Source organism: Manihot esculenta, chromosome 3 (genome assembly GCF_001659605.2).
Source record: "Manihot esculenta cultivar AM560-2 chromosome 3, M.esculenta_v8, whole genome shotgun sequence".
Classification (NCBI taxonomy): domain Eukaryota; kingdom Viridiplantae; phylum Streptophyta; class Magnoliopsida; order Malpighiales; family Euphorbiaceae; genus Manihot; species Manihot esculenta.
Genome location: NC_035163.2, coordinates 17,368,732 through 17,440,820, shown reverse-complemented (window position 1 = coordinate 17,440,820; position 72,089 = coordinate 17,368,732). Strand labels below are relative to the sequence as shown.

The following is a 72,089-nucleotide window of genomic DNA, read 5'->3' as shown; positions in this document are numbered from 1 at the left end:
TACTAGAGGCTTCCGACATCCGAGATTCCACCGGACGGTAGGAATTCCGATACCGGAGTCTAGCCGGGTATTACATGTAGGGTAATTCAACTCGTGCTTCTTCAGCTGCCTAGAAGCATAAGCAATCACCCTTTCATTCTGCATTAGCACACAACCCAGTCCCACACGGAATGTATCACAATACACGGAGAAGTCTTCATTACTAGCTGGCAGAGCTAACACTGGTGCTGAAGTCAACCTCTTTTTGAGCTCCTCAAAGCTCTCTTCACACTGGTCGGTCCACACAAACCTTTGGTTCTTCTTAGTCAGTCTGGTCATAGGGGCTGCAATCTTAGAGAAGTCCTGAATGAACCTCCTGTAGTAACCTGCTAAACCCAAGAAGCTCTTGATCTCTGTCACTATAGTGGGTCTAGGCCAGTTAGCTACAGCTTCTACTTTCTTGGGGTCTACCTCGATTCCATTTTCTGACACAACATGCCCCAAGAACGAAATGCTCCTCAGCCAGAACTCACATTTGGAGAACTTGGCATACAAGCCATGTTCTCTCAAGGTCTGCAAAACCAACCTCAGATGATGGGCATGCTCCTCTGCATTCCTAGAGTACACTAAGATATTATCTATGAAGACAATAACGAAGTGATCCAGGTATTGACTAAACACTCTGTTCATGAGATCCATGAATGCTGCAGGGGCGTTGGTTAACCCGAACAGCATTACAAGGAACTCATAGTGCCCATATCTGGTCCTGAATGCTGTCTTCGGCACATCCTCTTCTCTTATCCTCAGCTAATGATACCCCGATCTCAGATCTATTTTGGAGAAACAACCTGCTCCTGCTAGCTGGTCGAATAGATCGTCGATCCTTGGCAATGGGTACCTATTCTTGGTAGTGACCTTGTTCAACTGCCTGTAGTCGATACAAAGTCTGAGGGATCCATCCTTCTTTTTCACAAATAGCACTGGAGCACCCCAAGGTGAGGTACTCGGTCGGATGAAACCCCTATCTACCAGCTCTTGCAACTGCTCCTTAAGCTCTTTCAATTCTGCTGGTGCCATCCTGTAGGGAGGGATAGAGATCGGTCTAGTTCCAGGCATCAGTTCAATTTCAAACTCTATCTCCCTAGCAGGTGGTAAACCTGGCAGCTCGTCTGGGAACACATCTAAAAACTCACTGACCACGGGCACCGAGGCAGGCTCTCTAACATGACTATCCAGCTCCCTCACATGAGCCAGAAAACCCTGACAACCCCTCCTGAGCAACCTACGAGCCTGAAGGGCTGATGTAACGACCCAAAAAATCCGGACCGCTACCGGCGCTAGGATCCAGATCGGCATAAGGCCGCCGGGACCCGTAGCAAGCCTACTATGCATCTTGTACAGCTGGTATAATCCCAAACATGATCAAACATATCCATAAACTTTAAAACATAAAACTGCAAACTTCTTCTTTAACCCGTTTGACCTGTGTATGCACTATGACTGAACTCATAGAACCCCTAGGGTCAGCATACCCTATGTCAAACTCGGTCCATCACATGAAACAACATAAAATAAAACTCATGTACAAAGGGATTATCCAAACTCGGGCCAAGCACAATACTATAACTCTGAACATATAACATAATGTCATATTACAATACAACTCTTTTTACAACAATACATAATCTTATATTACATCATGTCCACTACTATTCTATTACATAAGCACGACCATGGACGTAACCTGCTGATCTCCTGACTATCTCTGACCCTGCAAACCTGGGGTTAGGGGAGAGGGGTGAGCTATAAAGCCCAGTGAGCGGAAACCATACTAGCAAAACAGCTCATTTACAAGTATGCCATCATGGAATGCATCACATCACAAACATATCACATTAAGGATGAACTTGTCACCATTAGCCCTCTACATATCGAAATATGTCCAACTATACCAGGGGCGATGAGGCCACACCTAGTACTCGCTTACATAACTCATATCACAACATGTCCAACTACGCCAGGGGCGATTAGGCCACACCTGGTCTTTCCTTACATATACATGATGCCAGGGGCGATTAGGCCACACCTGGGCTTTCTGTCTCATACCATGTCATCTCATATCATATTATCTCATCTCATACTGAGAGCTAAGGATCATCCAATATTCATCCACATCAACAACATATTATGCAATACATCATATTCGTGGATTCTAATGCAAAACAACCTAATACATATCATGGCATTTATGATGCATGGATCATGCTCTAAAAACATTTAATTTCTTTATTTAAAGCATTAGGTTTAGTTCCACTCACCTCTGACTAGCTCTGGGCCGACTCTGAAACGGCTAACACTGATGGCCTCCTCATTCCCTCGGGTCCGATCCTACACAGGTGGACTCGAATGAGGTGCCAAACATACTCTAAACAACTCATAAACAACTCCCCAAAAACCCCCTAAAACATCAAAGAAACATGCATACAGAATACTCATGAAAAGGCTGGACAGGGCACTTTCGGCGGCACTTTCGGCGGCCGAAGGTCCCTTCCAGAGACGAAAGTCAGGCAAGTTCGGCGGCACCTTCGGCGGCCGAACCCTCACTCCAGAGACGAAAGTCAGGCACTTTCGGCGGCCGAACATTACCTTCGGCGGCCGAAAGTCTGCTTTCAAGCCAAAACTCAACTTTCGGGGGCAAGGTTAGGCGGCCAATCCATGCATTCAAGGGCGGGTTCGGCGGCCGAAACCACCTTCGGCGGCCGAACCTGAGTTCATCCAGAACTCAGCCTTTGTGCATTTCAAGTCTCCCAATCCCCCGAAACAAGCCTCTAACCTCTTAAAACATGCATAAACTTCTCAAAACCATGCATAGACCTTTAACCATGCATAAGGGAGTTTAAACTTCAACCCACAACATCAAGAAACATACATAACTAGCTTATGACCCACATAAGCCAAAACCATCAAAACAAACCAAACCTCTCATACTCTCTCCCAATCATGCATACTCTCTCCCATATGCTCAAGGGGCTTGAAAACTAACTTAAACCCCAACACAAACATCACATTATCATACATTGGGCATAAAACCCACATAAACCCTAACATGCATATCTACCCATCAAAACCATCTTAAAACTTCATGAAACGTGAAGAAAAGCATAGATCCACACTTACCTCTTGAAAATCGAGGATTTGTGCGAGCTCTAACTTGGAGGTGTGGAGAATCCAAGCTCCAAAAGCTCCAAGCTCCCAAAACTTAGATCTAAGCTTGAAAACTCTTCAAAACAACCATGGAGCTCATAAAAATATGAAGGAGATAAAGAGAAAACATGAAAATGACTAGAGGAGGACGTGAACACACCTGAGCTCGAGAATGGGGAGAAATCTCGCCCATTTTCGGTCTGAGGGGCTTTTATAGGTGGCCAGCCAAACCTCCTTCGGCGGCCTAACATGCATGCAAAACACCCCCACGTTCGGCGGCCGAACTTGAGGTTCGGCAGTCGAACCTGGTTTGTTCAGACATAGCTTTCGGAGGCCAAAAGCGCTCCCAAAACCAACTCATGTTCGGCGGCCGAACTTCACTTTCGGCGGCCGAACCTGGCAAAAACCTCCTTAGTCTTTTCTTTTCAAAACTCAAATCTTTTTCATTTAAAACCATGAAATCAGTAAAACTCGTTTTAGAAATCACATTTTAACCCCCTAGAAGACTCTGGCATCTTCAGAAATTCCAAATTCCAACGGAGATTCCGCCGTGAAGTTGGGATTCTGATGCCGGGATCTAGCCGGGTATTACAGCTGATATCAAACCTCTAGGTGTACTCCCCCTGTCTCCTCTGAAGACAACCTCTGACCCATCCTGACATCTGAACTTGACTACCTTGTCTCTGCAGTCCAAGATAGCACCATGGGTAGATAGCCAATCCATCCCTAGAATGACGTCAAAATCTGTCAAATCTAAAACCACAAGGTCGGCAGACAAGCATCTTCCCTCCACAAAAACTGGACTATACTGGCAGACTGACTCTGCCACTGACGGGTCACACTTGGGTCCACTGACCCATAGGGGACACTCTAACCCAGAGACCATCAATCCCAACCTCTTGACGGCCCTCGGAGCAATGAAAGAATGAGATGCACCAGGGTCCAATAACGCATACACATCAGAACAACCAATGATGAGATTACCTGACACCACGGTGTTGGATGTGTTTGCCTCCTGCTGAGTCATAGTGAAGATCCGTGCTGGAGCTGACGGGCCCTCACCCCTGAAACCCACTGAAGAAGAGGCTGCCCCTCTTCCTCGGCCTCTGCCACTAGCCTGAGTCGCGGCTGGAGCTGCTGGCTGAGCCACACTACCAAAAGCTGTCTGCTGAGACTGTGCCATAAAAGCTGCTCTAGGACACTCTCGAGCCATGTGTCCCTCCTGCCCACATCTAAAGTAGGTTGTCGTCCCAACCAGACATACACCCTTGTGTGGCTTCCCACACTTTCTGCATACTGCATTATCTACACCTGAGCTCGAGCCACTTTCTAATCCCAGACCTGACTTGATCTTGCTCCAGAACTTGTTCTTCTTAGTCTTGGCTTTACCCCACTTTTTACTGCCTGAAGCTGCTGCACTCAGAGAAGAAGGATCTAACCTTCCCCCACCTGGGGTCTTGGAACCAGAAGGCTGTGCCACTGACTGTTTAACTTTCCCCTCGATGATTGCACTAGCCTCCATCCTCCGAGCCATATCCACAATGGCATGGAAACTCTCCCTCTCTGCTGACTTAATCAAGGAGGAATACCTGGCATGGAGCCTCATGATATACCTCCTTGACTTCCTCTGATCTGTGTCCAGATTCTGCCCAGCAAACGGCAACAGCTCCAAGAATCTGTCTGTATACTCATCCACGCTCATCTCATCTGTCTGCCTCAAGTGCTCAAATTCAATCATTTTCAGCTCCCTGAAACTGTCAGGGAAAGCCCATCCTGCAAACTCATTTGCAAACTCCTCCCATGATAGGCTGTCCAACCTCGGGTTCACATAGTTCTTAAACCACTCTTGGGCCTTCTTGCATTTCAATGTAAACCTAGCCATCTGAATGGCTCTACTGTCATCAGCTCCTATCTCATCTGTAATTGTCTTGACCCTCTCAAGGTATACAAACGGGTCATCACCGGTTTCAAACTGGGGAGCACCCAACTTCATGTAATCGGTCATCTTGACCTTGCTCTCTCCAGATGAGCTAGGTTTAGGCATTTGGGTTTCTGGGACAGTAGGGGCTGCTGGTGGTAGAGGAGGTGCAGCATCCCCTGAGGTAGGGTTTGCTGTACCTGGATAGAAAGATGGGGGTGGGTACATAGGGTACTGTGGATAGAAAGGTGGGTATGGCATCTGAGAGTGATAAGGGTTAAAACTGGGGTAATCCGATGTACCTCCCATCGAATACCCGGGATTATGTGAAAAGGGTGGGTAGTAAGGTGGCTGAACAAATCCCGAGGCCTGAGTGCCTCCTTGGGACTCTCCCATACCCTCTTCCGACATACTGACTCCGAGACTGCCATCCCTCCTCTGATCCACATCCATCTGATCCCCCACATCCTCTGACATATCCCCCTACATTGTTCCCCTCACTGATCTGCTTCTACCCAGATCCAAAGACCTTCTAGGGTCTCTTACTGCTCTTTCTCTGCTGGACCTACTTGACATTGCCCTAGGCAATGCAGGAGGACGGGCATCAGTGCCCTCGTCTTAGGGTGGTACTCCAGTCAATCGCGCAGATCGACGAGTTCCTCTCATCCTGTTTACTGAAAAATAGCACACATCATATAAACATTAGCATCAAATGGTTCATGCGCAAACACATGAACCCGCATCACATACATCACATATCAAAGCATAACATTAATGCACATGCATATAACCATGGAATTTCACATCATCATGCAAGACAGGACTTTTCAATCCTATCCTAGTGGACATGGTTTTCCTATTGTGCTTGACCTTCTAGAACATCTATGAGCCCGACACTCTAGGTCCGACCATGTGAACCTAGGGCTCTGATACCACTCTATAACGATCCGAAAATCGGACCGCTACCGGCGCTAGGATCCAGATCGGCTTAAGGCCGCCAGGACCCATAGCAAGCCAAACATTCATCCTGTGAACCTGTTCAATCCCATACATGATCAACAATATACATAAAAATTTTGAACTTTTCTTTCCATTCAACCACCAAACTCAACCTGTGCATGCACTATTCATAAACATAAATATTAACCCCACCTTGGAGTCCTTATCAATGCTCCAATGGGGTCACATAACATAAATTAAGTTTGGTTTACAATAATCCTCAATAAACATTAAGATCATGTATTAGGAAGGGATTGACATACTACTATGGTCAAACACAACTCTAAACTTTCATCATTACATTACATTCAATACTACACCTTTACATGACTGTACTAACATAACATATTAACATTTATCATGTCCACACTAGCTATTACATGACCATAACTTCATTACTCTTGCTGACCTCATGGTCTACCCTGTACCTGCAAACCTGGGGGTTAAGGGAGAGGGGTGAGCTACTAGAGCCCAGTGAGCAGAATAATGGAACATTATAATTAAAACACATGATAACATGGAATGCATCACATCACAGCTAATCACATCAAGGATGAATTTGTCACCAATAGTCCTCCATACATTTCAATAGTGCCAGGGGCGTAGAATGGGCCTCGACCTGGTATTTCTCTTATCATAACATACATAACATAACATTCCAATAATGTCAGGCGTGTAGAATGGGCCTCGACCTGGTCTTTCTCTTACTATAGTGCCAGAGGCGTAGAATGGGCCTCGACCTGGACTTTCATACCATACCATATCACATCATGTCATACCATACGAGGACTAGAGGATCACTCAATATTCATCCACATCATCAACATAATATGTAATGCAACATATTCGTGAAGTCTAATGCAAGCAACCTATTATATCTCATGGCATTCATGATGCGTGAATCATGCTAAAACTGATTTATATATTTTAAAGCATAAGGAGTTATTCCACTCACCTCTGGCTGAAGCTCTAATGACTCTGAAGCAGCTATCTCACTGCTGAGGTCCTCGGTTCCTCGGGTCCGAACCTACACAGGTGGACTCAAATGAGGGACCTAACATACATAGACATGACTCTGAAATACTCCCCAAAAATCCCCTAAAACACCTTAAAACAATCATAGAAAACATGCAAAGGAGGGCTGAACAGGGCACTTTCGGCGGCAGGTTCGGCGGCCGAGAGGCCCTCCAGAGCTGAAAGTCATGCACCTTCGGCGGCACTTTCGGCGGCCGAAGGTCCCTCCAGAGACGAAACTCATGCATGTTCGGCGGCACCTTCGGCGGCCGAAACTCCCTTCCAGAGCCGAAAGTCCACTTTCGGGGGCAGGGTTCGGCAGCCGATACATGCCACTACAGGCAGGTTCGGCGGCCGAAAGAGCCTTCGGCTGCCGAACCTGGTTTCTCCCAAAAGGGCAGAAACTCAGCTCAACATGCATAAACGCCTCCCAACTCCTTCAATCATGCATTTTCCTATTCTACAACATGCATACTCAAGCATACAAGCTCCTAGGGGCTTCAAACTATCCAAAACTCCATCTACAACACATCAAACATGCATATCCAACATACATTGTTCATAAACGCATAGTAAACCCATAAACTCCACATAAACCTATACAGGCATTTCTACCCCAAGAAACTTCATAAAACTTACTTAAAACATTAAAGGAACTATGGATCTACTCTTACCTCTTGAAGAACGAGAGGAGAGACGATCCAACTTGGAGATGGGAGAGATCTCAACTCTTTGGTCTCCAAGTTTTCAAAACTTGCTCTTTTTGCTCAAATCTCTTCAAATCAACATAAAGCTTGTTAAAACATGAAAGATCGGAGGAAAAAACATCAGAAACGAACCATAGGAGAGCATGAACTCACCGTGGCCGAAAATGGGGAGAAAACTCGCCCGTTTCGGCCATGGAGCTCTTATATAGGGCTGGCAGACCACCTTTCGGCAGCCGAACGTGGCCCCACATCTCATGCAAGTTCGGCGGCCGAACATGAGGTTCGGTGGCCGAACCTTTGAGACTTTCGGAAGCCTAACTTGCCCCCTAAACCATCCAATGTTCGGCGGCTGAACTTGAGGTTCGGCGGCCGAACCTGGAAATGCCTCCTTGGTCCTTTTTCATTCAAAACTTAATTCCTTTCTTACTTAAAATCATTAAATACATTAAAACATTTTATGAAAACATGATTTTACCCTTCTAGAGGTCTCCGACGTCCGAGATTTCACCGGACGGTAGGAATTCCGATACCGGAGTCTAGCCGAGTATTACACATAAAATAAAAATTGGCTTCATCTTTATCTTTTGAATCATCACTTAAGCTATCATCGGTAATATTCTATACGGCTGCCATGGCTTTTTTCTTTGTCTCCCCTTGCTTTTCTTTTTTTGACTTTTTGGGAAATTTAGTTCGATGAAGATGTGATTGAAAGTTATCCTTTAAACTATACTTTTTGATAAACATTTTATACTGGTTTCTACATTTTCTAAATGCTCTCCTGAATTTTCTTATTAACGTTATCATTTCCTCATCATCACTAGATGGGTTGGAAGAGTCACTTATATTTATTTTCAAAGCAATGGATTTCTTCTTTCCTTCTGTTAGCTTTTCTTATTTTAGTGTTATTCCTTTCTTACTTTTTTTTTTTCTCAATGACCTTCTTTTTTAGCATCATCTCATGAGCTATTAATGATCTAATTAACTCATTATAGATGTAATTTGTAAAATCCTTTATATCAAAGATCACAATGGTTTTGGCTTTCCAAGACTTTGGAAGTGATTTTATTATCTTCTTTACAAATTTAGCTTCTTCAAATCTCTTTTTTAAGTGCTTGTAAAAGATTAATCATATTGCACTCACAGGATTAGTCCGATGGTAAGTGCATCTGAGTAAGTATGAGAGGTCTCGGATTCTATTCCCTTAATCTCTAATCCCCATTTCAACAACAATAAAAAAAAAAGATTAACCAGATCTAAGTGACTAAGAGGAGGTGAATTAATCGCTTTTACTAATTTTTCATCTCTTGCTAAAAAACTTAATGAAAAATTGTGGCTGATAATTCTAAGTATAAACAAATGCAATGTTAAAATAGATAATCAAGTATAGATAAAGCAAAGCCAAATTGGAAATAGCAAACTACTTTCAACATATTTCCATCAACTTCATTTCTGCATACAAGCATATATCAGAGTTAAAGAGTTTAGAAAAGGAAGAGTCAAACACAAGAGATTTATAATGGTTAGCAAACTACTTTCAACATATTTCCATCAACTTTATTTACGCAGACAGCATACAAGCATAAATCAGAGTTAAAGAGTGAGTCTTGAATGTGAAAGAAGGGTCAAACACGAGATTTATAATAGTTTGGCTAACTCAGTCTATATTCACTCTCCCAAAGACTTTCCTTGAGTCTTTACTCTACTAAAACTCTTTTACATAGGGAAGAGAACAACCTTTCTTATAACAACAACCTTCCAAGGTGCTTGTGAACCTTTACAAGTTTGAATTATCTCTCCAACTTCTATTTAAGTTTTAATAGGTGCATAATGTACTCTCTTGATCAACTTTAAATAGGTTTTGGTTAAAATAAAAACACTCTCACCAACTCACAATAATACGGTAGAAAGCTATTTAAGAAGAAAGAAAAGATTTGTCAATAAGGATCAGATTTTCTAAATGAAAGAAGATAAGAAAGTCTGTAAATACTCACAGAAATTCAATATTTTCATTTAGAATTCATGGAGAGAAAAGATCTCTTATATATAGGTTTCTGAAAATATTTAAGAGTTAAAATTTTATTTTTCAAAAAACATTTAGATTGAATGAAAATAGATTTTATGACACAATATTGACAGAGCAAACTCACTCACTCTTTTACATTTAATTTTAGAAACACATTTATCTTAATTTCTCCTCCTTAAATTCATTTTAAGTTATTTTCAGTATCCTCTTTTATTGGTTTTCGGTGCTTTCATCGATTTTTTAACATTTAGATATTTTAATTTTAATTTTAAACAACTGAAGATAGTTAGATAAGTAAACTCATTAAATTTTGGTATCATCAAAATAAATTCTTTCAAACAATTATGGAGTCAACATATAAAATTTAAATATTTTTATATACATAAATTCCATATATAAAATGTAAATCAATTATATTGATATAAAAAAAGAAGAAGCAAAGTATGGTCTCTGATTATTAATTTCTTAAATAAATAAATTTTATTATTTAAATAATTTTTTTAAAATTATTCGTAATTTTATCTTTATATATATAATAAAAAAAATTTAAATTAAAAATTTTTAAATTTTTTTATTTTAAACAAGAATTTTAAAAGAAAAAATTTAATTGAATTGAATTTTTATAAAATTTTTTATTTTAAATGGAGAGTAATAGATTCTTGTTTTAGGATTATTTTTATAAATATTATATTTATTTTCATCTCAATATGAAAGCAAACACAATAGGCTTTTATCCAGAAGCCACAAGAACAATATGTTATTTTTTTTTAACATAATTAATATCGAAAATAGGTTAACAATAATATCAATACAATTAAATATAGTATTACTTTTTGTAACAATATGAAATTTTTATTATAATTAACGTATTTTTTAAGTATTATTTTATTAATATCATTATTTTAAGGAATTTTAAATTTTAATAAAATTAAATTTGTCTTTAAAATTAACTAGGTGATAATAAATTATTTTTATTATGTAATTGTGTTTTCTTTTATTAATTTTATAATTTTAATATTTAAATTACAGAAATTTTTTTAAAATGTATGTATTATTATTATAACATTAAATTTCATTTTTGGCTAGAAATTTTAGCTATTAAATATATTCAAATTTAATACATTTCAATCTCTTACTTTTACAAACAAATGAAAATTTATTTTAATGATTATTACTCTTTTAGTCCTATCATTTTTATCTATATATTTTTTAATTGTTTCAAAATTATCTTTATTTTTTTATATTATATTAACATATAAATTAACTATTATAAATTTATTTTATTTTTAAAATATTTTTTAGTGTTTAATAAAATTTAATTTTTTAAATGGATATAACTATAAAATTAATAAAAATTTATATATAAAAAAATAAAGTGCATAAAAATTACAGAGCCGAGAAAGTATTATTATATAAATAAATATTTTTAGAAGATATTATAATTTATTATTTTTAGTACCAAATTATTAGTATTTAAGAATATCTAAAATTTAAATTAAAGATGTTTTCAAATTAATATTTTTTTTTTTTTTTACTATTAGGTAAAATTGTAGCTTCAATTCTCTCAATAAAGTCTCTTTATCCCAAGTCCTTTATTGTAAAAGACTAAGGAACTAATCTTGCCAATATCATGGCTAATAATTAACATATAATCCACAGAGAATTACTTCACAAATACATAATGATTAGCAGTTGTTTTGTTATACCTATTGCCTCTCATGAAAGACTCAATGGTCTATCATAAAACACTCAAACTTTTTATACCATTACTTTGATGCTTACTTCAATCCATATAAGTTCTTCTTCAACCTGCACATAAGATTCTCCTTACTTTTAATCTTGAATTCGTCGAGTTGCTCTACATAAATCCCTTTCTTTAAGTCACTATGGAGGAAAGTAGTATTTATATCAAACTGTTCAACCTCCAAATTCAAGCTAACAGTTAGACCTAAAATAACTGTAATAGAGTACATCTTAACCATAAGCGAGAAACTCTTTTCAAAGTTAATTCCATTCTTTTGTACAAAACCCTTCACAAGCAATCTTGCTTGTACCTTGGTTGTAAGCTGTTGTTCTCTGTCTTCAACTTGAAAATCCACTTGTTTTTAAGTGCTTTCTTCCTTTAGATAGATTCTCATGCAAAGACTTCATCTCATCTTGTGTGACTTTCAACCATTCATTTTTCTTATCAGTTGCTATTGACTTTTCATAATATTCAAGTTCTCCCTTATTAGACAACATCACATACTCTTTAGAAAAATATTTCTAGGAAGGAACTCTAGCTCTAGTAGATTTTCTTAATTGAACTTCAACCGGTGGCTCATGAGGGAGTTATTTATCCTTACCCTCATTGTTCTCATCATCGTCATCAGGAATGAGATAATCAGTATTACCAGCATCATCTTCATCTTCATCACTTTGCTCAAAATTAAAAGACTCAAAAGTGAGATATGAAACTTTTTCTTTAGCAGGTTTAGGCTTCTTAAGATCTTCAATGGTTTAATCTTCAAAGAACTCTACATTCTTACTTCTGACAATTTTCATATCAACAAAACTCCATAATCTATATCCAAAATTTTTATGTGTAACCTGTGAAGATTCACTCTTTAGCCTTGGCATCAAGTTTGGACTTCTCATCTTTTGGAATGTGAACAAGTTCCTTGTAGCCAAACACCTTCAAATGATCATAAGAGACATCTTTTCCCCTCCACACTCTTTCTGAAATATCTTCAGAGAAAGATTGATTAAGTCAACTACAATTCTCATTACTTTGCCCCAAAATGATTTAAGGAGTTTAGCATGGGAGAGCATACATCAAATCTGCTCCACAATGGTTCTTCATCCTCTCAGCAACTCCATCTTTTGACATGCTTTTGGAATTGTCTTCTCTAACTTAATGTCATGCTCATTGCAATAGCTTTCAAATGGACCCTTGTATTCACCTCCATTATCTGCACAAATAGACTTCAATTGTCTCCTCTTTTCTCTTTCAACACTAGTATGAAAATGCTTGAACACATCTAGTACATGATCTTTAAATCTCAATGCAAAAGCCCACACTTTTATAGAATGATCATCAATAAATGTTGCAAAATACAAACCACCAATAAGGGTTCTATCACACATAAAACACACATTAGTATAGACCAAGTCAAGCATATGTGATCTTCTAAAACAATGAGATCTATGAAATGAAACTTTATGTTGCTTGCCAACCAAACAATCACTGCAAGGTTTTAAAGGCATATTTGATTAAGGTAGAAATTTCTTCCTATTAATAATGTAAGTCCTATCTCACTTAGATACCAAGTTACCTGTGCCATAATTCTGATGAAGAATCTCCAATTGCATTCACCTCTCCTTTGCATATTTTTGCTTGCATGAAATGAAAAGTATCTCGTCTAATCCCTCCAGCCAAAATAAGATTGGCTTTCGTGATTTTGCAGGTCTTGGAGCTAAGAGAGCTAACATAACTAAGATCATCACCAAGTGCACTAGTAGATATAAGATTAAGCCGCATCTCAGGAATATGTCTCACATTGTTAAGCCACAACCTGCACTCAGTATTAGTATTCAAACACACATTTTCAGAGCCAACAACTTTAGCTGAGGATTCATTTCCCATTCTGACATCACATCTACTAAAGATATAATATGAAGCTCCAAAATCAATTGCCCAAGTAGAATCTTGGCCATCAAGGTGTAAACAATTGTGTCATTGGAAGAAATGACAATGTCACCAGAAGAAATGACAATGTCACCATCAAGTGCAATTGAAGTTATATCACTATCTTTTTTTCCTTTTCTTCCTTTTTTTTCTTTTGCTTGTTCCTTCTTCAATTTTCTGCAAAATCTTTTCACATGTCTTGACTTGCCATAATGATAACAAGTTATTCATTTCCTTGACTTGAATATCCCTTTTGACTTGTCACAACTGTTTGATTGCTTATTTAAATCTGAAATTATCTGGTCTTACTTCTACCACGCTTTTCAATGATAAGTGCATTTGATTGAGTAAAGCAGCTTTGATATGTTCTTCTAATTTCTTCATTTGGCAAGCTTTCATCAAGTGCTTCTTGATAGCTTGCCATCAAGAGTTGAATTGTTCAAAGCAACCACCAATGTAATACCCGGCTAGACTCTGGCATCGGAATTCCTACCATCCGGCGGAATCTCGGATGTCGGAACTCTCTAGAAGGGTAAGAATATGTTTTTCTAAAATGTTTTCAAGTGTTTTAGGGTTTTAAGTAAGGAAGAAATTGAGTTTTTGAAAAAAAGTACATTGGAGGAAAATCCAGGTTCGGCCGCCGAACTTGGTGGAGTTTTGGAGTCACCGTTGGCTTCTGAAGGTGGTCTAGCCAGCCACCTATAAAAAGCCCCATGTCCTAAAATGAGCGAGTTTTCTCCTCCATTTTCAGGCAAAGGTGAGTTCATGCCCTTCCATGGTTGGTTTTGAGGTTTTCCTTCAAATCCTACAAGTTTCTAACAAGTTTTAACTTGGTTTTGAAGATTTTGAGCTCAAATCAAAGTTGTGAAGCTTGGAGACCTCCGGAACTCATTTTCTTCCAAAGCTCCAAGTTGGGTCACGCATTCTCTCGATCTTCAAGAGGTAAGCATCGATCCTCACGTCTTTGATGTTTTGAGCATGTTTTGAGGGGTTTTAGGGGGTATTGATGCATGATTAGGCTAGTTGTTAAATGTTAGGGTTAATGTAAATTTGAGGATAAATGTATGTAATGTGATGTTATGTTGTTGTTTGTTGGGGTTTAGGCTAGTTTTATACCCCTATATGCTTGAGAATGAGTTTATGCATGTTGTAGAATAGCTAAATGTATATTGGGAAGGTTTAAGGAGGCATATGTGCAGGTAAGGGCTGAGTTCTGCCACTTCTGAAAGAACTCAGGTTCGGCAGCCGAAGGCACTTTCGGCCGCCGAACTTGCCTGTGGAGGCAAGCTTTTGGCTGTCGAACCCTGCCCCCGAAAGTTGAGTTTCGTCTCTGGAAGGGACTTTCGGCCGCCGAAGGTGCCGCCGAAAGTGGCTGAGTTTCGGCTCTGGAGGGACTTTCGGCCGCCGAACCTGCCGCCGAAAGTGCCCTGTTCAGCCTTCCTTTGCATGATTTCTATGATTGTTTTATGATATTTTAGGGGAGTTTTTGGGGAGTTGTTTAGAGTCATGTTAGTGTATGTTTGGTCCCTCATTTGAGTCCACCTGTGTAGGTTCGGACCCGAGGAACCGATGACCCCAGCAGTGAGCTAGCTGCTTCAGAGCCAGTCTGAGGTGAGTAGAATGAATCTTTATGTTGCAAGCAAATAAATTTTGAGCATGTTCATGCATCACGAATGCCATGATATATTTTAGGTTGTTGCATTAGAATTTCACGAATATGTTGCATTGCATAATTTGATGTTAATGTGGATGGATGTTGGATGACCCATTAGTCCTCGATATGATGAGACATGATATAATATGATATGGAAGTCCAAGTATGGCCTGCACTACGCCCCTGGCACAATATAAGAGAAAGACCGGGTGTGGTCTGCACTACACCCCCGGCACGATTGGATATGTATGATATGTTATGTGTAAAAGAAAGACTAGGTGTGGCCTGCACTACGCCCCTGGCATGATTGGATTATGTAGAGGGCTATTGGTGACAAGTCCATCCTTGATGTGATGCATTTCATGAAAGCATGGATTTTAATATAATGTTTTACTATTCTGCTCACTGGGCTCTAGTAGCTCACCCCATTCCCTTAACCCCAGGTTTGCAGGTACGGGATAGACCAGGAGGTCGGCAAGAGTAGAGGCATAGTGTATGTAATAGTTAGTAGTGGACATGTATTGGAAAACGCTATAATATTATGTAATGTAAAGAAGTGTATTGAGGATAGAATTATGCTTGGCCCTAGTGTTTGGTTAATCCCTTTTGGGTACATGATCTTTTTAATGATGTTTTTATGCTAAACCAAGCTTAATGTATGATATGTTACCCCATTGGAGCATTTGATGAGGGCTCCAGTGTGGGGTTTTATGTTTAATGTTTTGTGCATGCACAGATTAAGCTTGGGGATGAAGGAAAAAGTTTAAAGTTTTTATGTATATGCATGATCATGTATGGGATTTAACAGGTATATAGGATGTATGTTAGGCTTGCTACGGGTCCCAGCGACCTTAAGTCGATCTGGATCCTAGCGCCGGTAGCGGTCCGATTTCCGGGTCGTTACAAAGATTTTTCAACTGTCATGCAAAGTACCAAGAAGCAAACAAGCTTGTAATTCACCATATATTACCACTTATAAATTGATCAAACGATCCACAATATCCTTAAAATCACTCAAGTGCTTAGCCATACTATTTTCATCCTTATATATCATGTGAATAAGTTTCCTAACAAGAAAAGTCTTATTTTGTGAGGATTTAATTTCTCTCATAAAAATTTGTATGTTTCTTCCATAAAAATTCAACGTTTATCTCTCAAGACACATGATAAAAAATACTATTATCAATCTATTGTCTAATTGCACCTATAGTCTTCCTATTCATTCTTTCTCATTCTTTATCAATTGTATTTTCTAGTCTACCTTTTGTACGTTTAATAAGATTATAAAGGTCATAGATGGAAGTGAATTTAAACATACTACTTGACTAATTTAAATATTCTTGATTTTTAAATAGAATAATTTGAAAAAAAATCAATTTTAACATACTACTTGACTCTTCCATCTTAATTTGCATAAATAAATAGCAAACATGTGCTCTGATGCCATTGTTGAGAAAATTTACCTTATACTGTGTAAAAAAATTTAAAAGAATAAAGAAACAAATAAACGAAGTTAAAACCACAAGAATACTATAATTTTTTATTTGTTTAATGAATACAAAGTATTCTGCTCTTAGCACCAAGCAATATCAATCAACAATACAACCTCAAATCAAGCACACACAAAACATCATCATAAGTGGTATGCAATAAATCACTAGGAAGAGGAAATATCTCACCAGAGTAGGTATATAAGAAATATCTAAAACTGAAAGTCTTTCAATGATTTACACCATTCAAAATGTAGAGCTCGATGAGTAAAATAACATATCCAAAAAATCATCAACCCTTAAATCCAAAAGAAAAAAAATCCATGGTTTCTTCTCTCCCCTTCTATTGTTTCTTCTCTTTCCTTCTTTTTTTTTTTTTTTTTTTTGTATTGTCATTTCTATTATTCTTGAAAGGAGAAATGAATCCCTAAAATAATTTTAAAATTTTTATTGTCTTTTTTTTCTAATTATTAAATTATGAGTCCCACTGCGGATCTTAACATAATCAATAATCAACATCTAACTATTATACATATAACGATTGCATGTAATAATTTTTCTTAAATGTGTATGCATTTCCATCTAAGAAAAATACATTTTGTTTTTCTCTTTATTGGAAATTGTTGCATTCTTAAATTTCTTTCCATATGGTTCTTATAGATTTAGTAACATCGTATATTGTTTGATGATTGTTTGGTCTTTATACAAACTAATAGTAATATTACTTTATTATAATTTTAGGAATAACAAATAAATTTTATCTTTAGAAGATGATATAAGAGCTATATTTTTTGTTCGATTTTTTACTCGCATTCAATGTCCTTGAACTTTTGAATGTGCATCAATATCATTCCTAAACATAGAAATGTGTATTATTGTTATCTCTTAATATTTAATTATGTATCATTACCGACTTGCAAAAAATAGTAGGGGTGTCCTGTCCATTTTTATTGTTGTTTAACAATGGATCATTAATTAAATATATTTACACACATATACTATTTGAGATTGATCCATTAAACTCTTAAACTAAAATTGGAGTCTTTGAACTCTGAACTCGTAAAAATTATAATAATTAAATACAAATTAATTATAATAAATTAAAAAAAAAACAAACCTTTTTTAACCTACTTTTTAAAAAAAATCTAACTTTTTATTAGTTGCTTCAAATTTTATTGATTATACTCTAAATTTTTTTTAAATGATAAAATTACTCATATTTAACTTTGTAAATTTATAAAAATTTAAAATACAGTCGAAAAAATTTAGTATTATTAGTAATATAATAAACAATTTTTACTTTTTTGCAATAACTCATTGATAATATGATTAATTTATATTTAATTTAGATATTAAATAAGTTACAATGGGAGGTATTTTGTGGATCATCCTTAATAATACATGGGTGTATTATATATTAAGATATGGATCATTCACTTTATAGAGCTTCCCTTTCTACTATATTTGGAGTTCTATTATTATAAACTCAAATCTTGAGAATTAGATTGATGGTAAAAATTAAAAAATAAAAATAAAATATATAATCAAACCTTGTTTATGAGATTTATTTTTTCAACTCTTTTTCCTTCTCACTTTATAAATAGAGATTCAAAAACACACTAATGAAGAGAGAAGAACAAAGAGAGAAATAAAAAGAGATAGAAATATGGAGTTGTATATAAAAGAGAGATTAGAGAATTATTGAGTGAGAGAAAAATAGTCAAATCTTTAATGATATTATAAGAGATAAATATTTTCTTGATATGTCATCGACGCTACTAATAAGTGTTAAAATGAGTGATTTTATATTTTTTTTTATTTAATGAGTGTTAAAAAGAGTGATTCTATACTCTTCGCTAAAAGTATTTGAACGCAAATATAATGAACATGTATATTTTTATTCAAGATAAATAATGTTGTATTTATATTTATTGGTATATATTCTTGCATTCTTAGGTTTCTTTTCATGTAGATTTAGTTTGCGTTACAATTTTTAACTCTTCAACTTCAATTCATAGACGAGAATTTAATTCAACGAGAGCGATAACATTCTCTAAATTTGACTAGATTGCCATCCTTCCTTCCTCTCTCCATTGCGTTGCTTTGTTTTGCTAGCAGTTTGGATAGGTCCTGTTAGATCTTTATATATATTTTTTTTATATATTATTTTATGGTAAAAACTTATTTAGATTTGATTCATATGAATTCAATAATCTAAAAATTTCTCTTATTTTATTTTGTTTCTATATACTTTTTTTAGGTTCACCGGCATCTATCTTAATTTGCAACATCATGGTTTGGGGTTGTTGGACACATGCTACTGCTACTGCTACTACTCTCTCTTTACTAATCTCCATATAATGTAGTCTCTTATTTTTGCATGAAAAGTAAGTTGATACTCTTTTTTTTTTTTTTTTATTTATTAATTTTTTAAATTTCATCTTTATAAAATTATAACCATTTATTGTATAACTATTTAATATCTCTATTTAATACAAAATTTAAGAGTTCTATAAATTCTGTGCACTTTTAAGAATTTTTACTTTTTAATACTAATATATGAAAAATACATAATCATCTAAAAATATTTTAGATAAATTATTGTGATTTTTTCTGAAATTAAAACTATTAATTTTTTCTCTCTCTCATCCAGAAAATAAAATCCAAAATAAATGGGGACTATATTGAAAAGGAACATCTGTACAGATTGTTTTGTTTTTCCTATTAAAGAGGGGAAAAAAAAAAATTGAAGCAGCAGCAGCACAACAAAACTGCAGCTGAAGCTTTCTCCAGCCACAATGCTTTTCAGTAGAATTAAAGAGTTAGTAATTATTTTTCCTATGGCTTTCTAACTTTCTTCCTTTCAACCTTAATTTACATGGTCAGCCCTATATTTCTTACAATTACAAATACCTACACATGTACATCTTCACCACCCACCCCGAGAGCCCTCTCCTGATGCTGCCAGACAAAATTTTAAAATCTGAGGAAGACTCCAGATTCCATGTTCAATGATCAACCTTCATGCCTAGCCTGTCGCATTCGAGTTCATTTGGCAGAGAACCAAGTTCATAATAGCACCAGTCTAATCACATGCTTACTGGCCATCCTCACAGCTGAAAACCGTATCCTCGCAGCCTGACAGCAAAAATAAAATTGCTGAATTTGTCGTGCTAAAGATAACACAAAAATTTATGTTTCGATTAGCCAAGAGCTATTTCCAGAGTCATTTTGTTACTTCAGAAGGGTGACTTTCTGTAATATAGAATATCTCACACGTCCTTGCGTTAACTTTCCATTAATCTGGAAGTGAATCGATCATAGGTGATGGGCATAACTGATAATTATACGTCTTTATCTCAAACTTCATCAACCAATCCTTTATAGCTTTACAGTATTAAACAGTGAGGATACATCACCAAGTTTCCCTCATTTATTAGCATTATAAAGCAAATTCAGATCATTCAATATGTCTAAATGGAAAGGAATATAGATGCATTTATTCGAAACTGGGGGAAAAACAGAAAACCAATAGCAAGAGCGAAAGAAATTGACACAGCATTACCTATCCATCCTGCATGATGATTTGGCGCTCAACAAAACCTGTTTGCTTTTAGGTGGTGCATGATCTATGAACAACCCAAGCCCTTGAAATTTTGCAGATTTGCTTTCAGCTGAAAGAAAAAACAAACGAAAGAGCCTCAACAGCATCTTATAAAGCTTCCAGGGTAACTGATGCTTTGGTGAAAACAGAGAGCACAAATGGTGCTTCTTCTCCCGGGTGAATAGTAGTGGGCACAATTGTGTAACCTTTTGGATCAGGATCCAAAACCATTTCACATGAAATCTCTCGAGAATTGACATAATCCGTCCCACCCACTGATTCATGTAGGTAAATATTGTAAGAAGCACGGCGACCACGGGTCTTGAGTATCCTCATGCCAATATAGAACATCATGGAATCATGACTAGATTGATAATTTCTGAAACCAGCTGCTGTTCGAGAAAAACTCACCCCCTAAACACATAATGTTAGATCATCATAAATTATTCTTCAGAAAAGAGAACTATGGTAAAATAAAAACTTCCTGTGGGTCATTACTCAAGTGTATACCTGAGTTAAGGTAATGAACACATGAATTGGTAATGATGCATCTGGACCAGTAGCCGTCAATCGAAACTGTGGATTTTGATTCCAAGAAGCATAATCTTGGCATCCACCAGCACTGTAGCCTCGCCATTGGCCATGAACAGAATACCGCATCTCAGGGGGGTAAACACGACACACATATATTGATCGAAAGTGGATCTGGAAGTCTTGCCAAGACATCCAGAAAATGCCATCTTTTGACTGTTGGAAAAGACATGATCAGACTTTTAATTTTATAAAAATATCTCATAAACAAAGAAAAAAGACAGAACGATAGAAATTTAGCATTCTGATCTCAAGAGCCAGAGCAAGTACCTGTGGAACATGCTTCAGCTTGTGTCTCATTCTATCAGTCCATTCAGGTGATGAATCCGACCAAGGACCATTCCACTCAACTTCATTAGCCCATGGATTGCGAATTTGAACAAGTTTGTGTCCGTCCACCTCCCTCACCTGAACAATAATTAGTTTTATCAAATTTCCTTTAGCTATTAGATAGTGCATGGTGAGATAAGAAATGGCAGTCATACTTGCAATAAAGAGTAAGCATGGCCTTGGACAATGCCACTAGAAGAAATGTGCACATCAGAACCAGATGGACTCCCAGCACCAAGTAGAAAGCCCTCTTGTTTAAAACGTAGCAATTGAGACCACAGTCTACCACTAGCAAGATCAATCTGGGCCTGGGCACTCCTCATGTCAATCTCCTCACCAGCACCTCCAGTAAGGTCCACAAGAGCATCCTGGACGAGGCCGCCTTCCAATGCCTCATAAGAGCCATGCAATTTGGCATATGCTTTCTCCAATATAGACACCCAGAGCTCATTACCTTTCCTGCTAGTAGCAAATGCAGGTTTGCCTGGTGATTCGCATGGTATCCAATCATCGACAACCACCGGAACCCACTCACCCTACAGAGAGATCACAAACAGAATGGAGTTATGAGCTCAAAAATTATAACCAACAGGAAAGCATGATTCTCCCAACAATATCAAAACAAGAAAATAACCACATAATCCAATGCTTAGCAGAGCACTCCACTTCTTTTTTAGTTATTATAAGCAAAAATTCTTACCAAACAATAACAAGCAAGTGCCAACATATGTAAGAGCAGGCTCGTATACATGAAAAAGAAATATGTATTTTATCTAAAAAAATCTCCAGGAGGCCAAGTCTAAAGTTTTTAACCATCTATATATAATATATGGCAAGACAACCTCCTTACCCCTCCACAAAATGCTTTCCCATTTCCTTCCATCCACCCACGGAAATTTTAAGTGCTTTTAAGGGCTTCAAGTTGTATTTAACTTGCATAGGTTAAACAAATTTTTATATTTTACACTATGTTAGCAACGGAAGGGCGGTCAAAATACATAAACATTTCCAACAATTTCTCAATCAACAAACCAGGATGCATTACCTGAATGCAGAAACGAACTGTGTAGATTCCTTCCTCATTGTACTCAGGAGTAATAATTACTTCTGAAATTCGTGATACCTCCGTCAAAACAGCAACAGCACTTAAAAACCAACAATCTCCTAAACGACCCTGTTTCAGAGACAATTTACCACTTGTTAGGAGAGAAGATAAAATAAATTTGCACAAACTATCTACAGCTGATCAGAATTACACATACTTAAGATAAAAAATAGAGCATGTCATGCCCAAAAAAAAAAAAGGCAATCTGACCTGACAAACATCAGAGGGATTTGCAGACCCAGAAAATAAGCATGGGCAAGAATCCAAACGGTTTTCCTTAACTATATCGCCAGGCCTCATCCAATCAGAGACAACCTAGGTTAAAAATCCAGCAATAGGTTAGAAAAAACAAGTGAACACACCAGGTTATAAGCAACTTTCAGGTCAGGAAAACCAACCTGTAACTTAAAAGGGGGATTTCCTGGATCCACGTATAATGATTGATCATTTGGAGGGAATTCCTGATCAGTAAAACGTCTTTCTCCTCGAGCAGACAGGGCTTCTTTAACAGCCAATTCAACTGAAAGCATTCGCTGATTGATTTCTTCTTGAGTTTCTACCCTAGGTTTCCTAAACCTCCTGGCAAAAGAATCCATTTCCACTGCAACTTCGCGATCTGACCTCCTTTTCCTTCCACTTGAATATTGACCATCCCAATCTACATCATCCCTATCATATAGATCTACATCCGCAGGATCACTATCCCACTCGTCAACCTTAAAAAAACACATGAAGTGAAGCAACAATCAGCAAGCAAAGTCAAAAGTATGTATGTTATATTGTATTACATAATTCGAGGCACATACCCTGGCAGGTGAATCTGCCCATTGCCAATTATCTTCAGGAAAGTCAACCATACCAAACTCTGTTGAGCCTATAGAAGTGTGAAGAGAGGCAATCTCATCTTCAGTTAAGCACCTTCCCCATAAAAAGACATCCATTATGTGCATTTTAGACTCAGCTCCTTCACTATCTGACCTTCCAAATGCATCCACATCTGTAGGTGGTCTAAAACCAACCCAAACTTCTGTCCCTTGTTCCCAAATGCTACTACCAACAGACAATGGTAACCCAGTTTGGAACCCATCAAAGCCACCATCTAGATAGCAAGTTGCCTCCCCTAAATCAGCATCAACTGTCATCGTCACAATATGCCACCTGCAAAATAATTGTAAAACCCAGCAGCAACAGAGGTATAAATCATTGATAAAAAAGCAAAATGAAAGAATTAATTTGCTAGCAGTCCCATTCACTGTAAAAATACTACAGTAGGTGTAGTACAAGCACAACAAAGCAAAACACTAAGATCTGAAGCAACTGCCAACAAAAAAAATAATAATAATAATTATACACCTTCCATCTGCAATACTTGTCGCACTGATGCTCCACTCCTTTGCAACTGTTGTTTGCCTATCACCCTTAGTAATCAACCGTAGCCCAACTTGTCCTGCTTCAATACCTTGCTCAGCACCAGCAACCAAAATTTCCCAACAAACCTTCTTCTGAAATTCAGTGCCTAAAAGGCACACTGGCCCAGACTCAGGTTGGATCATCACTGCAATTGAAAAGCTGACTTTTCGAGTTTGACATATGCTGGGATCTATCTCACCACAGTGCCGGCCACTTGTTGTGGGTTCATCATCAAGGATACATATGGCACCAGAAATTCCCGTCTACCAACAACATTAAGTTTTAGTGCATTCACAAAAAAATTCATTCAACTGACACATAGGTGCACTACTCCATATTTAGATCAAGAACAAAACACGTCAAACTGAACAGCCTCAGATAAAAAATAGGGAAAATTACTACTTAATCCTTATGGTATGGAGAAACTCCCTAGTTAGTCCCTTAGTCTTGAAAAATATATTAAAATATTCTTGACGTTTTAAAAAGTTTACTAGTTAGTCTCTCCGTTAATTTTAGCCGTTAAGTATTGCAAAAAAGTCTAAAATGGCCTTGATACGGAGGGACTAATTAGTAAACTTTTTAAAAATTTAAGAGACCAACTAATAAATTTTTCAAAACTATAGGAACTAAATGATAAAATATTTAATGAAAAATTTTACGGAGGGACAAACTAGTAGACTTTTTAAAACATCAGGGACGTTTTAATACATGTTTTAAAACTGAGGTACTAACTAGTGAGTTTCCGTAGACCATAGGGACTAAGTAGTAATTTACTCCAAAAAATAACATCATAATTTTTTAAATTAGAAAAGAAAATTAAGGCAGCAAAGGCCCAGGTAAGACATACTGATAAGGTCTAGATACAGATAAATACAAAAGAAAGTCAGCATGCTTTGATGTAATTCACAATGTAGTAGCAGCTATAGAAAGTCTTAAATCTGAGACGTTTGATTATTCAGGACATGATATACTTGGCTTGAGGGTTTTCCTAATAATTCTACAAGAGATGAGCTAATTAATTTTTAAGTTCAATCTACTTGATCAGCTGACAGCAGTAGTAAATGAGCCATAGTTTTCAAAGAATACTTCAGCCTTAAAAGAGTGTTAGCTGCTAGCTCATCAGCTTGGGCACCTCCTCGTATGCTTGATATGAAGGGCCCAAATTTTCTGGCAAAAACATTTAAGCGTCCAGATGAACTTAGCAAAGTTTCAGTGATGTGGCGAGAGATGCAATACACTTGTGCTTCTGATGCAAACTTATTGGTTTGAATTGTGATGCCCAAAAATTCTGTTGAGATATTCCTAGGGAAAATTGGGGTCATCTATGTATTTTTATTTTATTGTCGTTCTTCTATTTACTATCAATTTCCACTAATCTCTTAAAGATCTGTCTCTGCCTTCTTTGGTATCAACCCTAAACAATCCTCACATTCCAATTGATGATTGCTGGACTTCCCATTTTCAGTTGTCACAGATCAAGTATTCTCGACAGTTTTCAGCAAATATAAGCCATGTTACTAGCTATCAAGCTATTACATGAGCTCATTCATATAAACCTCACCCATGATCCAACAGCTTTGAGCAGCCACTGATTTGGTCATAAGTTTGCTAATAACTTGCATGAGATTTTCATAACATCTTCTGCTGCATAAAGTATTCAAAGTTTTAGATTTCCTGTACCAATCTGGTTGCAGGATCCAAATCCAAAATTTCTCCTTACACCAATCTTGAATAGACTGATGGCACTGAGGTATTCTAAAGGCTTAACATCTAGTTGGGTTGGGCCAGAAGAAACATCATCCGTCATGAAAGAAATGCCAGTGTTAAAATGTATGGTAAGAACAACAAAAGGAGCATAACTATGGAGAAGCCAGAATGCCAGATACAAATCATTCTGGAGAAAGAGGTGGCAAATTTATAATATGAATTACAATGTAAAAATCAACCTGAAGTGCTCGACGGGCTAATTGAGCAGTGCGGATCCGACGAGCAATGCTTGCAACCCTCTCCCGTGCAAAGGAATCACTGAGAACAGAATCACCACCTACAGCACGCACTGCAGCAGCCATAGCTGCTGCCTCCCTGCTGCCAGCATTAGGAATAGAGGAAATCAGGGAAGCTTCAATCTCCTTCCATTTTCGTTCTTCTTTCTCCAGAAGAACCTTCCTTCTTTCTTTACCTCTGCCCTCCTCTTCACGTCTCTGCATTAAGATTTCCTCTTCTATTTCCTTTTCTCTCAAGTAGCTACAAAGTTCAAAACAAAGAGTACTTGGATCAGAAAAGATGAATCTTGCATGTTGAAGAAACAAAAGCAAAAATAAATATTTGAAGATGTTATCACCTCTCTTGAATAATTTCAAATTGCCTACGGTCCTCAGGCATCCATTTCTTAATTTTCTTGGCACTTAGGTCTGAAAACCCAATGCTGTCAAGAAACAGCCTCAAGCGTACCTCATCCTACCACAGCATAAGTAGTCGCATCATTACCATAAATACATAGTATGTACAGAAAGTAACTAGGAAGTAGGATCCTCACGTACCTGCACTCTTTCTGCTGTAGCAGTCAAACCAAGCAGTAGTAATAAATAACCACCAAACCTATCCCACATGTATACCCATTCAGTGTCAATTGCCTCTTCCAAAGCCAAAATGCGTGCATGTGCACACATTTCCCTTCTGTGATCTAAATCAGTGGCTGATTCACGGAAAAACGCCTTGTATCTCATTCTGCAGAAGAATGATCCTACAACTAGTTCCTCATTTCTCAGACGATCCCTCAATTTCACAACATCATCTCTTGGAAGCACAAGATTTCCTGCCTTGTCCCGTGTAGCAGTAGGGTCTCCAACCAAAAGAGCTGTTGAACTAGCAGATCTCTGTGGAGCTGAATAAGTTCCAGATAAAGCATTTCTTGTCTGCATGATGAAAAATATACCTTCCACATTAAACACAAGAAACGATAATAAACTAAATTCATAAGAAAAGAAAAGGTTTTAATTGAATTTCAATGATAGAACAGAAAAGTGAAGAGGGAGAAGGATATTCATATGATGGTATCAAATATTCTTTTAAAAGATCCTGATTAGGAGGATGTTGCCGTTCTTAAATGCTACTATCCACAACATTAAATATTCTTTTAAAAGATCCTGATTAGGAGGATGTTGCCGTTCTTAAATGCTACTATCCACAACATTGTATACCCAAAAAATGTTAAGATAAAGATAATAACTAAAACATAATTCAACTTCTTTAATTAGTGTTCCTTTTATGATGCAAAAATTTACACAATTCTTAGAGCTTAAGTTGATTCCACACCATGTTTTCTTTAACAGTAACCATCATCAGCAAGTCATCAAGAGAAAACCTTTTATTATCGCTTACTTTTAATACTCTTAACACCAAGCCCATTCATTCACAGTGCAAAAGACTTTTCTCATAAATAAAATATAAACCATTTCATGACTGGAGTGAAAACATAAAAAAGATAGAAGGAAACAAAATGTGCTTCACTTGTTTCAATCAGTTTAACCACAAGTTTCAACCTTTAATAGAGAGAAGCAGGAACTAAGATGAAAGATTTGGAAATAAAAGCATGATTCAAAGGTATCTACAGTGTAATAAGTTCTGCCTTCTATTCATTCAGTAACACTATTTATGAATCTTTCATTAAAAAAAATAAATGCAAAAATAAACTTTTCAATATGCTTGAATGTCAATAAGGAACCATTTTGAAAGTAACAAAATATGCAAATTTATGTTTCAAAAACTCATAATTTGTCTTTTTTTTTTTTCCTCTTAGACATTTATAAATTATATGTGGAATAGTAGTTTACTCAGTCTAGCATACAACCAACTTAGAAAAAAAAATTTCAGTCTGATTACAGCTACATACAGCTATGCACATCATTTGCATTTCTATATTATACTATACCAACTCAACTCAATTCAACTCAACTAACCTTCATTCAAATTTTCCTCCATATTAAGAAATAAATTCCTCTATAGGTGCTCCCACCTTCCTGCAAATTCTCCTCATCCAAATCATTCTTGCATTTCCAGTTTTCCGCACACACCATTTTATGGTTATACACATAAATATAGCTCAAGCAACCTCAATCCATATTTAGTTTGGTTAACTCTGTATATATATAATAAAAGCCAGTCTCCAATTAAAACAGTCTATGAACAGTGTTTCAATTGGAGATCGGCTTTTACTTCTACCCCTTTATCTGCAGCCCCTCTCCTTGCATCAATTGCCCCTCTCTGTAACGCATCACCAGCATTTGTCCACATGGCTCATTTATGTTTGCTTCATGTTATCATTTTTTTTGTCTTCACAAAATATAGATCAAGTCCAACATCCAGTTCTCTTGTACATATATATATATATATCCTTTTTCTCCATCCTATTGTGTTTAGGCTTACAAAATATAACTTCAAAAGGACCAGTATCTGTTTGTTCTTTTGACTCCCACAATAATCTTATTTGCCACTAGAAAAGCATCCAAAATGTCTTCCACCAGTAAAAGCACTCAAATTAGAAGAAGCAACACATAAGGATGCTGTGGCACTACCGAAAGAAGAAAAAAGAACAATAAAATAAAAACAGCACCACAAAGGCTGATCTCAAATTATAGAATGTAGACCGCAAATAAGAAAGATGGCACAGAGATAAAAAGCATGATAATTTATACTGCCTAGAATTCCAATAGAATATAACACATTATGATAACTAGAGAGGAAAAATGTCTACTCAAAACACATAGGAACATATACAAGCAATGCCAAAAGGGCAGTTTGAAGCCAAATCATATGCACCTTAGTGGCAGATCGTGTGATTGCTTGGACAACAGTATCCTTACTGAGAAAATGAACGGCATCTTCCATCATCTGGAGATTAAGTGGATGTTATCAAATTAAACAATTGCACATGGTTAAAAGGAGATGTCAGGCAAGTCATCCACAAAAACCACATTTAAAAACAGCAAGAAGCAAAAATTTGTGGAAAGAAAACAGAAGCAGCATGAGCATGAAAAAATAAGGAAAAAATCACTGCAAACCTCAAGTGTTAGGCATGGACGAGAAACAGCAAACCCAAATGCTACAACAAGCGTAATTGCAGATACAGCAGCACCAGCAAATGGGGGATATATTTTCAAACTAGCAACAACACCCCAGCCCTCAGTTGCCAAAGCAATCCCATAAAGCATGAGAAATGCAGCACTGTTCAGAGGATAAATTAGACGTTAATAAAGGATGAAGCTACTTTTGCAGACAAATATAACAATCACGTCAAATGCTAATTAAAATGAAAACAAAAAAAAATGAACCCTATGGACAAGCAAAAGAATGCAGGGAAACAACAAACCTGACATTCTTGCCACAATCCGCATGAGCATTGTATACATAAACAGGCAGCACTCGAGGAGAATAAACTACAATCGGCGGTGAGAGAAGGACCTAAAAGGAGTTGCAAGCACATGCAGACACCAAAAAGAAAAGGTTCATTGTAACACCAAATGAGGAACAAACAGAAAAGCTAACAGAAACAAAAGGGTCAAAACTTGAATGGACCAAATGCATTATAATTTACCGTTAATGCTCGTCCAGCAAGAAGAAATAGAAATGAAAAATAACCAACAGATGCTCCAACAAAAGGTTTACCTGATAAAGAAATGTAAGAGTATAGTCTCACTAGCAGTAAAAAATGATGCAGTAAAGCCTAGAGTTGTGAAGAATAAGGATGTTGTATGAGATTAACAGACGAAACAAATGAGATAGGTTATCAATGATATTTGTCTTCACCTTGAAACCATCCAACAAGAAATGCTGCCAAGCCCAAAAGAAAAGCAAGGAAACAAACAAAGAGCATCTGTGTCCTGGTCAAATAGAAGTTGTTTGAAGCCCAGTGGTGGACAACACCAATAGCTAGCACGATCAAGAGAAGAACTAAAAGGAACGCTGCCCCTATCTGTTCCAATTGTGGAATATTCAAGTCAAAAGGCTTAAGAAGCTAAAAGGTATGCTAATTCAGTGACAAGAAATAAATGTCCCTTACAGTCCATGGCTTAATCACAACTATAACAGCAGATATTGCACCAAGCAGAAGAAGAAGTCCAATAGTAACAAATACATATACACCTCGAGAGAGTTTCCAACCATCATCTTTCCTGCAAACAATTTTAACAGCAGGTCAAGAGGCGAATGAGCATAAACTACAATATGATGCGTCAATGTCTGAATATCCAATCATGATTCATGACATATACATTAATTAATTGATCAAAATTACTATCTCATTCTCACCATTTAAGCAATCCAGAGCAAAGGGATAGCAATGCTGGAATGCACACAAGAGGAAGTAAAGCAGCTAAAAAATCAACCTTCGTTGGAACTTGGTCATCCCTAGATTTGACAACTTCCAAATAGGATGCACCGCAAAACGTGACGAGAACAACTACCAAAATAGCAACAGCAATCAAAAAAAGTCAAACTCATGTTTATTCACATGACTTATAAACTGAATGTTACCTCAAGTATGAACACTAAAATCCCAAAGTTTTATCACAAGTCAAGACCAAAACAAGTTACCTGTGAATATCCCAACACATACAGCAGAAGACAAGGAAAACCGATATGTCGCAAACCATGAAACAATCGGCAGCACACCAGTAACTACTAAAGCAATGGCAGATGCCATTGCCCAACCAAGGTACACTGATGATGCATAGGGAGAACTAAAGCTTTTCGGGTCACTAGCCCATCCCTTGTACTCTAAATCATCTAAAGGCTTCACAGACACTATTGCACCCAGAGCTAATACAGATCCAGTAAATATTATTACACAAATTATAAGAACAATGCCCTGACAAGGAGAAACGATGTAATCAGAATCAATGAAAGGTTTATAGTCAGTATGCAAAGAATACAGAGATAAAAACATATAACTACAAAAATACAACTATAAAAAATGAGAAATCTCTTGTATTACCATAGACTGCTAACTTGATAGATCTCATAACTTTTTTAAGGATTCAAGGTATAAAGGTGAAAGGACAGTAAAGGGAAAGGAAGGAACAGGCAAACCTTCTTCGTCCCAGAAGGGCAATGATTTCCTGCAGGACCTGTAGACTGTACCCGTGGAACCCAAACCTGGTAGCCATTATGAATCCAAAAAGGAATTGCAACAGAGAGACATGCCACCATGAGTGGGACAGTCAGAGACAATCCCAGGAGCACTGATGATTTGCTGCAAAAAATTTATATACAACAATGGATGTCAAAGTGAAGTACTGAATTTCCATATATTAGCAAGATAAAACAAGTGTTGGAAACTAAATTATGTGTATCTAGAAATATGAATATCTAAGTATGTGTGAAATAAGACATAATAAGTTTTTCACAAATATCTAAATTATTTGACGTTTAAGTTCACAAATAAGTTGATACAGTAATTATTTAACTTGCCATCATTTTCCATAAATACTTAAGTTCTGTTAACACAATATTATCACATCAAGCAATTGATATAGTAATTACACAAGATTTTCCCAGACTCGTGAAACCAGCAATAATTCAGTCTCTCACAACATTCACAATTGCAATAAAGTCTTGTGGGATTAAAAGAGAAAAAAGTGATAAACTGAAGTTGTCACCGAAAAAATAGGGAAAGGTTTAGCTAAGAATTCAAGTCAAGTGGTTCACTTTCCCCGGGTAAGAAGAAAAACATAAGCACATGAAACAAAAGAACTTGCATAACTCAAACCAATTCTAAGGAGAATCAAATATTATGCACAAAAGAAAAAAAAAAGTAAATATGATGCACCTGGTCAAATTCTCAGTTGAATCTGCAACAGTTATCACAATTAAGACTTCACAGTATCAATTATCACAATTAAGACTTCACAGTATCAATCATGCGGCAAAATATGCATATAGGAAATAGGATTCAAGACAGTGTCCCAGTGGAAAAGTGAGAAAAATAACATAAGTGAAGGACTAAAATATTATGTGTACCATACCTCAAGAAGGAAAGCAACAATCCAACACATGTGCTCAGCAACCAGGCAATAAAACCATACTGAAGAAAAAAGGAAAGAAAATATGAGAGAGAGAGAGAGAGAGAGAGAGAGAGAAGACAACCAATAGCCAATTAGAGGGCACAACTATACTAGGAGTATACCACTGCATAACCTCAAGAGAAAAAAATAACAGTAGAAATTAGCTGTGTCTCTTACTATTTGCCATAGATTCTAAAACTCTTGAATTTTGCAATAAATTTGAACTGTAGAGTTCAATATTTCAAATAAATTTTTTGTTGTTGGGGACCCAGGGTGGGGAGGGTGCTACCTATAATAGCATATTTAAGATTGTAAAATCCCATTACCACATCTCCAGTGCAGCCAATATTGAGTTACAGTGTGCAGTGAGCGATCCCTGGAAGCTTACTAGCCAAGCAATACCTAGAACACCCATGCTGCTGTGGGCATAGTCCAAGAGCATATGGACCATCCGAGTTCGACATCTATATGTATCTTTTATTGGATATTTCAGTCTATGTACTTATAAAGACCCAGGTAATGCAATGTGTGACACAAATCCATCTCTGTTCAAAGTCCAAACTTGTTTCAGCAATTGGAAAAAGCATTCTCCTTCATCAGCCAAAAATTTGTGGAATTACATTTTTGTCAATAAGTTTGTATGACAACACAATTCAAATACCCTTCACCATATGGATTATGTGTCTGATATTATGATTGGACTTCCTGTCACAAAATTCAGTGCCAGGTACACCCCAGAAATCAGAAATGTCATTCTTATTATCCCACTCCAAGACTGGCAGATGGAGACAGCAAAGAAAGCAAGAGAAGGAAAGTTTAACATGCAAAGCAGCTATACTCTTGTTGCGGCTAAATTTCCTGCATGTGATGTCGTATATGAATGCAACTGACTGAAACAGCTTATTTATAATTGCACAAGTGTTCCTCAGATCATTGTCCCTTTACATGGCCACTAGGGAGAAAACCAAGACTGACAAGATATTTACATAGTAACAGTGACATAAGCAAAAACTCAGATACATGAGAATTAGCAGTGAGATATCCTACATGTACAGCTCAAGTCAACCACTTTAATGAGCACAACCTTAGATATCTAAGAAGGGGTAACAATAAGATAACCAGCAACCTAACTTGAAGCCAACCAATTTAATGAGTAAAACCTATATAGAACATGCCTCCCAACCAAAATGTCACCAGCTTATTAAGAACAACTACCCTCCATCCTGAAAACGTCATCATTTTTTTTTTCAAAAAGTCTAAGAAAACATAACTAATATTCTGCCAACCCAAATTTTTCATCCCATTTATCCTTTGATGTCATCATTATTTCTAGAAACAATAGTATCTTTTTCTTTGTTTAGGATTGTTTGTGTTGGAAAAATACGAAGTTAAAATTATGAATTATCTCACATTTAATTATGGAGTTAACAAGGGTTAGAATATCTTACTATGGGGTTAATGAGGATTAGAATATTTTACTATGGAGTTAACAAGGGTTAGAATATTTTACTATGAAGTTAATGAGGGTTAGGATAGGAAAATAAGTCCACAATTTTTTAACTTTGTGGAAGTGAGCATATATTGTGGGAAATCCCAACAAGAAATAGTGCACAACCTTTATGGGCGGATGGAATATATTTTAATCTACTAATTGCTGCACACACAATATTTGATCGTCATGGTGCCAACAGCCACTCAAATCAATCCAAAACTAAGTCATGACATTCATTTTTAAAGTTACAAGTTGCAACATTTAGTAATATCTACCTTGCGAGGTTTTGACGTCATGGTCATTTCTTCTGCTTGAAGTGATTGAAGGAAAGCCATAATTGAGCAGACAACAGGAGATAACAGCAGCACTGCAAAGCCAAACTCGAACTGCAACAACATTTCCATATAAGCTTTACGTAATACCTATGAATATATGTATGCATGCATGTACATATGTATGTATATGTGTGTGTCTATATATATATATATATATACATAAATAAAAGAGAAAAGTGTATACCTTACACATAAATAAGGAAAATTAAAATGAGCATAAACTTAGAGAAAGAGACTCCCTACTCACCTGCTGGTGTGTAGCATTTATAATTTTAATCGTCTTGGGACGAAAAATAGCCACAATAATTGTTTCAAGGATGAAGGTGAAACTAAAGAGAACCCATGCTCGCTCTGGAGTACCTGCTATGTGATGCAGAACAAATCTAGACAATTGAAGCCACCTTTCAAACCCATGAAGCCTTAGTTCTTCTGACAGAGAAATTTGATTTGGCAAACCATTTTCAACACTGTTTGAATCAACAATCGTAATATCACTATTGTCGCGATGATCTCTATCTGCATCCAAACTACTCCTCTGGAGTAATGCCAGGATAGTTGGATCCAAGTTTTTCTCCTTCAACATCACAGCAAAATTTGGATCCAATCCTTTGTCCTGCAACAAACTAGTAAGTTCCCTATCACCTTGCCTTCCCCTCCTTTTCAGCAAAGAAGTAATCCTAGGATCATTCAGCCTGTCTTGAAATGCAAGGGCAAGATTCAAATCTAACAGTTGTTGGTTCGCAGACGTCGATGTGCTGGACTCACAACCTTGGCTATCAAGACCACTACTAGAGCAAACTACCAGAGAGTTATTATTATCAAAATTTCTATCCCCAGATGTCCCAGCTTCAGGTTCTTGGATAACTGAACGACAAGAACTGCTACGTATTGCCAAGCTTGGCCTTCCACTGTCTATGCTTTTATCACTATTTACCCCTTCATGAGAACTCACAGTTCGACATAGAACAGCATTATTCCAATTATTAGTATCAATTGTGCATTGCGCTGCAATAGTACCAAGGTTACCTGCTTCAGCACTACTACTACGTTTTACACTTGAGCCACAACCTTCAGAAGAGCTAGAAGAAGTGTTCTGTTCCTTTCTGCGGAAACCCTCTCTTAGGCGAATCACTGTGCTCTGCAAGGCATCTCTTCTAGCAGCCAGCGGGTTCGTAACCGATAAATGGCGAGAAACAGCAGCACCTAACAGCACAGAAGCTACAACTGCATAACTAATACAGTGCCCCAAGTACCTGAATCAAACATAAGGTAACAACTATGAAACAAGACTGATAAACCAACAAGGCAAATTATTAGTACAATGAAGTTCTATGACAAACCAATAATGCACGCCAAAGCACATGAGAAAAACCCTAGATGTGCCAGCAACAAAAAGAGCTACAACACGACTTTGAAGAAGCTCAAACCCATACAAGCATGCTCCCATGTTCCAATCTGTAAAATGTTGAACCAAACTAAATTAGCATCTGATTACATAATAGCAACACAAACATCATAGGGTAAAAATACAGCTGTTAACAAGATACCAAGGATAATAACAGCAGCTGATGTAATGGCTCCAAGCCAGCGGGCTTCCTTAGCTGTCAGACCATATAAAATGGAGTAGACAAAGAGAACCACGAGCGAACCAAGATAGAGTAGACCAAGATGTGAAGCCCTATAAACAGAACACATAATCAGAATACTTGAAGCATTGAAAACAAAAAAAATCCCCCCAAAAAAATGAAGTGCATTTGGAAGTAAGAGGATATAAAATATATCACATCAATTATTCATACAAGCATTTGATAATATAAATCTAGAAGTCAGTTGAAAGATTTAAATCGGCCTTTTACATTTAGAGAGTCAAATACCTACAAATGTTACATAGCAAGTTGTCAAAAAAAGATCGAGAACCAGATCAAAGGTGATCAACTGAAAAGAGTGTGCACTCTTTGGTCATGGCCAAAATATTGTTAACAGGCTTACCTGCTGGATTGCCGAGGGTATAATTCATTGGGATCAGGTGGTTCAGGTAAACAAGCCATAGGACCCATCTCTATACAATCACTATAAGCAAATTTGTATGCCCTGCGAACATACTCATCCACATCTAAGCCATTGCCTGCAGATAAAAAATAAAGTAAATGAGGTAGAGTATTAATTAAAAAAAACTGATGGAAATAACCACAATTAATTGCATCGACAGGGCCCACATGTTTGCAATTATGGCATAATATAACAAGAACTCAATTACATATCCATAAAAGGGAAGCAAAACAGCAGCTACTGTTACAAACACAGCAAATCTTACCATTAAAGACCATACGACAAATGAAAAGCATGTTGATCGCCAAAGCAATCGCTGATACACCAAAAAAGAAACCAGAGGGTGAATAACGTTCTGATGCATTTTTACCAGCTGTAACATAGACAGCACAAAGTTCGTATGCACAGAGTAGTGCAACAGCCAGAAGAAGGAGAATAGCAACTGCCCCTGTTAAGACACAATAAAGAAAATCAGTGCATAGTGAAAGTCTAGGAAAAACAAAAGGAGAATGCATCTCGAAATGAAAAGCTTAATAAACAACAACATAAGCAATCTTCAATTAATTCCAAGGACAGGATATCAAAATTCAGATAAGAAGAACCAAAAAGTTAAATAAAATTCAACATGTGATTGAATCAACAGTTAAACATTGTGGGGCTTCCCACTCTGAACAGTCCTTTTTGCAAGACATGTGGGCCAAACAGAAATATATTGGACTTGCTTCTATTTATTCCTCTGAGGTCCTTGATTCTTAGCCATCTCAATTTTCACGTCCAATCATGTTTAATTTTCACGTTCACTTTTATGTTCCATTACCTACAAATTTATCCCAATATGAACTCAGATTTATCAGGATAGGGTCATTCCATTACTCAACAATTCCACTAATGTTAGCAATTGGATAGGTGCCATATAGCTTATGGTCCAACCCTTGGGCTCAACAATGTCAATTTGAAGTCTTACTCGTAAGGAATACTAGCCTATCATCTAGAGAAAAAGGGACCACAAACAATAAACACCAACACATTTATGTATTTAGTTGCCTTTATTTTTATTTTTTTCCAAAACACGAACTCATAATTGATTTATTAAAACAACAACAAAGCCTTAATCCCAAAGTAGTAGGGATTGTAATCAATTTTTAAAACTTATAAGATATAAATATGTCTGACGTGCGTTTATTTGTTGTTATAACAAGTTAAACAAGGGATAAGTATGCCCATTTCATTTGGTGGTTCTATATGTGATAAGCCATGATTGCCAAAATTATGTCAATAGAATTGCAACACAAACAGGATGAAGATAAATCCCGAAAACTTTGTTCTCTTTCTGTTCATGGGGCAAGCTCATGTACGCATGTTTACGGTTGTCATGCCTACTCAGGAAGTTGTAACATGAATTCAAGCAGTATGGCATGCTTGCAATTAAATGAGAACTTAAAAAGATATTAGAGGTAAAACTACCTTATACAAGTTCCAAAATAGACATGAAAAGTACTTTAGAACATATTAAAAAGAAAACAACTTCATTATCAAGATGGAAAATAAAACTTCAACTTTTTTAATGACAAAGTGGTCAAGGAAATACATACTTGAACTTTGCCACTGTGTTCTCCACCAAAGCATGACAGAATAGAAGGCCAAAAGAAGAGCAGTGCCAGCCATTATTACAGCCAAGCCAATTATATCTCGACCCAATATTACAATTAACCATGAGCCCCACATGATAAGAACCAGAATTGGAGATATAACAATCATCCATGCTGATAGAGAGAGAAAACGGCATAGAAAACCCAGCTGACGTCCTTGTAAAATATATGGCCATTTTCTAGCAAAGATCCAACTGAAAGAAGAAAAGCCAACAAAGGAAATAGTGAGATACAGACCAAAACAATTGCAGGCAACTAGCAGAACTAATAATCTATGCGTTTTATGATTTTAGCCAATTCATTTAATTTTATTAATTTGTACATAAGACTTATACACTCGTTTCAATTTTTAGCAAATAAATAAAGCTAACTGACGAAAATAATCTGGATGCCTACATTATCAATTTTGGCCAATCATTTTCATTTTAATCCAAACATTTACTTCTATATCAGTTTTAGCTGTCAATAACTTAAACCAACCAAAAATTATTTGTTTTACCAAATCAAACAAAATATTATTATTTTAGTAGTTTAGATTTTTCACCTTATGCTGTTTCTACAAATGCACATCTGTTTGGAGGCAACAGTAAGAATGCTGTCGTCATATTATTCTCAGCTACTCCTTTACTAAAATTATTAGACTTTTCCATTTATTGACCTAAAATCAAAGATGAGATGGGAAAAGAGGGAGAGGAGAGGGAGAGAGGAGAGATTTTATAATGATGAGAAATGAGAGAGAGAGAGAGAGAGAGAGAGAGAGAGAGAGAGATAAAATTTTAAAAAATAAAATAAAATATTAGATTCAATTTAATTTAATAGAGGATGACCCAGTATGCAAGAATCCAATAATTATGTCTTCATTGAGGGTTGATGTATGCTAGCTTAACACTGCTTCGCAGAGGCCAGAGGGGCTGTTTTCTGTGGCTTGACCCCATGACTCCAAGTCACAAATTGAGTAACTTTGTTGTTACACTAAAACCACTCCCTCATTCAATTTGATACAATAACATAATATTATTTTTATTTATTTTAGTCAGATCTCTAAAATTCATACAAATGTGAAATTTTGGTGTAGAAATTGAATGACATGCACGTAAACATTTGGATTATTATCAACTAACCAATCCAACTGTATTAAAATTGAATTGATTGCTAAAATTGAAATAAGAGAATCTTTTCAGCTAAAAGCAATCCAACAGGCAAAAGAAACCTTGTGTCCCTTTAAAATCCTGCCCCCCTTTATTAATCTTACTTAACCTGTGCAGCCACTATTAACTATCTGATCTCGTTTCTTTAGTCATTTTAATAATCTTACTTAACCTGTGCTGCCACTATTAACTATCTGATCTCTTTTTTTAGTCATTTTAATATGCTTTGGATCAAAAATACATTTGTTCTCTTTTAGGCTGACCTCCACTAATTTGGAATTAAGGTTAGTCGTAGGTCAGACCATTTACATACACAATAAATTGAACATTTTCCATTTCTAGTTTTTGACAAATAATAAGTGCATCAGAGGAAGCGTATCACAAGCTCCAAGTAAGTATGAAAGAGCACCAAAAATGGAGAACACAGGGAGAAGCTAATCCCTAAAATCAAAGGTTGGTCAACATTCATCAAACGGTTCAAAAATTTGCATTTCTATGTCAGGTTTGTGGTTAGAAGATAACGAAAATTCAATTAAATTGGAACTTTGGAAGTCAAATAGTTGCATAGTTTTGCATTCAAGATTTCCTACCAAATAAACAAAAAATACATTCAGACAACAGTATGCTATGGTGTATGGGCCATGTTTTGATTTCTGTTCACATGCCATTACAGTTTCCCCTTTATAATAAAGGAGAATACTTCAGCAAATGGAAGCAGTAACAGTCTGAGGTTTAAGGACTCCAAATGTGTATATCAGTAACATCTAGCAGAACCATTCACCCAAAGAAAAATTAAAAATAGGAAGTAACACTTCGAGAAATTGTTTTAAAGTTGATTAAAATGATAAAGAAATGGCTTTTAAAATGGAAACGACTGCTTAGGGGAATATTTGTCTAGAAGAACCTGTCAAACCAGTTCTCCATAAAAAATAATAATAACGATAAATAATAAATAACAATAATAACAATATTATATACAGATTTTCATTTAACAAACCAAGTGAAACCTTTATATTCAATTAAGCACACATTTAAACCACAAAGTAATGATTCTAAATTAGAGTATAACCACATTAAAGCTGAAGATGAACATAACCTTCAGAAATCCAAACTCAAATCCTAAAAACAAAACCAAGACCTATTAACAGATATCATCAATTCGAACTCCAAACCTATGCACTTCCATGACACTGGCAGCTATGAGAACTAGTTGAAGCAAAAGTTTCCAGAAAGGACTAGAGAGGATTACCTATAGATCCTCCAAGGTCTCCAGTTCACTGCCCAGAGAATCCAAAACGAGGCTGAGCCCAAAATTGTGAAAAGGGTCCCTGAAATTGCGCAGGCCAACACAATCCTATGCTCATCTCTCTCCATGGCTCCCCTCCCTGACCTACCACTCACATGCAAGTCAATGCCAGTTTCACAATATATACTTGCAAATTTAAAAGCATAAGGAAAGCATTAAAAAAATTATAAGATTCAGGAAAACAACAAGAAATTTGGTTCCAAATGGAGGAAACTAGTAAAGGAACAATGAAATGGGTTTTAATTGCTTCAACATAAAACATGAAAATCAGCACCAATTCCACAATATTCATATGCAAAACAAAAAGAAAAATTAACCAAAAATGAAAACGAAAATGAAACCCTGATAGAGAAAAGTGATGCAATGGGTGATAAAATGGAATTTTACCTACAAAACTGAAGTACGTTTGATGGGCAACAGCATGATGGTCTGAATTGAACACAGATATTTCATATAAAGCGTAAAGCTAGTGCCAAAGGGTCATATTTTGGAAATGGGTTGCATCCTAAACCAAATAATTGAGCTTTTACATAGAAGAAGCTAGGGTTATGGTGTTGCTGAGAAGCTAAATAAGGAGACGAACAAGTGCAAAAAATTTAGCTGCTTTAGGGTTTGTTTTGCTTTGTCTGGTGTTTGATTGACTCGCTTCTATCTTCTTTGAGAGTTTCTCAGCTTCAGAGAGAGAAAGAGAGTAAAGTAAAAATAAAACCCTACTGCTTTGTGAGAACTGTGAAGTGAAAAAAAAAAAAAAAAAAAAAAAAAACACACTCTTTTTTTTCTTTTAGAGAGAGAAAAGGCGAGACACGAGAAAAAGAGATAGCAGAGAGCAGGTAATAGAAAAACAACAGCTCTATTTGTGTCTGAAACTGAAACTATCCCAATCTCAATATCTATTCGTGTATTACACTTTCCAATTATAGTTCATTGAGTGGAATAATTTGGTACCACTCGCTTTAGAATGGAGTGAGGATATGAGGTGGGCTTTTTTTGTTTTTTACAAACATTTAAACTAAATTCATGAAAGGAAATGTGACTGAAGTCATAAGTGTGCTAATTGAGAATTTGATTTTTTTTCTCTAAGGATAAATGACCTTTTTTTTCCCATGTACACAGAATTCTTAATACTGAATTATTTAGATTATATATTTAAATTTAATTAAACTAAAAATCTATTTATTCATATTCAAAAATAATATATTCTTAAATTTTTAAGAAAATTAAAATTTTGACATAATTTAAAAATTATAAAAAATAATTTATTTGTAAAGACATTTTTATAATCTTTTAGAAAAAAATATTTTTTTATTAAAAAATGATATTGAGATACAGAAAATAAGGTTTATAGTGGTAATGTAAGTTTGGTCGGAGAAAAAAATATTTTTTTTCTTTTATTTCTTTTCCTTTTGTCCTCCAATAACGTTTATTTTTATTATTCAGGCTTGTATGTACAGATATGTCAGAATCTCTCTCCACGCCAGACAACCATTTAATTCCTCCGGCGCTCATACGAGCAGGGCTGCGAGTTGACTTGGCCTGCTCTCCTTCCTCTTGTCACGTCACTGGGATAAACTTCCTTCACATAGATTCGCATGTGAGGTATATTCGATTTGATTTTTCTGACCGGACTAAGACTTGTAATATGGAGCTGGCTCATCTATGTTCCTTTTTAGAGTCCAATCTTGTATTAGGTATAAAAAAGTCAGCGATCATCAAAAAATATTTTATATTAATTAAATTTATTAGTATTTTAAATATTAAAAAATATTTTTCGTAAATCAAATAGTGTTAAGGACATTAGTTGATACATCAACTATGCAAGTTAGCAAGAATTTCTTGATTTAGTAGGTAAAGAATTGATGTCTTGAAACATCAAGTTTATTTAATTAGATAAAGAATTTGAGAGAGAGTTTTTAAATTCTTGCTAGAAAATGACTTGCAACCAAATTGGTCACTAATACCAACAATCCACCAAATTCACAGTATTCTCTTGATTCTCGTAACTGTATTGTATTATCAACAATGGAGGCAACATGGGCTTCTAGATTCACGTGGTTCCTAACGAATTGAGGACAACAAACTGGTTTTTTATTTCAAGGATGTGGCAATGAGGGTGGATTCGAGACTGTTGGCGCATGCAAAGGATCCAAAAGGAGTTAGAAGATCCTTGGAGGAACGCCAGAGTTTTGAAAAAGCTTTAGGGAGAGAGAGATCTGGTTAATTGTGGAGGCGAGGATAAGCAATTTGGCAACGGAGATTGCATCTATAGTAGTTATTTGGGCGGTGATCAAATGGGAGAGCAATGGGATATTGTCAGCAATGATGGATATCATGGATCGGATGGGGTATAGGAAGATCGAAGAGAAGATCAGTGTAAATATTGTGAAAAAGGGATTATTGAGTTTTCAATTTTAATAAACAAAATCTATTAAGATAAATTAATAAAATGATTACATAATAGTATTTATAAGACTATTATAAACAACCAAGGACATTTTAATTGAGTCTTTTTAATTTTAGTAGAGCAATACTATGAGGGAATATATTAGAAAAATATTAAACAAAATATGTATTGTGTTAGTTTTACGTAATGTAATTACTTAAATCAAATTAATAATGATATTTTTTAAAAATTTTTTTAAAAGTAAATTCTCTCTCGAATTGTTGTTTATGAGCTTGTTGTCTCTTCTAATCTATGGCACATGAATTTCTCATGTCTTATTGGAGAACATTCTTGTAACGACCTGGAAACCGGACCGCTACCGACGCTAGGATCTAGGTCGATTTAAGGTCGTCGGGACCCGTAGCAAGCCTGCTAAACTCTCTGTAAAAATTAAAACTTTGCTCTGTACCAAGGCTCAACCTGTCCATGCACTATCTCTGTGCACAGACCCCTTACTAGAGCTCTCATCAAATGTTCTAGCTGGGTCCACACTATATAAGTTAGCCTGAATTTTCCATTCTCATTCAATAAAACATTTACATAAATAAACCATGTATACAAAAAGGGATTTACAAACATAAGGGTCAAGCACAATACTATACAATACTCTGTACATTACTAACACATCTCTGTTACAATATTACATGTCCACACTAGGCTCTTACACAACTCTTTACTCTTTCTGTACTCTGCTGAACTCCCCCTGACCTCTAAACCTGCAAGACTGGGGTTAAGGTAGTGGGATGAGCTACTATAGCCCAGTGAGTAGAACAGTAAAAATATGTTATTAAACATGCTCACATGGAATGCATCATATCACAGACAATTCACATCAAAGATGAACATGTCACCAATAGTCCCGACATCCTGTACTCGTGCCAGGGTGTAGAATGGGCACCTGGTCTTCCTGTCTTACCTCATAACTCGTGCCAGGGCATAGAATGGGCACTTAAGTTTAGTTCCACTCACCTCTGGCTGACTCTAAACTGACTCTGAAGCAGTGCTCACTGCTGATCTCTTCGGTTCCTCTGGTCCGTTCCTACACAGTTGGACTGAAATGAGGGACCAAACTAGCTCAAGAACATCCCTATAAAACTCCCCAAAACCCCCCTAAAACATCCTAAAACAATCACATAAAATATGCAAAAGAAGGCTGGACAGGACACTTTCGGCGGCAGGTTCGGCGGCCGAAAGTCCTCTCCAGAGCCGAAAGTCCTCTCCAGAGCTGAAACTCAGCTACTTTCGGCGGCACCTTCGGCAGCCGAAAGTCCTTCCAGAGACGAAACTCATGCATGTTCGGCGGCACTTTCGGCGGCCGAACCTTCCTCTAGAGCCGAAAGTCCAAACTTTCGGGGGCAAGTTTAGGCAGCCGAAACCACCTCCTTAGCATGTTCGGCGGCCGAACCTTCCTTCGGCGGCCGAAACTGGGTTCTCCAGTAAGGCAGAACCTTGCTCTGCTTCATGCAAAACTCTCCCAACTTCACTCAAACATGCAACCAACAACTCACCAACAAGCATATACCCAAATACATGCACAAAGGGGTCCAAAACTAACTTAAAACCCCAACAAACATCACAACACATCACATAAACATATTATACACCAAAAACTCACATAACCCTACTCATGCATCTCTACCCATAAAACTCCATAAAACCTTCATAAAACATCAAAGAAGCTAAGGATCTACACTTACCTCTTGAAAATCGAGAGGATAGGTGATCCTAAACGTGGAGATATGGAGAAACAAGCTCTCACAGTCTCCAAACTTCAAAACTTTGGTTTTTAGCTCACAAGCTTCAAAACAACATAAAAACTTCTCAAAACTTTGAAAGATTTGAAGGAAACATGAAGATCACCCAAGGAAGATCATGGTTTCACCTCTGTCTGTGGAAATGGAAGAAAATTTTATCCATTCACCGACCTATGGCCTTTTATAGGTGGCTGGCCAGACCACCTTCGGCGGCCAAACGTGATCCCGAATGACATGCATGTTCGGCGGCTGAAAATTACCTTCGGCGGTCGAACCTGACTTTTCTCCCTTGGTGCTTTTCTTTAAAAAAAAAACTCATTTTCTTTTACACTTAAAACCGTAAAACATCTTAAAACACTTTAAAAACATAAATATTTCTCTTCTAGAGGGTTCCGACATCCGAGATTCCACCGGACCGTAGGAATTCCGATGCCGGACTCTAGCCGGATATTACAATTCTCGTTCCCTCCCACTAAAAGAGTGGATCTCTTTCTCCATTTTTAGGTGATTTCTTTTGATTGTATTTTATTCTTCCTATATTTCTCTCAGTTTTCTCTTATAAATGTTTTTCTTATAAATCTATGATTATATGAATATTTATTTGATATATTTTTGTCATTTGCAGGTTAGAAGGTTCATAGATTCACTTTCTACGCATGTTATTCTCTTCTCCGATGAAGAAAGGCATAGTGATGACTCACATAATAAGATTCAAAAGGTATGAATGAGTCACCAAAAAGTATATCCCTACCACCACTTAATTTGTGAAAGACCAAGATGGTAAAGACAGGATGGTTGCATACCTCTGGTAGTTTGTTATTCCATTGAATTTTTGCCATTTTTTTTTAGTTGAAGGGAGTTAAATATTTGGAGACCCTTGACTTTTGTCATTCCCTTGTGTTCTTGGTGCCAGTCTTCCCCTTTGAGCAGTCACCATTTTTATTCAAATTCTTTTAATATGCAAAATTACAATTATTATTATTAAGAAGAATCTTACTTCCTTGAGCTGGCACAAGTAAAGCACATGTTTTTGAATATAATGAAAGAGAAAATATAAATAAAGTAAAATAGCTATATATATATATTTTTAGATAATAGTAAAATAGTATTTTTATAGCTTCGTAACCAGTAAATCGATAGTTCTAAGTAGAGTTTTTTATTTTTTTCTTTGAAATAAAAATGCTTAAGAAATTTATTTACAATACAGAAAATATTAATTTTAATGGAAAGATCAATTCTGTTACCATTAGAATAAAATTGAAGTGTTTTTTTACTCTCCATTTAAAATTTTATGCTGTGTCAATTTTATTTGTTAAATAAAAATGATAATCTGTTGTTTTAATTTTAAAAATATTACAATAGGCTATTGATCATTAAAAAAAACTTGAAAAATAAAATAAATTTCATTTCAGGAATTATTTTTGACAAGATAAAATGAAGTTATTCGATAAAAATTATAAAGAAATAAAAACCAGAGTGATAGGCAAATGTAGAATACACTAATAAATGACAGCTGTGGCTGCGTCTCGAGTTTTATTTATTTATTTATTTGGTTAAGCTACTTGAACGGAGACTATTCTATGCTTGCAACTTGCCATTTTTTCACCTTCCAATTGTTCTTCACAGTTCTGAATCTACCTTGACCAGTGATGTAAGAGGTGGTGCAACCTCTGCAGATGCATGAACAGCAGATAGAGGTTCATGTTAGGCTAAGGCTCTGTAGTTTCTTGGGCCAAAAAAAGGAGATCTTTTGACAGGGTAGGGGAAGCCAGCAGAGCCACAAACTCAGCTTCTTCAAGAGGAAAATATAGGGAAAACATGAATAAGAAAATACTACATCTTTATATTTCACGTGCAACTAACTACTTTCTCACGTGATAAAGTATCCAAGCTTCGTCAACTATGATGGCTAGAGCATCTATCTGTTGTAATTTTATGATTACTAAATCAGTGGAACATTAGAAGGAGAACATGGAGGCTTCATTCATTCATTCATTCATTCACAAACCACTCTTAACAAACAAATAGAATACAAAGACCAGTAACCAAGCCCTTGTTTCTTTTAGCTTCTAAGAAACTTTGGCTACATTCCCAACCACTTGCATGGAGAACACTTTTTTTTTTTAAAAGGAACAAGTCAAAACTTCCCACTATAATAGGTCACATCACTAACCCAACCTAACAGTAAAAAGCTTGTACAAGAGAGAGAGAGACATTACCAGGTTGAATGATACAGAAGAAGAAGAAGGATTAATATATATGAGGTGAAACAGATTTTCCTCTTCATGGGCAATTGGAGTTTCTACCAGGGCCACCGTAGTAAAAGTAATGGCCCCAATCACCATTGTTACCAGTTTCAACATCATAGCAATTGGATTGCTCAGTGAAGGTGCCAATTCCTTTTGGTGCTCTGAGGTTATTAGAATCATCAACAACTTGAATGTTCCTGAAGTAACTTGATTTCCCAAATCCTTCTTCAGGGAAATGGCCACTGCCCATCTGAGTTGAGGTGTGTTGACTGCCCGGCTCTGAGTTCACCACCTCACCTCCCCACTCAATCATGGAAGCACTGTCTGTTAAGTATGAGAATAAGAAAGAAGGCCAATAACCCAACACATAATCATTACCAAATTGCATCCACCAGTGTCCCTCTTTTGGATCCTACAAGAATTCCCAAGTGATCACATCAATGTGCATGAACAAGCAACAATGCAGAGAAAAACATTAAGTACTGTTTAATCTAGAGCTGAATGTGAAGTTCTTGTCATTTACCTTCCAGATAAGAATACTGATATCGTATTGGGAATTCCGGTAGGCAGAAACCGGTGAGATGCTTGCGCCCATTGCTATCTCGCTGTTGATCTGAATAAAGCCTGAACAAAGGAGATTGTAGCATCCTGTGGCTTGATATGCATCACTCTGTAATATTGTCATCGATTAAACATTGCGAGCAAAACCCATTAATATTTTCACAAAATTTTTTGAAGGAATTATGAGAGTGACCAAGTTGGAAGCTTACAGTCCAGTATGTGAAAAGCCTTGTGTTGTTGTCACCATATAGATCAGGACTAACCTGTTATCATCAACATAAATGTATTGAAGTGAGGATGTGGTATTACTTATTTCAATTATGAGTTCAATTATTTCTGATCAATACAGAAAATAAAGAAAAAAAAATCAATAATACCTGCCAGCCAGCTTCAATACTGTTGAGATCTTCACCAAAGGAACCTCCCAGTATCCACAGCTGAGACAAGCTGAACTCATTAGGCTGTTGTATTTTGGGTTCCCAGACATTAATGGTTGCTTTTGCTCCATAATACTTGTCCCCTTCTACATAAGCTATTGCGTGCTGATCACCCCAAGAATATGCCACAGGAAAGAAAGAAACATTTAGAACAAATAGACAATTACAAAATGTCAAAATCAACAAAGCAAATGGCAAAAAGCTTATTATATTATATGTTTTGAAAGGTATTTATATAAATAAAGAAACAAAAGAAAAGAGAACAAATGCAAAGAACTTTACTTGGTGACCACTTTCATTGGTGAGATCAGGATCTGCAGACCTTGGCTTGGGGATGCTTCTGTGCTTCTTCTTGCCATACCTTTTCACTGAACTTGCTCTCAGAACATCATCCTTCTTTGTTCTTCTAATGGGTATGGTACCTTCAGGGCATTTACCATTAATGTGCCACAACTGAGTGATTGGATTTGTTCTCTCTTTTGATTCTGTGGCCACTTTGTTCTCATCAAACAGCCCTTCTGGGTGGTAACTAGGCCTCATCTATAAAACCCAAAAGAAACCCAAATGTATAAAATCAGTTAAAAGCAAAGAAAATCATTTTTGAGATAGATCCTAGAAGTGTGCAGTTGAAGGAGAATACCTGAATCTTGTGATCTTTGAGGAACGGATGATCAAAAGCTGGCTGATGAGCCATGTGAATACAATCTATAATATCCCCATCTGGGCTCTGTATAGCCATCAAAAAATCCAAAAAAGAGATGAGATTTCCTTAAATAATACCCATTAATTTCTCATTCAAACAAAACTATGTTGAAGGTAATGAGTGATTTGAGGCCTCCAAAAGGAAAAAGAAAAAAAAGGCTAAAGTACCCATTAGCATTTATGTACTGTTTCTTGCATATGAAATGCATACTTCAGTTTTATTCTTTATTTCTTCAATAATTGCCAAAGGGAAATAATTGCAAATGATAGATAGAGAAAGAGGAGAGGAAATAATCAGAGCATCAACGATTCTTCAAAAAAAAAAAAAATCTAAAAAAAGGGTATAAAGGAGAGTCCATTTGCTTTGTTGAACCATTTGATTGATTAGAAAAATGTAGGAAATGAAAAGAATGTGTATCCCATTTCAAATATTTATAGTATTTGAGGTATAATTTCAAAAAAACCAATACAAATCCTTCACATAATTAAACAAACCCCGATATAAAAACCACTGCTAGGCTGAGAGCTTGAGCTATCATCAAAAACAAAAAGAACCCCATAGTCAAAACGCTTTTTCCTTTTCTTAAAACCACAACCCCCCCAAACACTTTCTCAGCAACCAAACAAAGCTTTTGAGAGATATACCTCAATGCTCTTAATAGCTGGCTTGTTTAAGCGATTCAAGTGTTTTTGCACCTCAAGTTTCTGCCTTTCCACGCTTAATCTAGCGGCGCAAGTTAATGACAACAGACCCAATAAGGAAAAAACCACCGTCAATCCTCTGCCTCCGCCAAAATACGCACCACCACCACCACTCATCTTCAGTAAAACCCACCAAAGAACCAAGAAGGTCCAAAGAAAAAGCTCTCGGTTATCGTTCGTGCCGCAGTGGAGGATGGCGCTTAAGCACAGCCAATATTAACCATGTGCATACAAAGAAAAAGAAGAGATAGAGAAAGCTTAAAAGGCTGAAGCTTTTCTCGTCTCTGCTTATCCTACGCACCCCCCTCCCCTTTGAGCTCAACTTTGAAGTGGGTCTGGTTCGGTTTCACTCAAGAAAACCCAAAGGACACTCTCACTGTGCCCACAGCCCACCACCACCGTCTCCTCCGTCACTCTCTCTTGAAATAGCGCACACACACACACTCTCTCTCTCTCTCTCTCTCTCTAAACACTCACCTTTCTTGTCATTTTTTCTCTCTCTCTCTCTTTTTCGACTCTTTCATTAAAAACTGTCCCTTTCCCCGTCCTATAAAAAAATAACAAAACCCACTTTCTCTGGCAAAAAAGAAAATGGATAATTTTTTTAGCAAAAAAAAAATGTTTATACGACCAGCGGAGTGAGAGTTTTAAAGATAAAATTATTTTATAAAATCAATATTTATTACAGTAACAAAAATATTATGGAAGTGCTTCTATAGACTTAAAAAAAATAAATTAATACAAAGATATAAAATTTAAAACGATTATTATGTTAAGAAAAGGTTTGAAATTGTGAAAATAAAAAATATTAATAAATAGAAAGATTGGAAATGGGTGGTGTTAGTACAGTGTTCACATGATCTGACTTTGTCGTTTTCAGAATGCAGCGTTTTGGACCCCCACATCACCAATCCCTCTGCTTTCTCAACTCCCAAAATTCATACCTATTTCATCCTCTCACTTTTGCTTCTTATTTTAATTTTTAGAATTATTGAATAAAAAAATTTAATAATTATATTTTATAAAATTTAACGATTAAATAATTATAAATATTAATATAAAAATCAACTATAAAAAAATTCAGATGTTAACTGATTTTTAATATTAAGATAGTGAACTAAAATAGAGAAACTTTTTTGCCATTAATTTGGGAAAACTCTTGTATTTCTATTTCCGGTCAATTGCTTAGATTTTTTTTTCCATCATTTTCAAGGAATTTAATGATAACAAAATATTTTGGATTTATATATTAAAAAAAAATTGAGAAAATGAATGAACAAGAAGAATCAATTACAACTTCGCGTCTCATCCACGATCATGTTTTAATATTATTTTAAAACAAAGATTCTTCTTTTTTCCGTTCTTATGGGAATATTAACTTCTTTTAATTGATATTTTTATTTTGTTAATTACTGCCTTTGTAACGATAATTGGAAACGTTTATGGAATCGCGTTATTATTTTTTTATTTTTTATTAAAATTTCATTTATTTATGAAAAATAATTTTTATTTAAAAATATTTTTAATAAAATAATTTATTTTTATTATTTAATTTTAATTTATAAATAAATTTTATAAATAAATTTATGTGTACAAATCTTTATATTACAATATAATAATTGCTTAAAATAAATTATAAGCTGTTAAGATAAAATCACGTAACAATAATTTAATAAGCTAATACGCGATCTCATAAAAAGAAAGATTCGAATACCGTAGTGCTCTGTTTTTCACCAACACTTATTCTCTCTCAAGTAAGCCGAGTGATCATGGAAAGTTACCATTAGTGGATATAATTTAGGAGATCTCCACTACACTTATAAATGCGGAATCCCCTATCTACTAGTCGGTACCAGTCGAATTTTTAGGAGATTCAATAACCAACTCCATCTTCTTATAATATAAAAGCAGATGTGCACAGAAATCAAGGTACACATTCTAACACATTCATTCTATGCTCAAAGCAATTCATTACATTCGCTCATTCTATCAGTTTACTGATTTGAGCGTCGGAGTGCCTATCCATAGGCACCAACCACCTTGCTTTTTCTCTTTCGTAGATTGATCAATTCTAGTTCAGCTCTGTTTCTAATTACATCATTTAGTTCCATTGTCGGAATATCTATTGAATTCTTCTTATTCACTTAAATTAAAACTAGTTTTCTATTCACTTTTTTTAAAAAAAGACACTTTTCTTTTCTCTTATTCTCCAAATAGCTAATAATTCACGAGCTGTTGCTAAGTCTACTACTAATAAATGGGCCATTATTTCTTTCATCCCTAGCAGTGGACAAGACATACCCTCTATAGTCAATGAGCCAGACCTCAACAATCTAAATAACAAACAAATGCTTCTATACATTAAAAAGCTACATGTAACTCTCGAGCAGTACAAGGTTTAGGAGGCAGCCTCATTCATGGCTTCCAGAATAAGGGAGGAGGCTTCCATTGAGACCGCAAGGACTTGGACGAAAGAGATCCAAACGCAGTCCAAAGGGAATGCCAAACTAGAGGATGATGAGTTATCGGACGAGTCTCCAAAGGACATTGATTGGAAACTAGTCCGATCTGTGCAAGGTACCAGAAAGAGCAGGAGAAGGACTATGGCCTTGATGATACCTCACCCCTATCAGAGGAAATCCTTGCTGTAACGACCCCAAAATGGACCGTCACCGGCGCTAGGATTCAGGTCGGCTTAAGGCCGCCAGAACCCGTAGCAAGCCTGCTATACTCTCTGTGTACCTGTAAAACTCATACATGATCATACATTTGCTGTGAAAATAAAAACTCTTTGCTGAACCAAGGCTTAACCTGTGCATGCACTATCACTGTTCTGTACTCTGTACCCCTTACTAGAGCTTGCTCTAGATGGGTTAATTCATACCTGTTAAGCCTGGTTTTTCACATACAGAAAAACATCATGTACAACACATACATCACTAAGTCAAGCACATGTCTACCTTTAGACACAATTATTACATTTCTTTAATATGACATGTCCACTCTAGGCTATTACAATTCTCTTTACTTTTTCCGTACTCTGCTGGACTGTCCCTGTACACTGTACACTGAACCTGCAAAACTGGGGTTAAGGGAGTGGGATGAGCTCTATAGCCCAGTGAGTAGAACAGTAAAACATCTCAGTAAAACATGCTCGCATGGAATGCGTCATAACACAGACAAACCACATCAAGAGTAAACCTGTCACCACATAGTCCCAGTAACTCTGTGCCAGGGCGTAGAATCGAGCACCTGGTCTTCCTGTCATATATGTATATGTGTATATAACACCTCTGTACTTACCATTGCCAGGGCGTAGTCAAAGGCTCCTGGTCTTTACTATAACTGCCAGGGCGTAGTCAAAGGCTCCTGGACTTTACTATACCTGCCAGGGCGTAGTCAAAGGCTCCTGGACTTCCTGTCTGAGACTATTGGATCATTCAGCATTCACCCACATCAACAAATAACTATGCAATGCAACATATTCGTGGATACTAATGCAATCAACCTATGGCATAATCATGATGCATGAGATATGCTAAAACATTCCATTACTCAATTAAAAGAGTTAAGTTTAGTTCCACTCACCTCTGGCTAACTGGACTGACTGACTGAGCAGGCTCTGAAAACTCTGGAGCAGTACTCACTGCTGCTCTCTCTGGTTCCTCTGGTCTGTACAGATACAGATAAATGCAAATGAGGGACCAAACTAGCTTCTGACTAACTCTATTACACTCTCCAAGAACCCCTTTAAACTCACACAACTTAGCCATGCAAAGCATGCAAAAGAAGGCTGGACAGAACACTTTCGGCGGCAGGTTCGGCGGCCGAAAGTCCTATCCAGAGACGAAACTCAAGCACCTTCGGCGGCCGAAGTCCCCAAACAGAGCCGAACATGCAAAGCTCGCGGGGGCAAGCTGTGGCAGCCTAAGCCACCATGCAAGAGGTTCGGCGGCCGAATGAACCTTCGGCTGCTGAACCTGAGTTCATCCAGAACTCAGCCCGACGGCAAACCAAGCTCCTCCTTCCCTTCAACATCTCCAAACATGCATACTTCAACTATTCCACACACATATACACAAGTATATGTTCACAGGGGTCCAAAACTAGCTAATAACCCCAAACAACAAATCAAACATAACACATCAACATATATACATACATAAATCATCAAAACCACCAAACATGCCTCTCTCTTCATAAATCCTATAAAACCTTCAGAACACATAGAAACAGGTTCAAAAGCATCACTTACCTCCTGTAATACACCCTGAACAAAGGGAAACAAACCAACGCTCTTCACACTCTCAAACTCTCAAAACCTAGGTTTTTGTTTCAAACCTTCAAACTCTTTTGACCACTAGCTAACTCTTGCATGAGCTGCTCAAACTGAGCAAATAAAGCATGGGCGACGTGGCCACTCTTCTGGCCAGGGTTTGGAGCCAACACCTGTCCAACATGCTGACTAAGGATTGCACAAGAGCTGGCTGAGCAACTCAGCTTCGGCTGCCGAATCGCATGCAAAACCATGCAACATTCGGGGGCCGAACCTGAACTGCGGAAACCGAACATTGGGCACTTTCGGCGGCCGAACTTACCTTCGGCGGCCGAACTTGGCTCATCTGCCTTGGGTCATTTCAGCTCAAAACTTAAGTCCATTTGACTTTAACACATTAACACACATCATAACAAAACATAAATCCTACCCTCCTATAACATTCCGACACCCCGGATTCCACCGGACGACAGGACTTCCGATGCCGGATTCTAGCCGGGTATTACACTTGCAGAGACCTTCCCCACCAAATTCAAACTGCCAAGTTTGGATAAATATGACGGAACAGCAGACCCTAGGAGTCACTTGAAAATCTTCAAAACAACGATGCAGCTTCAAACATCAATGATTTTGCACTGTGCTGAGTGTTTTCGTCTACACTCATAGGTTTGGCTAAAAAATGGTACTAACATCTAAGTCCAGATTCTATTCAAAATTTTACTCAGTTTGCTATAATGTTTAAATCTAGATTTATCACCTGCATACCTCCTAAAAAGCTCTCATCTGACTTGCAAAAGATTCGCCAAGGAGAGGGCGAGTCTTTAAGGAGTTATATCTCACGTTTCAATGCTGAAGCGATACAGGTGGAAGAGTTAAATCACGAAATAGCGTACAAGACATTGAAAAAGGAAACTCGCGACATCAAATTCATGGACTCTTTGATCAAGAATCATGCCACTACTTATTATCAGCTAATGGATAAAGCTCAGAAGTACATAAGGTTGGATGATGAAGTCCAGACGTTAAAGGAAGATAAGAGGACGAGTCAAAATAAGACTCAAAAGTTAGATAAGCAAAGCTACAAAAGTGAAATGAGTTATCCAATATCACGCAGTAAGAATAACCAAGGTAAGCTCAGAAACTATACTAAACTAAATGACTCATGAACACACATACTTATGTAGATCAAGAAAAATAGTAAAGAGGTCAAATAGCCTGACAAGCTTAACCCATATAAATCAAGCATGCGAGACAACACAAAATATTGCTGATTTCATGATGATCATGAGTACACTACAGAATAATGTTAACAGCTAAAAGATGAAATTGAGAGATTAATAAGAGACGACACGATCTGAAAGTTTGCTATAAAAGACATAGAAGAAAAGAGGTCAGGATCTAAGGTAAGAGCACCAGTCAATCATAATGAGAATGAACCCGTAGGGGTTATTCACGTAATTGCAGAAGGACCAAGTGGCAATAAGGGTCTATAGAAGTAGAATGTCATAGATATTCAGCTCCTAAGTCAAATCTTGAGTTTTAAAATTGGTCAAGTTATATGATCATGTGTTGAATGCCCTGAGGCCTCTCCAACATTTTCCTGTGGTGGATCTGCAGGGATAGGAACTGCTATGGGAGTGCCCTTGAAAGAAGACTAGGCTGAGAAGGGGTTGTTTCCTCGGTTGCAAGGGTAGAAGAAAGCATGATTGTAACGACCTGAAAACCGGACCGCTACCGGCGCTAGGATCCAGATCGGCTTAAGGTCGACCCGTAGCAAGCCAAACATACACCTGTATACCTGTTAAATCCCATACATGATCAAATATATACATAAAAATTTTAAACTTTCTCTTTCATTCATTCACCAAGCTTAACCTGTGCATGCACAACTCATAAGCATAAAACCCCACATTGGAGCCCTCATCAAATGCTCCAATGGGGCAACATATCATACATTAAGCTTGGTTTACATGAACATCATTAACACACTACATAGATCATGTATATGCAAAGGGATTAACCAACATGTTAGGGTCAAGCACAACTCTAAACCTCAATAAACATCATTACATTACATTACTGTACTATACTTTACATTACATTGTCTTTCTCATGTCCACAACTAGCTATTACATAAAACATAAGTTTACTCTTGTTGACTTCCTGATCTATCCCGTACCTGTAAACCTGGGGGATTAAGGGAATGAGGTGAGCTACTAGAGCCCATTGAGCAGAATAATAAAACGTTATATTCAAAGTTCATGCTTTCATGAAATGCATCACATCACAGACAAATCACCTTAAGGATGAACTTGTCACCAATAGCCCTCTACATTTCCATTAGTGCCAGAACGTAGAATGGGTCATGGTCTTTCTCTTACATAACATATCATAACATTCCAAGGTGCCAGGGACGTAGAATGGGTCTTCCTGGACTTCCACACCGTATTATCATCATATCATATCATACTATACGAGAGCTAATGGATCACTCAATGTTCATCCACATCAACAACATAATATGCAATGCAACATATTCGTGAATTATAATGCAAACAACCTAATATATCTCATGGCATTCATGATGTGTGAATCATGCTAAAACTTTCATTATTTGCTTTGAAACATAAAGAGTCATTCTACTCACCTCGGGCTAGCTCTGACAAGACACTGAAGCAGCTATCTCACTGCTGGGGTCCTCGGTTCCTCGGGTCCGAACCTACACAGGTGGACTCAAATAAGGGACCAAACATACATGAACATGACTCTAAACTACTCCCCAAAAACCCCCTAAAACACCTTAAAACAATCATAGAAATCATGCAAAGGAAGGCTGAACAGGGCACTTTTGGCGGCAGGTTCGGCGGCCGAAAGTCCCTTCAGAGCCGAAACTCAGCCACTTTCGGCGGCACCTTCGGCGGCCGAAAGTGGTTCCAGAGCCGAAACTCATGCATGTTCGGCGGCACCTTCGGCGGCCGAAACTCCCTTCCAGAGCCGAAAGTCTAACTTTCGGGGGCAGGGTTCGGCAGCCGAAAGCTTGCCTCCACAGGCAGGTTCGGCGGCCGAAAGTCCTTCGGCTGCCGAACCTGAGTTCTTCCAAATGGCAGAACTCAGCCTCTTCATGCACATTTTTGCCTCCCAAACCATTCAAACATGCATTTAGCTATTCTACAACATGCATACACAAGAAAATAAGCATTTAGGGGTCTCAAACTATCCTAAACACCAACACAAACACATAAAGCAACTCAAACATCATACATTACCCAAAAACTCAACATTTACCCTAACAACAAACAACTAACTTACACATGCATTTCTGCCCCATAAACTTTCATAAAACTTGTTTAAAACATGAAATGAGCTAAGGATCTACTCTTACCTCTTGAAGATCGAAAGAGGAGGCGATCTAAACTTGGAGATGGGAGAAATCTAGCTCATTGGGTCTCCAAGCTCCAAAACTTGATCTTAGCTCCAAAACTCTTCAAAACCAAGTTAGAACTCGTTAAAACTTGAAATATTTGAGAAAAATCATCAAAATCAACCATGGGAGAGCATGGACTCACCGTTGGCCGAAAATAGGGGAGAAAGCTCGCCCGTTTTCGGCCATGGGGCCTTTTATAAGGGCTGGCCAGACCACCTTCGGAAGCCTAAAGTGCCTCCAAAACTCATGCAAGTTCGGCGGCCGAACATGAGGTTCGACAGCCGAACCTGAGGTTCGACAGCCGAACCTGGGCCACTTTTGGAAGCCTAACTTGCCCCCCTAAACTATCCCATGTTCGGCGGACGAACTTGAGGTTCGGCGGCCGAACCTGGAAATGTCTCCATGGTCTTTTTCATTCAAAACTCAGTTTCTTTCTTACTTAAAACCATAAAATACATGAAAACATTTTATAAAAACATGTTTTTACCCTTCTAGAGGTTTCCGACATCCGAGATTCCACCGGACGGTAGGAATTCCGATACCGGAGTCTAGCCGGGCATTACAAGTTCCTCTCATCTTGCCTACTGAAAAACAACACACATCACATAAAAGATTAACATCAAAATAGTTCATGTGCAAACACATGAACCCACATCACATACATAGCATATCATCATTGCACATGCATAAAATCATGGCATTTCACATCATCATTCAAGACAGGACTCTTCATCCTATCCTAGTGGACATGATTTTCCTATTGTGCTTGACCTTCTAGAAAATCTATGAGCTCGACACTCTAGGTCCGACCATATGAACCTAGGGCTCTGATACCAATCTGTAACGACCCGAAAATCGGACCGCTACCGGTGCTAGGATCCAGATCGGCTTAAGGCCGCCGGGACCCGTAGCAAGCCTAACATACATCCTGTATACCTGTTAAATCCCATACATGATCAAACATATACATAAAATTTTGAACTTTCTCATTCATTTACCAAACTTAATCTGTGCATGCACAACTCATAATCATAAACATCAAACCCCACACTGGAGTCCTCATCAAACACTCCAATGGGGTAGCATATTGTAATACCCGGCTAGATTCTGGCATCGGAATCCCTACCTTCCGGCGAAATCTCCGTTGGAATTTGGAATTTTGATGATGCCAGAGTCTTCTAGAGGGTAAAATGTGATTTCTAAAATGTTTTTACTGATTTCATGGTTTTAAATGAAAAAGAAATGAGTTTTGAAAAGAAAAGACCAAAGAGGCATTTGCCAGGTTCGGCCGTCGAAAGTAAAGTTCGGCCGCCGAACATGGGAAGGTTTCGGAAGCGCTTTTGGCCTCCGAAAGCCTTGTTTGAATGAGCCAAGGTTCGGCCGCCGAACCTCAAGTTCGGCCGCCGAACATGCATGAGTTTAGGGGGCACGTTAGGCTGCCGAAGATAGTTCAGCAGGCCACCTATAAAGAGCCCTCAGATTGAAAATGGGCGAGTTTTCTCTCCATTCTCGAGCTCAGGTGAGTTTTGGTTCTCCTTTGGTCGTTTTCATGTTTTCTTTACCCATTCCTCAAGTTTTTCATGAGATCTACCCTTGTTTTGAAGTTTTGAAGCCCAAATAGAAGTTTTGGAGCTTGGAGGCTTTTGGAGCTTGGATCCTCCACACCTCCGAGTTAAGGATCGCACTACCCCTCGATCTTCAAGAGGTAAGTGTAGATCCTTGCTTTCCTAGTGTTTTAATGAAGTTTTAAGTAAGTTTAAAGATGTTTTGATGGTTGAGTATGGGTAGATATGCATGTTAGGGTTTATGTGGGTTTTGTGCCCAATGTATGTTTATGTGATGTTATATTGAAGGTTTAAGCTAGTTTATGCATGTGGGAGAGTGTATGCATGATTGGAAAATAGCAAGTGAGATTATGGGTTGTTTTGATGGTTTTGGCTTATGTGGGTCATAAACTATCTATGTATGCTTTTGATGTTGTTTTTGGAAGTTTAATCTAGTTGTTAAGCTCCTTTATGCATGGTTAAGGGTTGATGCATGGTTTTGAGAAGTTTATGCATATTTTTAAGAGGTTGGATGCTTGTTTTGGGGGGGGGGGGTTGGGAGGCTTGTATGCACGAGGGCTGAGTTCTGGAAGAACTCAGATTCGGCCGCCGAAGGTAGTTTCGGCCGCCGAACCTGCCTATGGATGCATAGATTGGCCGCCAAACCTTACCCCCGAAAGTTGTGTTTCGGAGCTGGAGCAGACTTTCAGCCGCCGAAGGTGATATTCGGCCGCCGAAAGTGCTTGACTTTCGTCTCTGGAGAGAGGGTTCGGCCGCCGAACTTGCCGCCGAACCTGTATGGCTTTCGGCTCTGGAAGGGACCTTCGGCCGTCGAAAGTGCCATCGAAAGTGCCATGTCCAGCTCTTTATGGTTATTTTCTATGTGTGTTTCTATGATGTTTAAGGGGGTTTTTGGGAATTATTTATGAGTTGTTTAGAGTTTGGTTGGCACCTCATTCGAGTCCACCTGTGTAGGATCGGACCCGAGGGACCGAGGAGGCCATTAGTGTTAGCAGTTGCAGAGTTAGTCCAGCGTCTGCCAGAGGTGAGTAGAACATAACTATTTTCATATTAAAGAAATGAAATGTTTTAAGCATGTTCATGCATCATGAATACCATGTTATGTAATAGGTTGTTGCATTAGAATTCACGAATATGATGCATTGCATAATACGATGATGATGATGTGGATGAATATTGAATGATCCTCTAGCCCTCAGTACGATATGATATGATATGATATGACAGGGTATGACATGAGATGGAAAGACCAGGTGTGGCCTAATCGCCCCTGGCAATATGTTATGTGACAGAGAAGACCAGGTGTGGCCTAATCGCCCCTGGCATAGTTGGACATGTTATGATATGAGTTATGTAAGAAAAGACCAGGCGTGGCCTTATCGCCCCTGGCACAGTTGGACATGTTACGATATGTTGAGGGCTATGGGTGACAAGTTCATCCTTGATGTGATATGTTTGTGATGTGATGCATGTCATGAAAGCATATGATATTATAAACTGTTTTTATTTTAGTTCTGCTCACTGGGCTTTATAGCTCACCCCTCTCCCCTAACCCCAAGTTTGCAGGGTCAGAGATAGTTCAGAAAGTCATCAGGATATAGCTATGGTTATGATATGTAATAGAATAGTTGTGGACATAATGTAATGTAAGGTTATGTATTAATGTAAAAGAGTTGTATTGAAAAAATGATATTATGTAATATGTTCAGAGTTATAGTATTGTGCTTGGCCCGAGTTGGGAAATCCCTTTGTACATGAGTTTTATATGATGTTGATATATATATATGTTGGACCGAGTTTGACATAGGGTATGCTGACCCTAAGGGTTCTATGAGTTCAGTCATAGTGCATACACAAGTCAAGCTGGGCAAAGGTAAAGTTCAAAATGTTTTATGGAAATGTTTAGGGATTATACCAACTGTACAGGATGCATGTTAGGCTTGCTACGGGTTCCGGCGGCCTTAAACCGATCTGGATCCTAGCGCCGGTAGCGGTCCGATTTCCGGGCTGTTACAGATTGGTATCAGAGCCCTAGGTTCACATGGTCGGACCTATAGTGTGTCGGGCTCATAGAGGTTTTAGAAGAGCAAGCACAATAGGAAAGATCATGTCCACTAGGATAGGATGTGGAGTCCTGTCTTGTATGATGATGTGAAATGCCATGATGATATGCATGTGTATTAATGTTATGCTATGTATGTGAGGTAGGTTCATGTGTTTCCACATGGACCGTGTGATGCTAATGTTTGTATGATATGTTATGCTTTCAGAAGTCAAAATGAGAGGAACTCGTCGATCTGTAAGATTGACTGGAGCTCCGCCAGAGAATGAGGGCATGGATGCCTATCCCCCTGCTCTGCAAAGGGCAAGATCTTGTCAAACAAGCAGAGAAGGTACATCAAGGGACCCTAGAAGGTCTTTTGATGCAATCGGAGGAGATCAGTTCATGATGGTATATCAGTGGATGTGATGGAAACAAAGGAGGATAATCAGAGAAGATATAGTAGTTTGGGCATGAGTATGTCAGAAGAGGATATGGGAGAGTCCCAAGGAGGCACTCAGGCCTCGGGCTTTGTTCCACCACAGTATGCACCCTATCCTCAGGGGCCAGGGTATCCGATGGGAAGCACGTCGGATTTCTCTAGCTATAACCCATATCCCACCTTTATGCCCTATCCTCCCTTTTACCCACCGTACCCACAGTACCCCATGTTTCCACCCTCATCTTTCTATCCGAACAGGGCACTTTCAGCGGCAGGTTCGGCGGCCGAAAGTCCCTCCAGAGCCGAAAGTCATGCACCTTCGGCGGCACTTTCGGCGGCCGAAGGTTCCTTCCAGAGACGAAACTCATGCATGTTCGGCGGCACCTTCGGCGGCCGAAACTCCCTTCCAGAGCCGAAAGTCCACTTTCGGGGCCAGGGTTCGGCAGCCAAAGGCTTGCCTCCTCAAGCAGGTTCGGCGGCCGAAAGTCCCTTCGGCTGCTGAACCTGAGTTCTTCCAAAGGGCAGAACTCAGCCTCCACAATGCACATTTGCCTCCCAACACCTTCCAACTCAAAACCAACACTTCTACAACATGCATACACACATACATAAGCTCATAGGGGTCTCAAACTATCCTAAACCCCAACTAAAACACATCAAACATACATATACAACACACATTGTCCAAATACTCAACATTAACCAAAAACTCAACATTAACCTAAACATGCATTTCTACCCCATAAACTTTCATAAAACTTGTTTAAAACGTGTAATGAGCTAAGGATCTACTCTTACCTCTTGGAGATCGAGAGGAGAGGCGATCCAACTCGGAGATGGGAGAGATCTAGCTCTTTGGACCTCCAAGCTCCAAAACTTGCTCTTAGCTTCAAAACTCTTCAAAACCAAGTTAGAACTCGTTAAAACTTGAAAGATTTGAGGAAAATCAACAAAACCAACCATGAGAGAGCATGGACTCACTGTTGGCCGAAAATAGGGGAGAAAGCTCGCCCGTTTCAGCCATAGAGCCCTTTTATAGGGGCTGGCCAGACCACCTTCGGAGGCCTAAAGTGCCTCCAAAACTCATGCAAGTTCGGCAGCCGAACATGAGGTTCGGCGGCCGAACCTGAGCCACTTTCAGAAGCCTAACTTGCCCCCCTAAACTATCCCATGTTCGGCGGCCAAATTTGAGGTTCGGCGGCTGAACCTGGAAATACCTCCATGATCTTTTTCATTAAAAACTCAATTTCTATCTTATTTAAAACCATAAAATACATGAAAACATTTTATAAAAACATGGTTTTTCCCTTCTAGAGATTTTCGACATCCGAGATTCCACCGGACAGTAGGAATTCCGATACCGGAGTCTAGCCGGGTATTACACAGATTATACCAGCGGCTGGTATGGATGCAGCTCGAGAAGTGAGGCAATTAACATTTATTCACAAAGTAAGTAAAAAGACGTGGGTGTGGAGAGCCAATGCATGTGTGCCACGTGTACTGGACCATGGAAACAATTATAAACTTCGAATCTGGATAATTGAAGACCAACGGGGGAAACTCTAATGTGACATAGCCAAAGTAAGTCACGAGCTGTCACCATAAGATAGGGCCATGTGGTAAGGGTTTGATAAGCTGATACAAGGTCCATTCATAGAAAGGAAGACCCAGATAACGTAGCGCTCGATTTTTCACCAAGACTCGCTCTTTCCCGAGTAGACCGAGTGTTCATGGAAAGTTACCTTTAGCGGATATAATCTAGCAAATCCCCACTATACCTACAAATACGGAATCCCCTATTCACTAGCTGGTACCAGTCAAATTTTCAGGAGATTCAACAACTAACTATATCTTCTTACAGTATAAATGTAGATGTGCACAAAAATCATAATACATATTCTAACACACTTATTCTAAACTCAAAACAATTTATTATATTCACTTATTCTATCAATTTACTGATTTGAGCGTCTGAGTGATTATCTATAAACGTCAACCACCTCATTCTTTTTCTTTTACAAATTGACCCATCACAGTTTAATTATGTTTTCAATCATATCACTTTATAACGACATTATCTCAATATTTATTTAAATTCATTTTATTTTATATTTTTAATAATTTATATAAAAAAATATTTTTATTAACAATTTTTATTTTAAAAATCTTAAATCAAATCAATCAATCCAATCCAGCCCTATAAATTAAATCGAATTTTCAGTTTGATTATATAAGTTTATTATATTATATAGTATGTATAATATCGAATATATAGGACCTTATAATAAATAATATATAATTAAGATTTCATTTTTTAAAAATAATTTGTATTTATGAAAATATTTATTAGGTAAAATGTTTTCTATAGAATATATTTTATAATAAAATAACTTATTTATTATTATTCAATTTTAATTTAAAAAATAAAATATATTAATAAATTTACATACAAAAATATTAATAAAATTATTCGAAGCGTATAAAATGATTTTTTTAAAATAATTTAATTTTTATTTAATAAAAAAATTTTATTAATTAAATTTTTAAATATTTTAAATATAGAAAATATTTTTGTAAAAAGTATTTTCCATGAAATAAATAAAGCATATTAGGGGTGAGCATTCGGTCGGTTCGGTTCAAAACCGAACCGAACCGAATAAACCAAAAACCGAAATTTGAGTGTTTATAAAAATCGAACCGAACTGATTTTGGTCAGAAACCGAATCGAACCGAACCGGTCTGATTCGGTTCGGTTCGGTTCGGTTTGATCAGTTTCGATTTTTAATAATTTTTTTATTTTTTACACTTTATTTTTAATGTTTTAAAATTTAATTAAAATATTTTAATTTTAATATGATTTAATTTCTATATATTATTGAAAAAATATATTATTATTACTAATCGGTTCGGTTTTTTCGGTTTTTTTTTATCAAAACCGAACCGAACCGAAATAACTGAAATTTTTGAAATTAAAAACCGAACCAAAATATATAAAAAACCGAACTAAATTTTCAAATCGATTCGGTTCGATCGGTTTTTTCGATTTGAACCGAATACTGCTCACCCCTAAATCTAGTCAAAAATAAATATTAAATTTTTTTTTAAATGGAATTAGGAATTGGAAAAGTAAAATTTGAGATCTATCACATTTAAGCAGTGCAAATGTTAGATTATATAATGCATTTTAACAACTAAATTTATAACTTAAATGGTAAGATATAAGTTTTATGATAATAATTATATGAATCATTTTAAGAATTGAAATTTGAATTAAATTAGTGTAAATTAACCTGAAATAAAGTATACATCAACTCTAATAAAAAGTAAAAAAACTAAAGTTAAAAAAAAATGACTTAATATTTTGATAAAAGTAAGTGTGCACAAGTTTCGAGTTTAGATAAAAAAAAATCGATCTAAATAAAATTGGGGTATAATCAGCCAAATCTAAATTTGATCAAATCAATCTTGGATTAGACATTTGATTCAATTCTAGCATCAAAATTGAAATTTCCACTTTTAAAAAATTAAAATTAAAATAAAATCACTTAGGATGAATACAACTGAAAATTATGTAAAAATTAAATCTTGTAATTAATAGTTAGATATTATTTTTTTTTAAATGAGATTAGAGAATTTTATTTTTATTGAATGTGACAAATGATTATCAGAATTTACTTATTAATATATAGACTTATGACGGTGTCGAATCCGTCAATTTAAAATTTACTTCCCTTTTCTCAATTGACAAGAACTTGTAGACAGGGTAAGTGAATATCGATCCCACAGAGATTTTAATCTTATTTAATTTAGATGACCAATTTGAAATAAAAAAAAATAGTTTAATTCAAAAAGTGAGAAGAAGAGAATTTTTTGATAAGAGAGATTTTATCTTGGGCAAGTCTCTAAAAATAAACTTAAAAAAAAAAAGAAAATAAATAAATAAATAAATAATGTAATTGAAAATTGAGAAACAAATAATTAATTAAAACTTTCAGCTGAAAATAATCAAATTGAAGTGTTTTGCAGTTGATCATTGGTTAGAAACAAAATATTTCATATTATTATCTATTGTTTGGTTATAGTGGTCAAACACGTGAATCCCACCAATTCTTCCTTATAAATAAATTAATCTGGTTCGCGCTTAAATTAATTTCTAATTAACTAACAATCCCAACACGCGTGTAGATTTAATTAGTCAACTGTATTTAGAGAGAAGAATCCAAACTTGATCAATAAAAACACGCGTTTTATTCAAATCAATTCCATTAATTTCTTAATATAAACTAATATATTAATTGCCACTTGTTATTAACCCAATTAAACAATTACGGATTTAATCAGATTAATTAGCGATAAGTTATTTTTCCAAGAGATTCAATAGGCCTCTTGAATTCTCAAGAAAACAACAATGGAGGTGGTGTTCCTCGAAATCAGAAATTGACAAAAAATAGAAATAAGATGAAGAGAATTAAGTGCATAACCTCACAACTTAAACAAACCTCAATTTAAATTCACCTTCAATTGAAAATAGATTGTTTAGCCACTTATGGCCATAATAAAATTATAAAAATTAAGCAAAAGGAGAAGAAGAAGAAAAGAAGATGGAGAAGAAGGTGGGGCAGCAAGAGAGGAAATGAGAGTGAGAGGTAGAATATGATTCTCCAGGTTAAATGCTAGGAGCCTTTATATAGGCACAAAAGGATAAAAAATAAATAAATAAATAAATAAAAATAAAATCTATTATCCCTATCTTATCTCTATCCTAATCTTATCTCTATCCTCATATGATCTTTATCCTCATCTGATTGAGTTTGATTCAATTTGACTCCATTTGAAACTGATCTTATCCTTGCTTAGGTAGCAAAATCTATCTTATCTCCCTATCGCTTCAGATTACAGGTTTGATCAAGGTTGTAGCCTCCCGGTATAAAAATCCTTTAAATCAGCCTTTTTTTCTTCCATTTCTCAACTTCTGCTCACAACCATGTCCAACATTAAATTCAAATTAAAATTAAATATTTATATCAAAATTACAGTAAAATCAAGGAATTAAATGAGGAAAAAATTGTGAGTTTTGCAACTCATCAACTTATCGCGAGTAAAATTTAGTTTCAATACAATAAATAAGGAATATATCTAGTTATAAAAAAAAACCTTATATTCTGTCCCAAATTAGTGAAATCATTGATCTAATCTATTTATGACTTGAAATATTATCACATTCATGCCCATTAACACAGAATAACTCTTGCATAATTTTTAATACAAAAAATTCATATATCATGGTTAGAAGATTCAAACTTAAAATCTCTCTTGAATTTAGAGCTAAGTTTGGAGGTATCGTTATGGTAGTTGAAATTAGCAATATGTTTCAATAAATAGAAGAATTAAATGCATTTGGAGCTATTTTCTTATAATAGTAAAAGCTCCTACCATGCTTACGTCTCTTGAATTAGCTTTGCCTCTGAGATTATGGTTGTTTATTTGTGTCTTTGATTTAGATCTATTCATAGCTTTAACTAATGCGACTTTTACGCTGCATTTTGATATTGCAATTAATATTACACTTATCTTATATTTATACTGTAATGCTCGGCGAGACCCCAGCATCGGAATTCCTACTTTCCGGCGGATTCTCCGTTGGAATTTGGGATTTAGGGACGTCGGAGCCTTCTTAAGGGGTAAATCAGAGGCTTGTCAAAATGGTTTTTACATGATTTAATGGTTTTGATTAAGAAAATTGAGTTTTGAAAAGGAAAAGACCAAGGAGGCAATTGCCAGGTTCGACCGCCGAAAGTGAAGTTCGGCCGCCGAAAGTGAAGTTCGGCCGCCGAACGTTGCATGGTTTTGCTGCCCCCGAATCCTCACTTCGGCTGCCGAAGGTGGTGGAGGTTTGCATGCAGCTTTGGCCGCCGAAGGAGAGTCGGTTGGCCACCTATAAAAGCCCCGTTGACCGAAAATGGAGTGTGTTTTCACTCTCTTTTCGTACAAGGGTAGGGTTTTATCCTCCTTTGGTTGTTTTCCTCTTGTTCTTCCAAATCATGCACGTATTAATGAGTTTTGAACTTGGTTTTTGAAGTTTTGAGCAAAAGAAGGCAAAGTTGAAAGACTTGGAGCTTTTGGATCGTTATCCTCTCCATCTCTAAGTTAGGATCGTCAATCCTCTCAATCTTTAAGAGGTAAGCATGGATCCTCACTTTCCCTTATGTTTTGAGCATGTTTTAAAGGGTGTAAGAGAGTTTTATGGCATGTTTTGAGTGGATATAGAAGTTAGAGTATATGTTGGTCATATGCTATATGTGATGCTATGATGTTGTTTGAGGAGTTTGCACTAGTTGTTAAGCTCCTATATGCATGGTTAAGGGTTTATGCAGGGTTATGAGAGGTTGGTTGCATGTTGAGAGTGTTTGGTATGGTTTTGGAGGCTGATTATGCATGTGTGATCTGAGTTCTGCCTTCTGGGAGCACTCAGGTTCGGCCGCCGAACCCCTTATGGATGCTGTTTTGGCTGCCTAAACTCGCCCCCGAAGGTTTAGACTTTCGGCTCTGGAGGGAGTTTCGGCCGCCGAACACGCCGCCTAAGGTGGGTGACTTTCGGCTCTGAAAGGTCTTTTAGCCCCCGAACCTTGCCCCCGAAAGTTTAGACTTTCGAATCTGGAGGGACTTTTGGCCGCCGAAGGTGCCGCCGAAAGTGCATGAGTTTCGGATCTGGAGAAGGGTTCAGCCGCCGAAGGTGCCGCCGAAAGACCCCTGTCCAGCTTTCCTTTGCTTGTTTTTCCATGCATGTTTGAGATGTTTTAGGGGGGTTTTTGGGGGAATGTTTATAGTTATGTTAGAATATGTCGGAACCTCATTTGAGTCCACCTGTGTAGATTCGGACCCGAGGAACCAAGGAGGCCCTCAGTGTTAGCTGGTTCAGAGGTATTTCAGCGTCTACTAGAGGTGAGTGGAACTAAACTATGTTTTAACTTCAATGCAAAGTTTTAGCATGACTCATACATCATAAATGCCATGTGTATATAGGATGTAGTGCATTCGAACTCACGAATATGTTGTATTGCATTATATGTTATGGATGTGGATGAATGTTGGATGATCCTTTAGTCCTTGAGGAAAGTCCAGAGGCCCATTCTACGCCCTGGCATGATCTATGAGAAAGTCCAGGAGCCCATGCTACGCCCTGGCACCATGTAAGAAAAAGACCAGAGGCCCATTCTACGCCACTGGCACGAGTTATGTTATTGTTATGAGAAAGACCAGGAGCCCATGCTACGCCCTGGCATTAGTGCAATGTGTCAGGACTATTGGTAACAAGTTCATCCTTGATATGATTTGTTTGTGATGTGATGCATTTCATGGAGGCATGTTTTAATGATTTTATTAGTGCTCTACTGTAACGACCTAAAAATCGGACCGCTACCGGCGCTAGGATCCAGGTCGACTTAAGGTCGCCGGGACCCGTAGCAAGCCTGCTATACGCTCTGTGTACTTGTAAAATCCCATACATGATCATACATTTTCTATAAAAACATAAAACTGATTCTCTGAACCAAGGCTCAACCTGTACATGCACTAGCTCTGTACTCTAAAACCCCTTACTAGAGCTTGCTCTAGACGGGTTCAACTCATACTCTGTTAAGCCTGGTGTTTCACATACTGATAAAAAAACAGTCACAACACATAAATAGATCATGTATACAAAAAGGATGTACAACATGGGTCAAGCACGATACTCTACACTCTACAATACGAAACCATTTCTTTACAATATTACATGTCCACACTAAACTAGTACAAAACTCTTTCTTTACTCTTCCTGTACCCTGCTGACTTCCCTTTGCCTTTGATCCTGCAAGACTGGGGTTAAAGGAGTGGGATGAGCTATACTAGCCCAGTGAGTAGAACAAATAAAACATGTTCATAAAACACGCTCTCATGAAATGCATCACATCACAAGTAAATCACATCATCTCAAACGGACAGATTCAAAAATCTCTCTGTTCTGTGCCCGGCCCGCGAAGGAGCTACTCAGAACTTCTCTACGCACCCTATGGTCCTCTGTGCCCGGCCCTCTCAGGGCTCCTCAGGACTTTACTCGGAGGGCTAGTGAATCCAAAACTATGTCCGATCCGTACAAGCATAGATAATGCAATGCGTCACATTAGTGTATTCTAGTGCACTCAACCTATTACATATCATGATGCATGGAATATGCTCAAAGCATTTACTTTCTCAATTTAAAACATGAAATGTAGTTCCACTCACCTCTGGTTGACTCTGAGCTGACTCTGGAAACTCTGAAGCAGTGCTCACTGCTGACCTCTTTGGTTCCTCTGGTCCGTTCCTACACAGATGGACTCACATGAGGGACCAAACTAACGTAAGAACAACTCTAGAATACTCCCCAAAACTCCCCTAAAACATCCTAAAAGAATCAAGAAAAACATGCAATAGAAGGCTGGACAGGGCACTTTCGGCAGCAGGTTCGGCAGCCGAAAGTCCCTTCCAGAGACGAACCTCAAGCACTTTCGGCGGCACTTCGGCTGCCGAAAGTCCTCTCCAGAGACGAAAGTCTCTAACCTTCTGCGGCACCTTCGGCAGCTGAAAGTCTCCTCCAGAGCCGAAAGTCCAAACTTTCGGGGGCAAGCTTATGCAAGCTTAGGCAGCCGAAACCACCTCCTTAGCATGTTCGGCGGCCGAACCTTCTTTCGGCGGCTGAAACTGGATTTTCCAGTTAGGCAGAAACTTGTTCTGCTTCATGCAACTCGTGCCCAAACCTCACTCATCATGCAAACCAAACAACTCACAACCTGCATATACTCAAGTATAGGCACAAAGGGTCCAAAACTAACTGAAAACCCCAACAAACAACACAACTAAACACATAAGTATGCTTTGACCACAAAGCAACCAAAACCTCAACTTACCCTAAATATGCATCTCTACCCATCAACTTCATAAAACCTTCCTAAAATATGAAAAGAAGTTCAGGATCTTCACTTACCTCTTACAAACAAGAAGATCAAAGATCCCAACGTGGAGATATGGAGAAACTCTCCCTCAAAGTCTCCAACTTCAAAACTTTTGGTTAAGTTGCTCAAAAGCTTCAAAACAACATAAAACTCATCAAAACTTTGCAAGAGTTGAAGAAAACATGAAAATCACCCAAGGAAGATCATGGTCTAACCTCTGGCTGTGAATGGCAAGAAAATCTTATCCATTCACCGACCTAGGGCCTTTTATAGGTGGCTGGCCAGACCACCTTCGGCGGCTGGCCAGACCACCTTCGGCGGCCTAACGTGAAACCAAAACTCATGCATGTTCGGCGGCCAAAACTCACCTTCGGCGGCCGAACCTTGCATGTCTTCCTTGGCTCGTTTCTTTCAAAACCTCATTTCCTTTGTACTGAAAACATTAAAACATACTAAAATCCTTTACAAAAACATAAATCTTACCCTTTTAGAGGATTTCGACATCCGAGATTCCACCGGAAAGTAGAATTCCGATGCCGGACTCTAGCCGGGTATTACATCTACTCACTGGGCTCTAGTAGCTCACCCCTCTCCTTAACCCCCAGGTTTGCAGGGCCAGAGTTAGCATGGGATAGCTTCAGGAGAAAAGCTTATGTAATAGTGGTAGTGGACATGTATTGACAATAATGTAAAGTCATGTAATGTATATTGATGATAGAGTTGTGCTTGGCCTTAGAGCTAGTTATTTCCCTTTGTACATGATCTGTATATTATTATGTTTTATAATGATATATGTTGAGGACTAAGCTTAATGTATGAAATGACGACCCAACTAGAGCATTTGATGAGGGTTCTAGTATGGGGTTTTATGTTTACAGAGTTTATGTGCATGCACAGGTTAAGCTTGGTAGATGGAAAGTTTCAAATTTTTATGGAAATTGTTGATCATGTATGGGATTTACCAGGTTTACAGAGTTCATAGCAGGCTTGCTACGGGTCCCGGCGGCCTTAAGCCGATCTGGATCCTAGCGCCGGGAGCGGTCCGGTCTCCGGGTCGTTACATATACTCTCAATTAGATTGTCTTTAGGGTAATAGAGTTGTTAACGTTGTTGTTAAGTCTGTATCGTTTAACTCGCTTGTGGCTAACCCTTTAAAACTAACCTTAGTTTTATAAATATTATTGTTATTGTAGTAATGCAATATGTAACTATTCATGTAAAATAAAAAATTATAATCTCTCCTTTTTCTAAATAAAAAAAATCTCTATACATGGATATGAGATTTAATTGGCAACCAATTAATGAATTATATAGAATTGATCAGCTTCAAGAAGGAGATCAAAATACTTGTTTCTTTCACGTGTCAGCAATTTCAACAGAGACAATGCAATAGAATTGATTATCTTCAATCGACTTCAAAGAACTGGGTAGAATGGGATACAAAGATTTAAATTTTAATTCATAAATTTTTTCAAGGTCTTTATTATGCAGTGCTATTAATACTCATTTTTTTCACATGTCAGCAATTCAACAGAGACAATGTAATAGAATTGATCGTCTTCAATCGATTTAGAGAGCTGAGTAGAACGGGATACAAATATTCAAGTTTTAATTCATAAATATTTTCAAGGTCTTTATTAGGTAGTGCCATTACATGATTGTGATCAAGTTCTATCTTTGATACCCATTTTAGCTACACCAATATTTAATGAGGCTTTGTCGGCAATCTCTCTAATGATGAGGTAAATGCAACAATTTTTCAATTAGGTGCAGCTAAGGCTCTAGGTTTTGAAGAATTCTCTGGCTTCTTTTATCAAAATAATTGAGACATGATGAGTCCATCTTTGTGTCGAGCTGTTCACAGTTTTTATGATAATTGGTATTTACTGAAAGAGCTAAATAGGACTACTATTATTCTTGTTGCGAAATATCATAATCCAATTGGCATTCACTAGTTTCGCCTATCAATTTGTGCAATTTTATGTATAAACTCATCTCTAAAATTATGGTGAATTGGCTGAAGCCATAGATGTATTCTTTAATTCTTGATGATTAGAATGTCTTTATTTATGGTCGAGCCATTCAAGATAATATTATGATCGCTTGAGGTTTTTTCTTATTCGAATACTTCTCCTAGTCGAATGCATACTATGACTCTAGAATTGGATATGCATAAAGCGTACGATCAGGTTGATTAGGATTTTCTATATTTAATTTTATTAAAAATGGATTTTACTTCATAGTGTGTTACGATTGTGATTTTTTTTATGTAATACTTGGCTAGACTCCGGTGTCGGAATTCCAACCTTCCGACGGAATCTCCGTTGGAATCCGGAATCTCGAGTACCGAAACCTCCTAGAAGAGTAAAAAAAAATATATGTTTTTACAAAATGATTTTCATGGTTTTATTGTTTGGTTTTGAGTTAAAGTTTTAAAGAAGAAAAGAAAAGAGATTGAGGGAAAGGCCCAGGTTCGGCCGCCGAACCTCATATTCGGCCGTCGAACATGGGATGGTTTCGGAAGCTCTTTTGGCCCCCAAAGGTGGTCTGGCTAGCCACCTATAAAGGGCCCCTTGTCCGAAAATGGGCGAGTTTTCTTTCTCCATTTCCGGACAAGGTGAGTCTCCGCCACCCCTTGATGATCTTGTGTTTTTCCTTCAAATCTCTCAAGATTTTTATGAGTTTTTATATTGTTTTTGAAGTTTTTAAGCTTAAATCGAAGTTTTGAAGCTTGGAGACCTCCGGAGACCGTTTTCTCCTCACCTCCAAGTTTGGGTCGCACCTACCTTC

At 37.2% G+C, this 72,089-nt stretch overlaps 3 protein-coding genes across 5 annotated transcripts; 1 reads left to right on the top strand and 2 right to left on the bottom strand.

The window, feature by feature from the left end:
* Positions 1 to 19,312: 19,312 nt before the first annotated feature.
* LOC110611830 (calpain-type cysteine protease DEK1) lies at positions 19,313 to 40,465 on the bottom strand. 3 transcript variants are annotated; one of them, XM_043954745.1, is made up of 32 exons: positions 40,122 to 40,465; positions 39,678 to 39,818; positions 37,224 to 37,474; positions 35,897 to 36,079; positions 35,572 to 35,707; positions 35,130 to 35,260; positions 34,923 to 35,037; positions 33,830 to 34,835; positions 33,523 to 33,633; positions 31,717 to 31,775; positions 30,782 to 30,944; positions 30,287 to 30,560; positions 30,002 to 30,152; positions 29,754 to 29,865; positions 29,501 to 29,666; positions 29,289 to 29,359; positions 29,064 to 29,155; positions 28,756 to 28,918; positions 28,514 to 28,585; positions 26,236 to 26,610; positions 26,037 to 26,152; positions 25,642 to 25,939; positions 23,639 to 23,958; positions 23,092 to 23,443; positions 22,684 to 23,001; positions 22,496 to 22,600; positions 22,226 to 22,354; positions 21,336 to 21,716; positions 21,121 to 21,258; positions 20,770 to 21,006; positions 20,221 to 20,673; positions 19,313 to 19,793 (listed from the first exon to the last, which is right to left on the bottom strand). In XM_043954745.1, the coding sequence occupies exons 2-31, from the start codon at positions 39,800 to 39,802 to the stop codon at positions 20,368 to 20,370; spliced, it is 6,456 nt and encodes a 2,151-aa protein (XP_043810680.1). In that variant the 5' UTR covers positions 39,803 to 39,818; positions 40,122 to 40,465; the 3' UTR covers positions 19,313 to 19,793; positions 20,221 to 20,367. The 3 variants fall into 3 exon arrangements, with proteins under 3 accessions (XP_043810680.1, XP_043810681.1, XP_043810682.1); XM_043954746.1 differs by having other exon boundaries at positions 39,678 to 39,813; XM_043954747.1 differs by lacking the exon at positions 39,678 to 39,818.
* Positions 40,466 to 45,886: 5,421 nt separating this feature from the next.
* Positions 45,887 to 49,096, bottom strand: LOC110612173. Its single transcript, XM_021752875.2, has 7 exons — positions 48,523 to 49,096; positions 47,816 to 47,902; positions 47,458 to 47,715; positions 47,116 to 47,280; positions 46,948 to 47,001; positions 46,701 to 46,847; positions 45,887 to 46,589 (listed from the first exon to the last, which is right to left on the bottom strand). The coding sequence occupies exons 1-7, from the start codon at positions 48,694 to 48,696 to the stop codon at positions 46,212 to 46,214; spliced, it is 1,263 nt and encodes a 420-aa protein (XP_021608567.1). The 5' UTR covers positions 48,697 to 49,096; the 3' UTR covers positions 45,887 to 46,211.
* A 4,493-nt stretch (positions 49,097 to 53,589) lies between these two features.
* Positions 53,590 to 54,513, top strand: LOC122723284. The gene is made up of 2 exons (XM_043955069.1): positions 53,590 to 53,983; positions 54,473 to 54,513. The coding sequence occupies exons 1-2, from the start codon at positions 53,590 to 53,592 to the stop codon at positions 54,511 to 54,513; spliced, it is 435 nt and encodes a 144-aa protein (XP_043811004.1).
* The last annotated feature ends 17,576 nt before the right edge of the window (positions 54,514 to 72,089 follow it).

What these genes read in the sequence shown, in the direction of transcription:
- LOC110612173 (XM_021752875.2), bottom strand. Translation starts at nt 48,696, where the DNA reads ATGAGTGGTGGTGGTGGTGCGTATTTTGGCGGAGGCAGAGGATTGACG. An exon ending in TCAAAGATCACAAGATTCAG is followed by an intron (nt 47,716 to 47,815) that starts GTATTCTCCTTC and finishes TGGGTTTTATAG; the next exon opens with ATGAGGCCTAGTTACCACCC. An exon ending in GTATTGAAGCTGGCTGGCAG is followed by an intron (nt 47,002 to 47,115) that starts GTATTATTGATT and finishes TGATGATAACAG; the next exon opens with GTTAGTCCTGATCTATATGG.
- LOC110611830 (XM_043954745.1), bottom strand. Translation starts at nt 39,802, where the DNA reads ATGGAGAGAGATGAGCATAGGATTGTGTTGGCCTGCGCAATTTCAGGG. An exon ending in GATTGTGGCAAGAATGTCAG is followed by an intron (nt 28,919 to 29,063) that starts GTTTGTTGTTTC and finishes TCCTCTGAACAG; the next exon opens with TGCTGCATTTCTCATGCTTT. An exon ending in CTACAGCAGAAAGAGTGCAG is followed by an intron (nt 26,153 to 26,235) that starts GTACGTGAGGAT and finishes ATGCTGTGGTAG; the next exon opens with GATGAGGTACGCTTGAGGCT.
- LOC122723284 (XM_043955069.1), top strand. Translation starts at nt 53,590, where the DNA reads ATGTTTAAATCTAGATTTATCACCTGCATACCTCCTAAAAAGCTCTCA. An exon ending in ACGCAGTAAGAATAACCAAG is followed by an intron (nt 53,984 to 54,472) that starts GTAAGCTCAGAA and finishes GTGGATCTGCAG; the next exon opens with GGATAGGAACTGCTATGGGA.